The sequence below is a fragment of the Triticum urartu genome, chromosome 2A (genome assembly GCF_056163025.1).
Source record: "Triticum urartu cultivar PI428250 chromosome 2A, HENAU_Tu73, whole genome shotgun sequence".
NCBI lineage: Eukaryota > Viridiplantae > Streptophyta > Magnoliopsida > Poales > Poaceae > Triticum > Triticum urartu.
Window position 1 is genome coordinate 429,331,153 of NC_141874.1, and position 72,089 is coordinate 429,403,241.

General features: G+C 44.8%; 1 protein-coding gene across 1 annotated transcript; it reads left to right on the plus strand.

Moving 5' to 3' along the window:
• The first annotated feature begins 42,035 nt into the window (after positions 1-42,035).
• Positions 42,036-51,973, plus strand: LOC125531253 (carbohydrate esterase, putative (DUF303)). The gene is made up of 3 exons (XM_087544043.1): positions 42,036-42,630; positions 50,806-51,035; positions 51,706-51,973. The coding sequence occupies exons 1-2, from the start codon at positions 42,121-42,123 to the stop codon at positions 51,010-51,012; spliced, it is 717 nt and encodes a 238-aa protein (XP_087400169.1). The 5' UTR covers positions 42,036-42,120; the 3' UTR covers positions 51,013-51,035; positions 51,706-51,973.
• Positions 51,974-72,089: the final 20,116 nt, after the last annotated feature.

Sequence of the window (72,089 nt, forward strand, 5' to 3'; positions counted from 1 at the left end):
CGCTCTAGGACATGGAGCAGAGTTTGGTGGGTTTTGGGCCAAATTGGAGGGGTGTTGGGCTGCAACACAGACGAGGCCTTTTCGGTCCTTCGGTTAACCGTTGGAGTATCAAACGAAGTGCAAATGGTACGAAACTTGACAGGCGGTCTACCGGTAGTGAACCAAGGCCGCTTGGCAAGTCTCGGTCCAATCCGGAAATGTTTAATCCCCACACACGAAAGAAAGTTAGAAATGACCACCGGAGGAGAATGAAGCGCCGGAATGCAAAACGGACAACGGGGAAAATGGTTGAATGCATGAGACGAACACGTATGCAAAAGCAATGCACATGATGACATGATATGAGATGCATGACAAAGACAACAACACATGGAGACAAAGACCCGAACCCGAGGAAAATAAATATAACTTAACGCCGGAAACGGCAAGAGTTGGAGTACAAATAGGGAAAGTTACATCCGGGGTGTTACGGGGAACTAGAAGGAAGTGAAGGCGCTTTAGGGAAAGCTCAAGGCCGTGGTTGGCATGGGTGTCCAGTTGTTGTATATAGTCCATGTGATACTCCATCGCCGCATTCTTCCACTCCAAATCTGAGCTGCTCCTATGTGGGAGTACAAGTCGGAAGACGGGGCGGTGATCTAGAGTTTTTCCGAGGAGTTGACCTCGGCCGGATGTGGAGGCTTCTGTTCAAGCCCAAGAAGAACACCTTTCCCTCCATGTCCGAAGGCTTTGATTTAAGTCATGCCAAGCCTATTGCCAAGGTAACATCCACTCTTAGTTTGTTAAGTGTATTTCCACCATTTCTTTTTCTTGCGAACAGTGGCCGACTTTATGCCTTTTACACAGATTTGGCATGTGCAAGCCGTGAAGATCAAGCACTTGGCACTTCTCCTATAGGATCCCAGGACCCCTGAGCTGATACTAAGATTAGATTGGGTCTGTCCATCCACTACTGCAGGAGACTGCTAACGTGACACTATGATCAGAGACCCTTCGCTGAAACTGTGTGCAATGCAATAATCGCAAACGGTGGTGTAAAAAATCGTCAAAGAAGGTGCAAAACATTTGCGATGATGGATGCATCAAACACGGTTAAGACTTTAGTTGCGTGTGCGATGCAGCGCATACGGTTAATCCATTGAAACTGTCTGCGATGAGACAGAACAATAGAAATGGGCAGCCATAGCAATGTGTGTGCGATGCAGGACACACGGTTAATCCATTCGAACTGTTTGCGATGAGGTAGAACAACAGAAACGGGTAGCCATATCAATGTGTGTGTGATATACGGCATACGGTTAACTCGGATGAACTGTTTTCGATTAGGGAACACAAAAGAAACGGTTCAACTTAACAAGATGTGTGTGATATGCAGCATATAGTTCACATGGATGAACTGTTTGTGATGAGCCAAAAGAACACAAACGAGTCATGTAAACAAGATGTGTGTGATACGTGGCAAACAGCCGACTCAGATGAACTGTTTGCGATGAGAAATTACAACACAGACGGTTAATACAGTTACTTCGTGTGTGATTCTTTGTGTACAAAAAACTTTGAGAAATGCAAACTAGTTGCTTGCGGTGGCTAGGAGTATCGCACACGATGCGTCTGCGAGTACTCGTGTGCGATGATTAGTATGTTACACATACGTTTCCTTATGTGAACATGTGTGTGAATTTGCAATATGGACAGTCAATATGCAAATGCCTTCTGGACATCGGGCACACACTTAAACTCAATGAACTGTGTACAGTACTAATACTTTCCATGAAAATTTATGAACTTGGGTAACAACATTTGAGTAACATATATATAGTGGTTACACTATTCGACAAAAGGAGGATCTTCGTAACACGGTTTTGACAACCATATGGTCCATATCTACATACTTAACATAGTAACAACTATCACATTTTAAGAGGCTAAGGGCCAACAACCATATGGTCCATATCTACATACTTAACATATATAGTAACAACTAGCACATTTTAAGAGGCTGAGGGCCAACAACCACAACTATCCACTGGAAGCAGCTTGATCACGGCGACTCGGCATCTCGTCAATGAAAAGGAAGAGCCCTCATGTGCCTTGGTATAGCAGGAGTAGAACAGTGTCTCCAATTTTCCAATATGGATGCATTGCCACGAGAAGCGAGAACTTGTTAATTTGAATGGTTCCATTTTTGCGGGAAATGCAGTACCTTGCAATCACTTTGGCTTTATTAGCAGACACAAGTGTAATTCGACCACGTCGGGAAATTGATCCAGGAATGGCTACAGGGGGCAATTTTTGTTGACATGTAGAATAAAAAACAATTGTAACATATCGTTGAAGATATTTATAGTTTATGAGCATCAACATTATAATAAGACTTTTTACCAGCGCTTTGTGCACACAATTGGTCTTGTTCAGTGTGTGCACCATAGGTCTAATTAATCCCATCCAAAATCCAGCATTCATACGCTGTGCTATCTCTGTTAGATTATCAACAAAGTTTATGACATGCTTCAAGTCCTTCCAGTGAAATTTGATACGCTTAGTAACATACAGATCGTTCACTATGCATCCAACATATCCTGCTTAAAAGGTGGAAAGGTATTATTTATTCAGAACATGGCAGAAGAATATATAGTGCGCATAAATTGGTAAACAGAATTTGTTACTGCCTAGGAACAGAGTCAGAATATGATATCACAATTGGTTGCTTAAATAGTGATCATTTGGTTGCTTAAATAGTAATATGACAGCATGGAGAAAGTTGAAAGGACACTAACCTCAATCAAACTTTGATCGGCTGATGACATTGGGGAAGTAAACATCCATGTTAATTAGACCAGGTTGTGGTGCACGCACTAGAATTTTATTGCCAGCTTTCAGTTCATAACACTTAGACATTTTTCTCCAAAGGTCCGCATTAAAATAGGAATGACCATCTTTATCAATTTTTATGCTAACGTCATTGTAAATCCATGTTGTGTTGTCAAAATGACATCTTGGGAGTCATCGGCATAGTAAAGCCCAAGATTTCCTTCTACTCCTGTTCTTGCAAAGAAAGGGATATACTTCTTGAAATGAAAATTAAGATTGTAAATTAGATATATTAAAATAACCAAGCAAGATGCAAATGTGGGAGTAACCAATAGAACATATCCATATATAGATGCAAGCAAAGTACAAAAATATAGAATTATAAATAGATAATGTAACAAAGATTTGATGCAAATATATAGATAATGTAGCGATAGACGATATATGTTCACAAATTTAGGCCATGCCGACCGTGGTAGGTTGAGATTGAACATACCGAGCGCTCCCTGAAGTCATCCGGAATGGTGAGATAGAACTTCGTTTTTGACTGGCCACGACCACAGTTGTCCAATTTGTGCTTGCATTGTGCACACATGAATGAACACCAACGAATCAGCTAGAACAAAAATGATTCCACGGGGATTTCCGTCGGTTGATTAACAGCGACGGACGGACTGCGATAAGAGATGAGTGAATATTTTGCTAATTAAGTTGATTACCTTCTCCATGAGAAAAATCCCCGGCCCAATCCTGCAAAAAACCCCAATCGACCAGAGCCTAGAATGTCGGTGCAAATAGGCGGCGGAAAGCGGTGGAGGCGAAATCCGGTGTTGTTTGGAGCGCGACCTACGCCCGCCGCCAACGGCCGTCGAGCTTAGGGTGCAGAGTTGCGGAGGAGTCCGCGGCGAGTGAGTGGGGACGAAGTGGGCGAGGGTTTTCTTTTCCTTTTGCATGTGTGAGTGAACACACACGGTTCGCAGAGGCGACGGAGATGAATCATGTGCGATAGTAAATCACCGAGATTGAATGGGAATCCAAATTTCCTTTGTCCTTCATCCATGAGTTTGTTTCTACGATGAACATAAACCCTGCTAATCACCATGTTCAAATTTGACACTTTTTCGGGTTCATTTACAATATTTAGGGGATTATGTGTATTTTGTAGGCATTAATGCACGTAATTCAAATTCAAACAATTGGTGAATGAAAGGGTGCGCAAGAATGTTCTGGAAAAACCATACTCGTGGTGTTTAGTAATTTCTCAAGCCTTTTACAAGGAATGGGCAGAGATTTCAATGGAATGCGTGGCAATAGTCAACCACAAACGCGTCATTTACTGGGTTATCAACTATAGAACAATGAAATAAGTGCTTGAAAAACATGATGGCTGGCATGGTGCCATGGTATGGCCTCACCGTGCCCTGGTTAAAAGCTGAGAAGGTTTCATTTATTTTGTCATGCACGCCCTTCATAAATTGAACCATCACCGAGGAAGTTCAATGCTTTCGAGAGGGAAATCACCAAGATTGAAGGGGAATCCAATTTCCGCCCTAGTTTGTCATTCAGTTTTTTTCCAGCGATCAACATACCGCCTCAAATGAAACGTGTTCAAATTTGACATTTTTCCGAACTCATTTACCATATTTAGGGGATTGTGTGCATTTTCTAGGCATTAATTATGCACATAATTCAAATTCGAACAATCGGTGCATGAAAAGGTGCACAAGAACGGTCTGGAAAACCATGCTCGTGCTATACAAAAAATGAAACACATGGTTGGAAAACATGACGCCTGGTGTGGTGCCATGGTATGGCCTCACCATGCCCTAGTAAAAATTGGAGAAATGTTTTCCTTATGTTGTGATGCGTGCCTTTCATAAAAGGAACCATCATTCGAGGAAGTTTCATGGTTTCGAGGGGGAAATCACCAAGATTGAAGGGGGATCCAAATTTCCTTTGTTCGTTGTCCAAGAGTTTTTTTTATGATGAGCATACAACCTGCAAATCACCGTGTTCAAATTTGGCACTTTTCCGGGTTCATTTGCCATATTTAGGGGATTATATGCATTTCCTAGGCATTAATGCGCATAATTCAAGTTCAAACAATCGATGCATGAAAGGGTCCACAAGAACGGCCTAGAAAACCATGCTCGTGCCATTTAGTAAATTCTCATGCCTTTTACAAGGAACGGACAAATATTTCGATGAAATGCGTGGCAATAGTCAACCACAAATGTCTATTTGTAGGGTTTTCAACTACAGAAAAAATGAAATAAATGTTTAAAAAACATGACGCCTGGCATGGTGCCATGGTATGACCTCACCATGCCCTGGTAAAAATTTGAGAAGGTTTGGCTTATGTCGTCATGCACGTCCTTCATAAATCGAACCATCACCGAGGAAGTTCCATGCTTTCGAGAGGGAAAATCCCCAAGATTGAAGGGGAATCCTAATTTCCGTCCTAGTTTGTCATTCAGTTTTTTTCCAACGATCAGCATACCGCCTCAAATGCAACGTGTTCAAATTTGACATTTTCCCGGGCTCACTTACCATATTTAGGGGATTATGTGCATTTTCTAGGCATTAATGGACATAATTCAAATTCGAACAATTGGTTCATGAAAAGGTGCACAAGAACGGTCTGGAACACCATGCTCGTGTTATTTAGCACATTCTCATGTCTGTTACAAGGAATGGGCAGATATTTCAAGTAAATGTGTGGCAATAGTCAACCATAAACGCGTTGTTTACTCGGTTAACAACTATACAAAAAATGAAACACATGATTGGAAAACATGACGCCTGGCGTGGTGCCATGGTATCGCCTCACCATGCCTTGGTAAAAATTGGAGAATGTTTTCCTTATGTCGTGATGCGCGCCTTTCATAAATTGAACCATCACGGAGGAAGTTTCATGGTTTCGAGGGGGAAATCACCAAGATTGAAGGGGGATCAAATTTCCTTTGTCCTTTGTCCAAGAGTTTTTTTTATGATGAGCATACAACCTGCAAATCACCGTGTTCAAATTTGGCACTTTTCCGGGTTCATTTGCCATATTTAGGGGATTATGTGCATTTCCTAGGCATTAATGCGCATAATTCAAGTTCAAACAATCAATGCATGAAAGGGTCCACAAGAACGGCCTAGAAAACCATGCTCGTGCCATTTAGTAAATTCTCATGCCTTTTACAAGGAATGGACAGATATTTCGATGAAATGTGTGGCAATAGTCAACCACAAATGTCTATTTGTTGGGTTTTCAACTATAGAAAAAATGAAATAAATGCTTAAAAAACATGACGCCTGGCATGGTTCCATGGTATGACCTCATCATGCCTTGGTGAAAATTTGAGAAGGTTTGGCTTATGTTGTCATGCACGCCCTTCATAAATCGAACCATCACCGAGGAAGTTTCACGCTTTCGAAAGGGAAATCCTCAAGATTGAAGGGGAATCCAAATTTTCTTCGTTCTTTGCCCTGGAGTTTTTTTCTACGACGAACATACACCCTACAAATCACCGTGTTCAAATTTGGCATTTTTCCGGGCTCATTTACCATATTTAGGGGATTATGTGCATTTTCTAGGCATTTAGCGCATATAAATCCAATCCAGCTACAGGTGCACGGGTGTGATGTGAGGGAAGTGGATTGCCGTTCGATCGCGGCGCATCCAACGGTGCACACGCGCGATACGCGTGGCTGGGGTTCCGGCCAATCATAACACAACACACAATAGGATCAGCACACACTGTTTCTGAAAGCGATGGAGATGAACCGTGTGCGATAATGAACGAGCAAAATTGTAAGGGAAACCAAATTTCTATTATTGTTTGTGGTTGAGCTCTTGAATACCACCGCACTGTACGGCTGCCCGGCGCCTCCGTCTCAGAGCTCTCTCCAGGCCTCGTCCATGGCACTGTAGCACACAGTAACTGGTAAGGAAGCGATGGCATCCCGTCGCGCCGCGTTCCTCGCCGCCCGCGACCGCACACATGGTAAGGAAGTGCTGGCATCTCGCTGCGCCGAGTTCATCACCGTCGGTGGCCAGACAGTTACATGGGCGGACTTTGAGGCTGCCATGGCCGAATGGGTGGTGGATCTAGAGGCAGCCCAAGCCGCACAGAAGGAGCGGAAAAGGCAGAAAGCAATCAAGAAAAGAGAGTCCCGCCGCCGCAAGAAAAAAGAGGCCGCACACCGTAGTGAGGAGACCTTGGCGGAGATCGAAGCACGGTGGGCTGCCACCTACAAGGCCGGGAAGGAGAACGCCGGCGTCTGGCCAGCATGCCCTGATGGCAGCATGTGAGAAGTAGTTTAAGTTTGTAGTATTAGAGCAAATTACCAGTGGTACTTTAAGTTTGTAGTATTAACGTACAATGTTAGTAAGAGCATCCTTTGAGGGCTTTGAGCGTTGATTAGCATGTGTGCCCGTGTGCGTTTTTTTGTGTTAATCATTAGAAGATCACAAAACACACGGTTTCTATGTCGTACCCGTCTGCGTTTTTGCGTTAATGACCCATAAGTCAGTTACATGTGCGATATTTCCTAATAAACTAGGTGTACCATTGACTGAAAGAAATCAAGTACACGTGTACATTTTTTGGAGATGGGATCTGCCAACTTTCTTTTTTCTCGCACACGAGTATTTTATGCACTTCGTCTGCGTTGTGTGTTTCCCCCGCCCAAGTTTCAAATTTCGTACCGAAATTTTCATTAGGCGCGTGATTTCAGAATTTATTCCTCCAACCACATCCCCTTCCCCTCAGTATTCCCCCTCCCTCACGCCTCCCCCTACCGGCATCTCAAACCACCGCTGCCGCAACCACATCTACGTTCTGCTCGGATCCAGTCAGGTAACCCACCGATCTCTATCACGTCCCCCGCCTGATTGCTTAGATGGCGCCTGCGAAACATCCTCATGCCTCCAAATCTCCCCCGCCAGGAGCTGATGGCGGTCCATGGCACGATGGCCGCTGTGCGTGTTGTCCCGAAGGAACACCTCGCCTCCGCCGCCACCGACATGGTGCAGGCTCTGGCCCAGATGAAGTCCCCCAGTGACTACCCCCCAGGACTTAACAGGTAAGATCTGACCAGCTAAATCTTACCAATACCACTTTGAAAGTGCAACTATCCCTGGGTGGTTTTGGTAATTCCTAACAACATATAGCTCATTGAGCTAACATTATTCCAAGATTAATATTTCAGGAAAAGCTCAATGAATGGCATGGCATGGATGAGGAAAGTGGATCCCTCAAAATTCTAAGGACAAAAAGTTTGGCTCAAGCTTGAACCTCAAGACTCTGCATTTTATATTTTAGTGATCCAAGATCACATTGAGTCTATAGGAAAAGCCAATACTATCAAGGAGGGATGAGGTGTTGCTTAATGGCTTGCTTGCTCAAAATGCTTAGTGATATGCTCCAAAATCCTCAACTACCTTCCCACACCCACATATGACCTAAACCAAAAGTCAAACTCGGCCCCACCGATTCTTTCTATCCGGTGCCACCGAGTTTCAAATGTCATAGCCACTGCCACAAACCCTAGGCAAATCGGTCTCACCGAGATGGGATTGTAATCTCTCTGTTTCCCTTCATAACGTTTCGGTCTTACCGAGATGAGCGATCGGTCCCACCAAGATTGCAATGTAAACTCTCTGTTTCCCTTTTGTAACACTTCAGTCTCACCGAGATGAGCGAATCGGTCCCACCGAGTTTACCTGACCAACTCTCTGGTTAGCTTATTACCAAAATCGGTCCTACCGAGTTTGTGTAATCGTTCACACCAAGATTACGTTATGCCCTAACCCTAACCATATCGGTCCTACCGAGTTGCATCTCAGTCCCACCGAAAATCCTAACGGTCACTAGGTTTGCTGAATCGGTCCGACCGAGTTTAACCATTCGGTCCCACCGAGTTTGGCAAATTGTGTGTAACGGTTAGATTTTGTGTGGAGGCTATATATACCCCTCCACCCACTCTTCATTTGTGGAGAGAGCCATCAGAACATACCTACACTTCCAATACACATTTTCTGAGAGAGAACCACCTACACTTGTGTTGAGGTCAAGATATTCCATTCCAACCATATGAATCTTGATCTCTATCCTTCCCCAAGTTGCTTTCCACTCAAATCTTCTTTCCACCAAATCCAAATCCTGTGAGAGAGAGTTGAGTGTTGGGGAGACTATCATTTGAAGCACAAGAGCAAGGAGTTCATCATCAACACACCATTTGTTACTTCTTGGAGAGTGGTGTCTCCTAGATTGGCTAGGTGTCACTTGGGAGCCTCCGACAAGATTGTGGAGTTGAACCAAGGAGTTTGCAAGGGCAAGGAGATCGCCTACTTCGTGAAGATCTACCGCTAGTGAGGCAAGTCCTTCATGGGCGATGGCCGTGATGGAATAGACAAGGTTGCTTCTTCGTGGACCCTTCGTGGGTGGAGCCCTCCGTGGACTCGCGCAACCATTACCCTCCGTGGGTTGAAGTCTCCATCAACGAGGATGTACGATAGCACCACCTATCGGAACCACGACAAAAACATCTATGTCTCCAATTGCGTTTGAATCCTCCAAACCCTTCCCGTTACATTCGTGCAAGTTGCATGCTTTACTTTCCGCTGCTCATATACTCTTTTGCATGCTTGCTTGAATTGTGTGGAGATTGCTTGACTTGTACTAAGATAGCTAAAATCTGCCAAGAACTAAAATTGGGAAAAGGCTAGATTTTTATTTGGTCAAGTAGTCTAATCACCCCCCTCTAGGCATACTTTCAATCCTACAAGTGGTATCAGAGCTTTTGTCTCCATTTGCTTTGATTTCCATAGCTTTTGGCGGTCATAGCCTTGGTTTCACAACCTAGGAGAGTATGGCGTCTAGCGAGGGAAATTATCACCGTAGAGGTCCTTACTTTGATGGCACTAATTTTGCTGGTTGGAAGCATAAGATGAAAATGCATATTCTTGGACATAACCTCGCCGTTTGGGCTATTGTGTGTATTGGCTTGCAAGGTGAATTCTTTGACGGGAAAGAACCGAACCGTGAAGCCACCGCGGAAGAGTTGAAAATGCTGCAATACAACGCTCAAGCTTGTGATATCCTCTTCAACGGATTGTGCCCGAAGAATTCAACAAAATCAGCCGTCTTGAGAATGCAAAGGAAATTTGGGATACTTTGATTGATATGCACGAAGGTACCAACTCCGTCAAGGAATCCAAATTGGATGTGCTTCAAAGTCAACTTGACAAGTTCAAAATGAAGGATGGTGAAGGTGTTGCTGAAATGTACTCTAGGCTTGCTCTTATCACAAATGAGATTGCCGGCTTAGGGAGTGAAGAGATGACCGATAGATTCATCATCAAGAAGATCCTAAGAGCCTTGGATGGAAAATATGATACCGTGTGCACATTGATCCAAATGATGCCCAATTACAAAGATCTCAAGCCAACGGAAGTCATCGGAAGAATTGTTGCTCATGAGATGTCACTCAAGGATAAAGAGGAACTTCACAACAAATCAAGTGGTGCTTATAAAGCCTCATGTGAAGCCCCCACATCATCGAGTGAGAAACAAACCTTCAATGAAGAATTGAACTTAATGGTGAAGAACTTCAACTAGTTCTACAAGAGTAGAAGCAAATAGAGAAGCTCCAAGTCAAGGTCCTACAATGACAAAAGATCTTCTAGTCAAGAGAGAAACTGCTACAATTGTGGAAGGCCCGGACACTATTCCAATGAGTGTACGGCCCCCTATAAGAGAAGAGAAGATTCTCCCAAGAGAAGAAGTAGAAGAGAAGAATCACCATCTAGAGAAAGAAGGAGTAGAGATGATCGTTATGAACGAAGACCCTCACGGAGAAGCAAGGATTCGGAAAGAAAGGACAAGTCATCAAGGAGCTACACAAAACGGAGACATCAAGCTCATGTTGGTGAATGGGTATATGGCTCCGACTCCGACAACCACTCTGAGAGAAGCTATCACTCCGACTCTGAATATACTCAAGATGAAGGTGTTGCCGGTCTAGCACTTGTGACAACCAACTCCTACGACATATTTGACTCACCAAATGAAGGAGTTGGAATATGCTTCATGGCTAAAGGCCCAAAGGTATCACACCCCGAGTATGTTGATTTCAATAGTGATGAAGATGACTTGTTAGGTGATGATGATTTACTTGTTGAAAACTCTAGTGATGAATACTATGATAAAATGTCAATTAATCATGCTAATCAAGATAAAACGAATGACAATGATAAGGAGAAGATTGAGTCTCTAACTAAAGAACTAAACACTCTTAAGTTAGCTCATGAAACTATCTTAGGAGATCATCGAGAACTTTTAAGGACTCATGAGAAATTACACTTTGAAAAGCTCAACCTTGAGCAAGAGCATGAGTTCTTAAAAGCAATCAATGATGATCTTCGCAAGAAAAGTTCTTCTTACATTGCCAAGCGTTTACTCTTATCCACTTACATGCCTCAAGTCAAGTCTAGTAACAAGAACAAGAAAGATTCTTCCTCTAGTAGTAACAATAATCATACTAAATCCAATATTGTTGCTTCTAGTAGTTCTCTTGATTCCACTAATGATTCTCTTAGCCAAGTTACACTTGAGCAAGAAAATAGCTTATTGAAGGGAATTATAGAGAAAGGTGTTTACAAGAGCCTTGCCGGAGGTAAGCAATTCGAGGAAATTGTACGCAAGCAAGGAAGGCACCGGAAGAATCAAGGTGTTGGTTTTGAACGAAAGTTCAATGCCAATGGAGTTGAGTGGGAAGAAGATCAATACCCCAAGACAAAGTTTGTTCCTCAACAAGAGAAGTATGATCCTACTTATTTCAAAGGGACACAAGCTCAAGATGATCTTCCACCACAAGACCACAAGCAAAAAGGCAAGGACAAGCTTCAAGAGGAAATTAATGCATTTGAAGAAGCTCCTAAGGCCTTGGTCAAGTGGGTTCCCAAGACTACTTCAAGTTCCACTTTATCAAGTACAACTACAACACCGAGGATTCCCATCAAGATGGTGTGGATCTCGAAGAAGAAGAACTAGAGAGTTCTTGAGGGTGACTCCGCCAACATACTTCACTCTTGTCATCTTGGCAAGAACAAGTGCAATCAACATCCACATCTTGCACTAGTTCAAGGAGTCACAAACCCTCTCGTTGGTAAGACAAGGGACAAGGTAACCTAAAAGCTTTCATAGACATCATCTTGTGTGTGCATCACTTTATGTCTATGGATATCCTTGTTTGTTCCTTGTGGGACTAACCCGTGTAGGTATTGAAAGTGCAACTCACTCCAATGGATAGCTCCAAATGATCTACATCAACATTGAGCATCCACATCTTCAACATCTACATGAAGTCATCATCGACAAAACCCAAGGTCAGTTCATCCCTCTTAGGGAGGATCTCACATCTAGGGGGAGCTTTACTCTAAGAATTGAGGTAAAGCAACTCTAATGGTGTGAACACAACAATGCTTTATGTAAAAGTGGTAATCCCACTTGTGCTTAAATGATGAGTATGACCTATGATAAAATGTTCTCATTTGACTCCTAAGTCAATATACTCATATATAGATGACCTAGTCATCGCAAATTGTTTGATAGATCCTAGAATTGGTTGTGCATGCTTTGCCACATATTTCAATTGCCATTTTATTGTGTGAGCATATTGATTGCATATTTTACTCATTCAAGGACATCCACTTGTTTTTTTGATTGATTGGTTTTCTTTTCTTTTGCCAAGTGGATGGACAAGAATGCCTAAGAACCCTCTCTAGCTATCTATGCTTTTCTCGTCTTAAACTCTATTCATGCTACATCACAAAATTTGATCAAGTCAGATTCGAACCACTCTGTGTGAGGAGCACTCGGAGTCCCCGATTCGTCATAGACTTAAACTTCCAAAACTTCTTTGTGCGTTTCAGTCTGACTGATTCATCCATTTCGGTCATACCAAGATCACTAAGTCGATCTAGGTTTTCAATCTCGGTGCAACTGATTTGAACCTTTCAGTCACACCGAGTTTCAGTAATTGCTTGCAGTTATGAATCTCGGTGCCACCGAGTTGTTCCACTCGGTCACACCGACAGGGTCGAGCTATATATATCCACGGGTAAAATTTTGGAAATTTCTCCGAAACCCCTTCGCCCGCGCATAGCTCACTCTACCTCCTGGGAATCCGGATCGTCCTCCTCGTCGCCAGTTGCCTCCCGCCGCTGGTCTCCGCCGCCGTCAATGGAATTCTTCCCCGCCGTTGCCGCCGTAGCAAGTTCATCGCCGAACTAGGGTATGAACTTGATCACTGTGCTATCCTCAATCCGATTCCTAGCATATTGTGTTCACTATGATTCTTACCACGATTGAAACGATCTTATCCAGTCAAAACATTCCATAGATTAGAGTTGAATTGAAAATTTAGGGTTAGGTTTCCGCCAAAACCATCTCGGACCATCCGAGTTGTGGAACTCGGTACCACCGATTCGGCTCAGGCCATTGCACATGTAATTTTCGGTCTGACCGAGAATTGCAAATCGGTGTGACCGAGTTCAGGACTTTGTGAAACCCTAGCAGTCTCGGTGCCACCGAACTGTACCACCTAGCAGTCTCGGTGCCACCGAACTGTGACTCGATCTGACCGAGTTCACTAGTTTAGGTTCCAACAGCTGCTTCGGTATCACCGAGTTTACAAATCGGTTGATCCGAAATGCTTTCTGTGGAAAACTAAAACTAAGTTTTTAACTCATTCTTTTGCAAAAACCTCTACATTTTGTGATGCTCATCCACTCTATCTCATCTATATCTATTCACAGGGTCTGCTGTCAGTGTTTGCAATATGTCTGATCAGAGTGACAGCCAAAACAGGTTAGAGGAGCAGGTTCACCTGAGTGAGGGCACTAGTCCCTCTAGCAGTTCAGATGATGGTAGCAGGAGCACTCCCTGCAACTTGCCCAAAGCTGCCACCAGAACAAGGAAGAAGAAAACTTCAGAGTCTGAGGATGAAGACTATGTGGCAGTTGAGGATGAGGCCACTTCCAAGAAGAAAGTGGTTAAGAAGGAATATAGCACTGCTGCTGCCACCAAGCCAGGCATGAAGCAAAAGGTTCCTGCAAAGAGAATTCCAATGTCTAAGGCCGGAGCATCTACTCAAGTCCCTTTGGGATCTGAACCCAAAGAGGCTGCTGCAGAAGGGAAGAAAAGGAAGGAAAGGGTCAAGAAGACCAGGCCTGAGAGACGTTTTAGTGCTATGCATTTTCTATGAACTTTTTGGTAACTTGTTGCCAAAGGGGGAGAAAAATGTATAGATCATAGGCTTCGAGAGAGAGAGAGTTTGCTTTTGTTCTCTCTTGTCTTCTTGGTTGAACTTTGTTTGTCTTTTGATTGCTTGAGATACTATGCTATTATCTGTGAGACATTGATGATCATGTGGTTGATCATAAGCTACACTTATGCTTGTTAGATGATATTATCTTACTTATCCTTATATGATCATTCACTTTGCTTGGTGGTGAGTGCATGCATTCAATCTTTATTATTTTGAGCGCTCCACCCAGATGTATGTGACATGGAAGAGTAACCCATGATCCTAACTCATTGTGCATTTGCAGTCCAAAGCAAATCTTAAGATATGCACAAATTTAGGGGGAGCTCTTGCTTTTCACATACCTCTCAAAGTGACAATATCTTTCACTCTTATTATCATTTGTCGAAGCTTTGATCTATATGTTGTCATCAATTACCAAAAAGGGGGAGATTGAAAGTGCAACTATCCCTGGGTGGTTTTGGTAATTCCTAACAACATATAGCTCATTGAGCTAACATTATTCCAAGATTAATATTTCAGGAAAAGCTCAATGAATGGCATGGCATGGATGAGGAAAGTGGATCCCTCAAAATTCTAAGGATAAAAAGTTTGGCTCAAGCTTGAAGCTCAAGACTCTACATTTTATATTTTAGTGATCCAAGATCACATTGAGTCTATAGGAAAAGCCAATACTATCAAGGAGGGATGAGGTGTTGCTTAATGGCTTGCTTGCTCAAAATGCTTAGTGATATGCTCCAAAACCCTCAACTACCTTCCCACACCCACATATGACCTAAACCAAAAGTCAAACTCGGCCCCACCGATTCTTTCTATCCGGCGCCATCGAGTTTCAAATGTCATAGCCACTGCCACAAACCCTAGGCAAATCGGTCTCACCGATAGGGATCTCGGTCTCACCAAGATGGGATTGTAATCTCTCTGTTTCCCTTCGTAATGTTTCGGTCTTACCGAGATGAGCGATCGGTCCCACCGAGATTGCAATGTAAACTCTCTGTTTCCCTTTTGTAACACTTCGGTCTCACCGAGATGAGCGAATCGGTCCCACCGAGTTTACCTGACCAACTCTCTGGTTAGCTTATTACCAAAATCGGTCCTACCAAGTTTGTGTAATCGGTCACACCGAGATTACATTATGCCCTAACCCTAACCATATCGGTCCTACCGAGTTGCATCTCAGTCCCACCGAAAATCCTAACGGTCACTAGGTTTGCTGAATCGGTCTGACCGAGTTTAACCATTCGGTCCCACCGAGTTTGGCAAGTTGTGTGTAATGGTTAGATTTTGTGTGGAGGCTATATATACCCCTCCACCCACTCTTCATTCGTGGAGAGAGCCATCAGAACATACCTACACTTCCAATACACATTTTTTGAGAGAGAACCACCTACACTTGTGTTGAGGTCAAGATATTCCATTCCAACCATATGAATCTTGATATCTAGCCTTCCCCAAGTTGCTTTCCACTCAAATATTCTTTCCACCAAATCCAAATCCTGTGAGAGAGAGTTGAGTGTTGGGGAGACTATCCTTTGAAGCACAAGAGCAAGGAGTTCATCATCAACACACCATTTGTTACTTCTTGGAGAGTGGTGTCTCCTAGATTGGCTAGGTGTCACTTGGGAGCCTCCGACAAGATTGTGGAGTTGAACCAAGGAGTTCGTAAGGGCAAGGAGATCGCCTACTTCGTGAAGATCTACCGCTAGTGAGGCAAGTCCTTCGTGGGCGACGGCCGTGATGGAATAGACAAGGTTGCTTCTTCGTGGACCCTTCGTGGGTGGAGCCCTCCGTGGACTCGCGCAACCGTTACCCTCCGTGGGTTGAAGTCTCCATCAACGTGGATGTACGATAGCACCACCTATCGGAACCATGACAAAAACATCTGTGTCTCCAATTGCGTTTGAATCCTCCAAACCCTTCCCGTTACATTCTTGCAAGTTGCATGCTTTACTTTCCGCTGCTCATATACTCTTTTGCATGCTTGCTTGTGAAGGAAATATGCCCTAGAGGCAATAATAAAGTTATTATTTATTTCCTTATAATCATGATAAATGTTTATTATTCATGCTAGAATTGTATTAACCGGAAACATAATACATGTGTGAATACATAGACAAACAAAGTGTCACTAGTATGCCTCTACTTGACTAGCTCGTTAATCAAAGATGGTTATGTTTCCTAACCATGAACAATGAGTTGTTATTTGATTAACGAGGTCACATCATTAGTTGAATGATCTGATTGACATGACCCATTCCATTAGCTTAGCACCCGATTGTTTAGTATGTTGCTATTGCTTTCTTCATGACTTATACATGTTCCTATAACTATGAGATTATGCAACTCCCGTTTACCGGAGGAACACTTTGGGTACTACCAAACGTCACAACGTAACTGGGTGATTATAAAGGAGTACTACAGGTGTCTCCAATGGTACATGTTGGGTTGGCGTATTTCGAGATTAGGTTTTGTCACTCCGATTGTCGGAGAGGTATCTCTGGGCCCTCTTGGTAATGCACATCACATAAGCCTTGCAAGCATTACAACTAATATGGTAGTTGTGAGATGATGTATTATGAAACGAGTAAAGAGACTTGCCGGTAACGAGATTGAACTAGGTATTGGATACCGACGATCGAATCTTAGGCAAGTAACATACCGATGACAAAGGGAACAACGTATGTTGTTATGCGGTCTGACCGATAAAGATCTTCATAGAATATGTAGGAGCCAATATGGGCATCCAGGTCCCGCTATTGGTTATTGACCGGAGACGTGTCTCGGTCATGTCTACATTGTTCTCGAACCGTAGGGTCCGCACGCTTAAAGTTACGATGACAGTTATTATGAGTTTATGCATTTTGATGTACCGAAGGTTGTTCAGAGTCCCGGATATGATCACGGACATGACGAGGAGTCTCGAAATGGTCGAGACATAAATATTGATATATTGGAAGCCTATATTTGGACATCGGAAGTGTTCCGGGTAAAATCGGGATTTTACTGGAGTACCGGGAGGTTACCGGAACCCCCCCGGGAATCATATGGGCCTTAGTGGAAAGGTGAAAGGGCTGCCCATAAGGGCTGCGCGCCTCCCACCCTCCCCTAGTCCTATTAGGACTAGGAGAGGTGGCCGGCCACCCCTCTTCCTCTTTCCCCCTTGGGAATCCTAGTTGGAATAGGATTGGGGGGAGTCCTACTCCCGGTAGGAGTAGGACTCCTCCTGCGCCCTCCTCCTTGGCCGGCCAGCCCTCCCCCTTGGCTCCTTTATATACGGAGGCAGGGGCACCTCTAGACACACAAGTTGACCATTGAGATCGTTCCTTAGCCGTGTGCGGTGCCCCCTGCCACCATATTCCACCTCGATCATATCGTTGTAGTGCTTAGGCGAAGCCCTGCGTCGGTAGAACATCAAGATCGTCACCACGCCGTCGTGCTGACCAAACTCTTCCCCGACGCTTTGCTGGATCGGAGCCCGGGGATCGTCATCGAGCTGTACGTGTGCTAAGAACTCGGAGGTGCCGAAGTAACGGTGCTTGGATCGGTCGGATCGGGAAGAAGACGTACGACTACTTCCTCTACGTTGTGTCAACGCTTCCGTTGCGATCTACAAGGGTACGTAGATCATACTCTCCCCTCGTTGCTATGCATCACCATGATCTTGCGTGTGCGTAGGAAATTTTTTGAAATTACTACGTTCCCCAACAGCTTGAATTGTGTGGAGATTGCTTGACTTGTACTAAGATAGCTAAAATCTGCCAAGAACTAAAATTGGGAAAAGGCTAGATTTTTATTTGGTCAAGTAGTCTAATCACCCCCCTCTAGACATACTTTTGATCCTACACACTTGCAATGGCTATGATTTGTACGGTTGATGTATTAAGCATGTTCGTGCCTTGTTTATTTTAGTACTACACACTGTGTGATGTTCAAATATTACCATGTCCAGCTCAATTTCACCAATACTAGCAACAAACTTACAATACATGACTCAGGATATCACTAGAGATGTTGCCCATTTGCTATTTTTAGTGGATGCTAACCCTGTTGCACTTAACATGCCTGTCCATGTACTTACGCGGGGTCATAACGGCCGATGCTTTTGTTTGTCATTGAGGTGAGCTGCATCCCATGTCTTACAGTATTTCACATAATTTGTACAATTGCAGTTTAACTTCTACCCATTTACTGGTTGCCTGTAGGTACACATGTCAGTGGCACTGATCCACGCTTCGACCTAGAGGAACAGCTCGCCTCCACCGTCGTTGACTTTGGGCGAGCTCTGGCCAAGATGAAGTGCCCCAGCAACTACCTCTCAGGACTTACCAAGTATATACTCACCAGTTCAATCTTACCAATACCAGTTCCTATTAATGGCTATGTTCTGTACATGTATTAAGCATGTTCTAGTAAACATGCCTAACACATTTTTGCTACTTTCCCTACCTTTTTATAGACATCTGGGCCATTCTCTGCTTTGGCAGCACCTGGCTTGTGATGTTTAACTATGCCAATTGCATTTTTATCAGTACCGGTTTCAATGGCCATTAAGCCTGTTGCAATTAACAGTTGTATCCATTTTAAAAGAGTTGTATTTCAATGGCTACAAACTTACAAAACATGAATTAGGATGTTGTTAAGCCTGTTGCAATTAACAGTTGTATCCATTTTTTAATCCGTCCCTTTGCTACTGTGCTACTCTTTCGAAATGAAGATATCACTAGAGATGCTGCCGTTTTATTACCATTTGCTATTTTTGGTGGATGCTAACCATGTTGTAGTTAACATTGGCTTTCCATGTACTTACACAGGGCTACAATGGGTGATGTTTGTTGTTTGCCATCGAGGTTAGCTGCATCCCATGTCTTATACACCATCTATTCCAAAATATAAGTATTTTTAGAGATTCCAATATAGACTACTTAAGGAGCAAAATGAGTGAATCTAGATTCTAATCTAAACTATATCGATAATTCTATATACATCCATATGTATTCATATTGGAATCTAAAAAAAATACTTGTACTTAGGAACATAGGTAGTTGTATTTTACATCACTTGTGCAATCTCTGTTTAACTTCTAACATTTACTGGTTGCTTGTAGGTACATATATGAGGGGTACTGATCCACGCTTCGATCACTTTTGCGTATGGGGCAATGCGATATTCATGAACAAGCGTCAAGTGAGGAAACTAAGAAAGATTGTTAGGCGAAAGAAACGGGTGATTGGAATTAAGCTCTTTATTTACACTTTGTCAAAGACAACAGTGAACTTTAGGATGGTAAGTAATGTGTTGCCTTTTCCCCCTATCCACAACAAGTTACTCTATTAGACCTCAATATCTGATATTTTTCTTTTTTCAGCGGTTTCCGAAGCTATTTGCTGATGATTACGTTGCAAACTACATGACCAGAGTGGAGGCAACTAAGGTTAAAGTATATAAGTCATGCTACCATGATAATGCTCTAGAAGTCTTCCTGAAGGCAGTGAAGGATGGGCGGGCGATTGTCACAAGGGGTTGGACAAAAGTGGTTCGTGCCTATGGCATGCAGGAAGGCACATTATGGGCATTCCGCTTCTTCAACACTGTCGGCAGTCAAAATGATTTACACTTGTCTCTTCACCTTTACTGCCTTTAAATACTGCGGTTCATCATAGTTAATTGCTGCCTAATCGTGTAATTACTGAACATATTGTCTTGGAAATTTTATTTATGGATTCGTTGTTGAACCATTGTGCTGAGAATTTGAATTGCACGTTTCGTATTTCAAAATTTCCAATTAGAATAATAAATTACAGGAAAAAATAAAAATAGAACAGACGGTCATGGACCTTTGCAAATGGTTCTAGCAGTAAAAGCGCTTGCGATGGATAGCCCAATGCCACACAGTTTTCTACATCAAATCATGTGTGATGTAGTTAATGAAAGCAAACAGTTAATCAAGGCAGAGCGTGTGTGATAGTTACACCTTTCACACACGAGCATATAGATAAAACCATGTGGGATGTACATCCGAACGGAAACATTTTCCCTGGATTGACTGTGTGGGATGTACATAATAACGGAAACGTATTCCTTGGATTGACTGTGTGTGACATACATATGAATGGAAATGTTTTTCTGGGATTCACCGTGTGGGATGTACATACCTATGGAAATGATTTTCTCGGATTACCGTGTGGGATGTACATACCTACGGAAATGATTTTCTCGGATTACCGTGTGGGATGTACATACCTACAGAAATGATTGGGTTTCGATGCCTCGCCCGATCACACACAGCCCCAGCCTGGGTCCCAGGAGGGCCTATCCTCGACGATTTCTGGGTCGTGTGGGAAGGACACTCTATCGCACACACTCACTTGGCGACGGTTCCAAATGTCATCGCGGAAAGGGGTAAAAAACCCATTTGTTTAGGACCGACGCGCACCAGTGATCACATGATTCTCCTAATGACGTGATCTCGTTATCAAATGACAACTCATGCCTATGGTTAGGAAACCTTACCCATCTTTGATCAATGAGCTAGTCTAGTAAGCTCACTAGGGACATCGTGTAGTGTATGTATCCACATATGTATCTGAGTTTCCGGTCAATATAATTCTAGCATGGATAACAAATATTTATCACGAACGGGTAAAAAAGATAATAACATATTTATTATTGCCTCTGGGGCATATTTCCAACACTATGATGACTACTTCATATTGAAGGAAGACGTCGTTGGAGCGACTGGATTCTCTGGTTACAAGAAGTGCACGTCTGTGTTGAGGATGCTTGCCTATGGCATGTCCGTGAGTAATGGAATGAGTACATCCAGATGTCCAAAACCACGCACCTTAAAGCCATGGTCAGGTTTGTTACTATGGTAGTCAAGGTGTTTGGACATGTATTCTCACATCCCTGGATTCATGCACCGGAAATGAAAGAATTTCCCGTATGCTCACCAAGAGCAATATCAAGGTCATTATAAGAAGCACACCATCATTCTTGAAGTAGTTCCATCACAAGACCTTCGAAATTTGGCACTCTTTCTTTGGGATGGTTGGGTCTCACAATGACATCAATGTCTTGCAGTTATCTCCATTGTTTGCAAATATGTGTGCGGGAGAAGCCCTTCCATGCAACTATACCATCAATGGTCATTACTACAACATGGGCTATTTATTGTTGTGATGATATCTATCCACCATGGGCGACCTTCATCAAGACCATCTCTGAGCCAAGGGGTGAGAAAAGATCTCACTTTGCCCAAAGACAAGGAGCTAGGAAGGATATCGAGAGGGCATTTGGAGTGCTTCAAGCCCATCTTGCAGTTGTTTGAGGACCTGCAAAAACTATGGGGTGCAAAGTGTAATTGCATCTAGTGCCACCCCTAGTTGGTTTTGGAGTATTGACGACAAACCTAGTTGAGGGACTAATGTGTTTGTGAGAATTGCAGGATAACACAGGTAGAAGTCCCTCATTGATTCGGTTTTCCTACCAGAGATGACCCCTAAAAATGTATGAAGACACTGAAGTCAAAGGTGGTATATGAAGATATTCACATTGAAGACTATGACAAGAGAAGACACCACATGAAGCCTATGGAGCTCGAAGACTTAGATCTTTCGTAGTTCTCTTTTCTTCTATGTTGAGTCATAGGAACCACCGTACTGTTAAGTGGGGTCCAAGAGAACCAGTCAGAATGACTAAAGTGATGCCTAACCAAAACCTATGTCTTCGAGTGAAGACTTTGAGAGCGAATCTTGTCCAGAGTCAGACAAGTCAGCTTTGCTTGTAGCCCAAGTAAAGTTGCCTTGTGAGTTTGAAATCTGACCGTTGGAACACGTGTCAGTTCCTTAGTGACCCAGGGTCATTTCGGACAAATCAGGTCGGGTTGCCAAGTGGCTATAAATAGCCCACCCCCTACAACCATAAACGGTTGGCTGCTCAGATTCAGAGTACGGCTTTTGTCGTTTGAGAGCAACCCACCTCGAAGCCTTTGAGAGAGAATTCCTTGCGAGGATAAAGCCCTAACCACCTAGAGCCAAAGAGAATTAGGCATCACTTAAGTCTTCTTGTCTGTGTGATCTAAAGACTTATTACACTTGAGGACTGTGCATCCTCCAGCCGGTTAGGCGTCGCGTTCTGAGCATCCAAGAGACATTGTGGATTGCCGGTGAACGAAGTCTGTGAAGGTTTGGGAGTCTACCTTGAAGACTTACCAGAGTGATTGGGCGAGGTCTGTGTGACCTTAGCTCAAGGGGAATACGGTGAGGACTGGGTGTCCTGAGCTGCATGTTCAGGACTGGGTGTCCGGGACTGTGTGTCCTAAGGTTTAAATACCTAGCCGCCCTAACCAGATGTACAGTTGTCACAGCAACTCGAACTGGTCCAACAAATCATTGTCTTCAGCGAGTCACTGGTTTCATCTTCCCTTCCCTTTACTTACTGTTACTCCTTGTGAAGTCATTGTATGTTTGCTTTATCTTTTGTCTTCACTGAGTGACTGCGTGTTCTGTGTGGCTTCACAATATCTTCCTACCTGATCCTTACTACATTGCTGCTATTAGTCATTGTGCTTTCACTCTATTGAATACTTGACTATGGCTTGCCTAGTGTAGTCTACCTTCCGCTGCAGGGTAATAGGTTTATTTCTATTGTTTGTCTTCATAACTTCCATGTTTTGAAGACTTTCATAAAAATCGCCTATTCACCCCCCTCTAGTCGATATAACGCACTTTCAATTGGTATCAGAGCAAGGTGCTCCCTTGTTCTGTGTGATTCGGTTTAACCACCTAGAGTTTTAGCTATGTCGACTGCAGGGATAATTAAAGTCTCCGCTGCGTGCCCCGTCTTTGACGGAACTGAATATCCCTACTGGAAGAATAAGATGCGCATGCATCTTGAAGCCATTGACATCGACCTATGGTATGTCGTCATGAACGGCGTTCCCAAGGCTGGAGAAGGTGTCACTGCTACTAATGTCAAGAAGTTCATTCAACTGGACTCTACTGCCAAGAATATCATCTGTGGTCATCTGACCAATGGACAGTATGGCCGTGTGAGTGCTTTGGAAACATCTAAGCTGGTCTGGGACTGGCTCTCCATGGTCAATGAAGGCGTCTCAACCCAGAGAGATCAGAGAATCAGTGTCCTTCGCAACCTCTTCAACCGCTTCAAGCGAAATGACAATGAGAATGTCCAGCTCACATTTGACCGACTCACTGACATCACAAATGAGCTTCAAGCCCTCGGCGCTACTGAGATCACCAAGCATGAAGTCGTCAAGATACTACTGAGATCACTTGACAGTTCGTTTGACACCCTAGCCCTGATGATTCAAGAACATCCTGATTTCAAGACACTCGAGCCGTCTGACATACTTGAGAGGCTCAACACACATGAATTTCAGCTTTCTAAGAAAAGAGATATCTACGGTCCAAACTATGGGCGAACTCGTGCCTTGAAGGCAAAAGCTGTCTCCTCATCTGAAGAAGAATCTGACAACAGTTCTGATGATCCTGAAGACATTGGAAGGGAACTTGCTATGCTTGTCAAGAAGTTCCAAAAATTCACCAAGAAGAAAGGTTTCAGAAAGTCTTCCCGATCAAGCTCAAGGAATGATGAAGCTTCTGCTCATGACTACAAGAAGAAAACATGTCACAAGTGCAAGAAACCTGGCCACTTCATCTCTGAGTGTCCACAGTGGGACAATGAGAACAAAAAGAAGAAGAAGAGCAAGGAATATGACTCTGACGACAAGAAGAAGAAGAAATACTCAAAGTCTTCTTCCAAGTCTACCTCAAAGTCTTCATCACACAAGAAGAGCTCATCTGGCAAGGCACGTGCGTTTGTTGGCAAGGAAATGGATTCAGAGGAGGAGTCCGCTTCTGAGGAGGCGGAGGTGGAGTCTAAGGAGGAGTTCGATTCAGGCGTCGCAAGTCTGGCTACAGCATACGTTGCCAAGTCCATCTTCAACACTGAAGACAATGACTTCATCACCGACACCGATGCAAATGACAAGGACTACTCCGCTTCTACCTACTGCTTCATGGCACGCGGTGCCAAGGTAAACACACGCACTACTCACTATCAAACATCTAGTGACGATGACTCTGATTGTGGTTCAAAACCCAGCTACAAACACTTGCTAAAATTGCAACTGAACAACAGAAAGCTATGGAACATATTCAAAAACTGTTAGACAGAAGCGATGATCTGTTAGGTGCTGAAATGACTCGATCTGAATCCTTAATTGAAGACATAAAAAATCTTCACGTTAAGTATCAGGAACTTGAAAGTCGTCATGAAACTCTCTCAACAACTCATGAAAAGCTTTCCTATGATTATCTTCAAAGAAAGCAAGATCTTGAGAAATTGAGAGCGGCTCATGAAGATCTTCAAAAGGAAAACGAGTCACTTCGCGCCAAACAGATCAGTTCCGCTCAGGAAGGATTTGAACCACCATGTCTTAAATGCATTGAGCGTGATAATGCTACTTCTGTTGCTGAATGTTCTACTGCTATTACTGTTGCAATATCTTCAACTGTTGATGTGGTAAGTAACCCCTCTGCTGAGGATACCACTGCTATTGCTGATGAGAATGCTAGGTTGAAGACATTGCTTGAAACAGGGATGTACAAAAGTCTTAAAGGGCATCAGACACTATGTGATGTCCTCAAAAAGCATATTTTGAACCGAAACCCGAGGAAAGAGGGTGTTGGGTTCGTAAGGAAAATGAATGTTGATGGCTCTTACTGGAAACCTGAGCAGTACCCCAAAACCACATGGGTTGCTGCAAAGGAACCTTCAGCAGATCCATCCAATCTATCTGGCTTCACTTGTGCTAACCCCATTATCATTGATGAATCCCTTGATGCAAACTATAAACTGTTTAAGAATCAGAATGGTGAAGTGTTTGCCAGGTACATTGGTACTAACTGCAGGAATGGACCGGTTATGAAGAAAATCTGGGTTCCGAAAAGGTGTCTGGAGAATCTTCCTGTGAATGTCATCATGACACCTCACGTGAAGAAGACAAACCTCAGACCAAAGGCTTCATACGGTCCAAAGGCTTCATGCAGACAGAGGACTCACCTGAGTCTCACTAATGCAAATGTTTTGCAGGGAAACCATACTCAGGCATATGAATATGAGAGCGGTTCATCAAACCGCCATGTTCATAAGACCAAGAACTATTCTGCTTATTCTTATGAGTACTATTGTCCGCCTGCAAGACTATTTGCTAGGGCTCCAAAGCCAAAATTCTCAGATGCTGCACTTAGACTTATTGCTTCTAAGCCACCCTTGAAGATGTGGGTGGCTAAGAAAGCTTAACTCTCTTTTGCAGGGAAAGGTCTCCAGCAGAAAACCAAAATCGTCTGACGCTATTGCTAGGGACCTTAAACATCTTGTAGGGCGCAAGATCAAATGCCCGAATGGTCTTACTATGTACTTCATTCCTGAATCGCTTGCTACTCTCCCTATTAGTCCTAATCTAGATCTAAGCTTTCATAACCCACTGGTTCGTCAAATGTTTTTGCTTCACAATGCTCTTGGTGAAGCCTATCCCCCTAACTGCACTGTAGGGTACGACACCAGCGTCTTCAGAATGGATTATTGATAGTGGGTGTACAAATCACATGACTGGCAAAAGAAGCCTTCTTATGGACTCAACCTTACATCCATCCGACAAGAGCCACATCACATTTGCTGACACTGGTAAAAGTAAGGTATTGGGTCTAGGTAGAGTTGCAATCTCAAGGGATCAACACATGGATAAAGTCATGCTTGTTGAATCCCTTGGCTTCAACTTAATGTCTGTCTCAATGCTTTGCGATTTAAACATGATCGTAATATTTGGAAAATATCGTTGCCTTGTTCTAATGGAATCTGACAAGTCTCTAGTATTTGAAGGGTATCGAAAAAATGATTTGTACGTGGTAGATTTCTCAGCAGGACCACAGCTTGCCGTATGTCTTCTAGCAAAAGCTTCAGAATGCTGGCTCTGGCATCGGAGGCTTGGGCATGCTGGCATGAGGAACCTCCACACCCTGGCAAAGAAGAAGCATGTCATAGGCATCGAGGGCGTCAAGTTCAAGAAAGATCACTTATGCGGTGCCTATGAGGCAGGAAAGATGACGAGGGCCAAACATCCCTCGAAGACAATCATGACCACTACTCGACCCTTCAAACTGCTTCACATGGATCTTTTTGGTCCCACTCATTACTCAACTCTCACTACTACTGCTTGTCTCTATGGCTTTGTCATTATTGATGATTATTCTAGATATACTTGGGTGCACATAATCCTTTACAAGACTGAAGTGCAGGATGTCTTCAGACGCTTCGCCAATCGAGCAATGAACAACTATGGCGCCAAGATAAAGCATATCAAAAGTGACAATGGCACAGAATTCAAGAACACTGGCCTTGATACATATCTTGATACCTTGGGCATCACACATGAACTCTCAGCCCCGTACACGCCACAGCAGAATGGGGTCGTCGAACGCAAGAACAGAACACTCATTGAGATGGCTAGAACGATGCTAGATGAATACAAGACTCCAAGAAAATTCTGGCCTGAAGCCATTGATACCGCATGCCATACAATCAATCGTGTTTATCTTCACAAGCTTCTGAACAAGACATCTTATGAGCTCCTTACTGGCAAGAAGCCAAATGTCAGTTACTTCAGAGTATTTGGCGCCAGGTGCTGGATCAAGGACCCACATCACACCTCAAAGTTTGCACCAAAAGCACATGAGGGTTTTATGCTTGGATATGGAAAGGATTCGCACTCCTACAGAGTCTTCAATCTCTTTCATTACAAAGTGGTTGAAACAGTGGATGTGCGGTTCGATGAGGCCAACGGTTCACAAAGAGAGCAACTACCAAATGTGCTAGATGAAGTTCCATCCAGTGAATCAATCAAGCTAATGGGAACTGGAGAAATTATACCTTCTGAAGCTCATCCTAAAGAAGAACTTATCATCTCAGCACCTGATCAACATGAAGACAATGCTCAGCCTGAAGACATTCCTTCTAACAACGACAATGATCAGCAAGAGCAAAATCTTCGCCTTGTACATCCTCGTGTTGCCAATGAAGTGCAAATTGAAAGAATAATTGATAGCAGCAATGCACCCGGTCCACTCACTCGTTCAAGGGCAACTCAGCTAGCAAATTTCTGTGGGCACTTCGCATTCGTCTCAATAACAGAACCCAATAAAGTTGAAGAAGCCTTCATGGAACCTGAATGGATTCAAGCTATGCAAGACGAGCTTCAACAGTTTGAGCTGAATAATGTATGGGAACTGGTCAAGCGTCCCGATCCTCGGAAGCACAACATAATAGGCACCAAATGGATATACCGCAACAAGCAAGATGAGCATGGTCAAGTTGTCAGAAACAAAGCTCGTCTCGTTGCTCAAGGATATACTCAAGTGGAAGGCATTGACTTCGATGAAACATTTGCTCCTGTGGCTAGACTTGAAGCCATACGCATACTGCTGGCCTATGCAAATCATCATAACATACTTCTATATCAAATGGATGTGAAGAGTGCTTTTATCAATGGCAAGATTGAAGAAGAAGTGTATGTTGCACAACCGCCTGGCTTTCAAGATCCAAAACATCCTGACATGGTATACAAGCTCAACAAGGCACTGTATGGCCTCAAACAAGCCCCTCGGGCTTGGTATGACACACTCAAATACTTCCTGAAGAGAAAAGGATTCATACCTGGTTCCCTCGACCCCACTCTCTTCACGAAGACATATGATGGTGAACTGTTTGTGTGCCAAATATATGTGGATGCCATTATCTTCGGCTGCACCAATCAGAAGTACAGTGAAGAGTTTGGATATATGATGCAAGAGCAATATCTAATGTCTATGATGGGAGAGCTGAAGTTCTTTCTCAGTCTTCAAATACGACAGCAACGCAACGACATCTTCATATCTCAAGAGAAGTATCTCAAAGATTGCCTGAAGAACTTCGGTATGCAAGACTGCAAAGGCTTCATGACGCCAATGCCAGCCAAGCATCATCTGGGTCCTGACGACAATGGTAAAGAGTTCGATCAAAAGGTATACCGCTCCATGATTGGTTCTTTACTTTATCTATGTGCATCTAGGCCAGATATTATGCTTAGTGTTTGCATGTGTGCTCGATTTCAAGCGGCACCAAAGGAGTCGCATCACTTAGCTGTGAAGCGAATTCTTCGATATTTGGCTCACACCCCAACTCTAGGATTATGGTATCTAAAGGGCTCAGAGTTTGATCTGGTTGGATTCTCGGATGCTAATTATGCTGGTGACAAAGTTGATCGCAAGTCTACATCAGGCACATGTCACTTTCTGGGACGATCACTTCTATGTTGGTCTTCAAAGAAGCAGAACTGTGTATCTCTCTCCACTGCTGAATCTGAATACATTGCTGCTGGATCTTGCTGCGCTCAGCTTCTGTGGATGAAGCAAACGCTCAAAGACTATGGCATTCATCTGAAGTAAGTGCCACTCTACTACGACAACGAAAGCGCCATCAAGATTGCCAACAACCCAGTTCAGCACTCGAAGACAAAGCACATTGAAATTCGTCATCACTTTCTCAGAGATCATGTTGTGAAGGAAGATATTGATATCATACACGTCAACACTGAAGAGCAATTGGCAGATATCTTCACCAAGCCCTTGGATGAGAAGAGATTTTGCAAGTTACGGTGTGAGCTAAATATCCTGGAATCCTCAAATGTCCTGTGATCAGGCACACATCCTAACCCTTATGCATATTGATGACTTGGATGTGCAACACACGAAGTAAAGCATATCTTCAATCAATGAAGACATACATTCTAAGTGTGAATACATTAATGTGGAATTTGACTTCGGAGCGCCATGATAATTGTGCGCCGTGTCTGGGTCTAATACTTCCTATACGGTGGGTAACGCCACCACCAAATGTTCTATTTTGAAGTGTTTCACTCATGGCGTTACCTTGCTATGTCTTCACATTTGGTTTGGCTTCAATCTCAACATGTCTTCATGATTATCTTCACTATGTTGATTATATATATATACTAGTGTTCTGTCCTCTACAGCATTCACTTATAGCTATGTCTTCTTGTTGAATCTTTTGAACTAAGTGAATGTGATCGGACCCTAACCTCTCTATGCTTTCTATCTCAAATTCTATCTCTCCAAATCATATGCATTCTATTGAAACTGTCGAATGTCTTCTCTGCGTCCTTGTCAGCAGAAGATACAGAGACAACCTTTAAGTCCGTTTTCAATGCTCATTCCTCCACATGAAACCCGGAGAAGTAGGAACGACCACCCGACAATCCAGGCGTGCGTGGGACGTGGAACAAACCCCAAAATTCCGCATAATGGCCACGTGTTCCTCAGATGCGAATCGCCAGGGGCACCTGTGTAATAATGCAGTGCCGCCCCTGTACCTATAAATACACACTTCACAATGGTCATTATCTCTTCTTCCACTCTCGCACGAACCCTAGCGCCACCGCTAGCCCTCGACGACGCCGGCGACGAAGTGCTTCGCTGCCGCAACCTCTCCGACGCCGTCTTGCTGACCACGGACATCGTCCTCTCCGCCGTCGCCGTAGGTGTCCTCCGTCGCCAAGTTAGGGCGCGGAAGATCGAACTGCTCGGCCTCATCTTCCACTCCGTCTAGCAGTTCTTAGTGTACCGTTGATCCTATGGCTTTGTCACTTTCTACCACAAGCAGTTTCTATTCACACAAGTTAGATCTCTCTCATACTGCATCTCATAACATGCCTAGTATATTCACTTATGATTCACAAAGTAGTTAGATTCCTCACTTGTACTGATCTCTGGATTCGTACAAATCTGGAACCAACTCCTTATCTATGAGTGAATGTCTTCGCACGATGAGGTCAATGTCTTCTAAACTGTTTTATATTCAAAATCTTCTGAGAATGCATATGACCTCTTCCCCTTCCCTCGCACCTTAATGCTATCACAGGTACATGTCCGTGGGAGAATCCCTTGGTTCTCATAGTCTGCATTCATTTGCAGAATTCTTACAACATCACATAAATTCTCCCGAAGCCAGTTCCTGTTTGTCCAGCAAGCGAAAACCTTTGAAGCCTTTGCACGTGTTGAAGCCTTTTAGTTTAAAGTTCATGGCTTCAGAGAAATCAGCAAGGAAGGGTGGCAGAAAGCATCGTGGAGAAACATCTAGAGATCTGCCAGATGACCTCTCAGAACTGTACAAGACAGATCCTGAAGAGGATTACAATCAGCGCAAGACCCAAATCCAATGGATTCGAAGATATTGGGCAGAACAATGGTTCAAATACCGATTTGTAACCCAGGAATATGCTGAGAAAAATGCCATCAAGAGACCATGGGGAGACATCCTATACAAGAATCTTCAACCCATGTCCAGAGATGAAGCCATTGAACAAGGCTTCTATCCCTGCATGGTCCGTGGGCCACAGCCTGTTGATGCACACCCATCGTCACTACTATGGTGTCGTGATGACAATCTGTTTAAGAGCAACTTCCAGTTTGCCCAGAACTCAGTGAAGCAGAACAAGAAGACTTTGGGGTTAGATTTCAACCCTGGTCCCTCTGCTCCCCGTGCCGATGGAACTCGCGAAGCAGAACCCAATGTCGTCGGTCCTTTCTACAACCTTGAAGGCCTCATCACCCATATCTTGGTTCAAGGGACTACAGTGAATGAGCCTGCAACTGACGTTGAATCAGATGAAGCGCCTGCAGCGCCGAAGCCAAAGAAGTTGAAGAAGCCTAAAGCTTCAAAGCCTGCCCCTTCACCAAAAATCTCACGAGCGAAGCCACTGGCAACTGCACCTCCTGAAGACAGTGTGCAGTCTGAAAATTTATCACGCATCTCCAAGCCCCAGAAGGTCAAGATGCCTCTGCCACACACCGGCCAAGAGCTAACAGCTGCTGCCATTCTGCGCATTGATGCCATTGATCTGTCAAGTGATGAAGATCTTGCAGATGACGCTCTTGAGCAACTCATCAAGAGCAAAGAAGAAGCAGAAATCTTCAATGATCTGCCTCTCTTTGATGTAACCATCATCCACAACTTCATTGACGAGTGGCTTGACACGCCAAACATCAGCTTTGAAGATCTGCAACTACCCATTGGCCTCAGTGTCGCCTTCCAAGGCGCCATTGCTTCAGAGCTAGCTATCGCCCAGCGCATTGTTGAACTGAAGCAAAAGATTGACTATGAAAAGGCTCAGTTCAAGAAGCATATGGCCAAGCTCAGCGTGCAAGAGGTGAAGAACTTCAAGATTATGCTGCACGAGCTCAAGGAAGCCTTTCTCAAGAAACATGCAGAAGCTCAGGGTTCGCGTGAGCGCATGAAGGTTCTGGCTGACAGATGTGTGCAAGCCTACAATGAGGCTGAGAAGCGCAAGGCCCTTGGGCGTCCTGGCATCGACCCCAGGATGGCTGCCAAGAAGCAGAAGAAGCCCGCTACGGCTGAACCTGACGCACCAAGGCAGGAAGCAGATCCCATTGTCTTCCCAACTAGAATGACTGGCTCGAAGCCAAAAAGCCGGTCAACCGCTTCAGAACTCAAGAAGACGAGGATTGCTGAGGCTGAAGCCAGGAAGAGGAAACATCCTGAAGCTTCTCCTACTGCCCCCTCCAAGAAGAAGAGGAAACATCTTGAAGCTTCTCCTACTGCCCCCTCCAAGAAGAAGAGGAAGACCAAGAAAGATCGGGCTGCTCCCACAGAGCCTTTGATTGTTGAACCCATTTCTATAGTTCGTCCTGACACTGAACGCCAATTGACAATCCATGAGCCTGCTTTCACAGAGGCTCATGAAGCTGAAGACTTTCCAGCAGCTGATCCCATCGCTGCTGAAGACATTGGTCACCATGACCATGTAGAAGATGGTGCAGTCCTTCCTCAGCTCGATAACAGCGAACTCATCAACATTGGTCGTCCTCTGACGCCAATCACTCAGGATGCTTCATGGGATGATTGCCCACAAAAGGAAGATGACTTTGAGGCCCAGCCAACTCCAACTCCACAAGCGTCGCCAGCGTTACGCAGGCTTCGCAAAGGACCAAGGCCTCCAGTCTCTGAGTCTGAAGCTAAAGCTGCTGAAGACATTCCGGCTACATCAGCCGATGAAGAAGAAGTCCCACAAGTTGCCACTGCCCTGTCCCACCAAGAAGCAGTTCTCGAGGAGAACGTGATTGAAAATCTTGCGGCTGCCACCACCACCAATGAAGCCACTAACGCTGTCATGGCTGAAGCAAATGTGGATCCCTCACCAACAAAAGCACCAGAAGTCAGCGAAGCCACTGATCTCGCTGCTTCTGTTCCTGCATCTGCTGCCGGTCCCCAATTCGACTATCATGTTGAGCACAGACCTCAGGTACAGAAGCCAATCCCAAGATTGCCAAGGTTCCCAGGTCCTACATCAGCACCTGGCTCCTTCAATATCAATGGCTTCAGAGCAGACAACACATTCTTCAATAGCTCCAGAAACCCCTACTCCAGGGAAAGAATATCATCTGATCAGTTCTGGAGTTATCTGCAGCGAAGCTATTATTCATGTGTTCTTTACAACCAAGGTCGCATCTTCCCACACAAGCTCCTTGACATTGAAGCAATAGCTGGTCTGCCATGTCTGGAAGAAGCTCTGGATTACTTCTAAGAGGTTGGACTGCTGTCGTTCGTCACTGACCAAGAGCATTGGAATGAAGAGTTGCTGCTCCAATTCTATGCCACACTTCACATCCGCGGGTATAGCAGAGATCCAAAGACTTGGGTCCTGGAGTGGATGACAGGAAACGTTCATCACGAAGCCAAAGCCTTTGACATCATTGAGCTCACTGGTTTGCCCACTCCTGGCGATCTCTACGAGCATGGCTGTCAGCTTCATAGTGAAGCTATTGAGAGCATCTTTCAGAAGACTGAACCTAATATGAGTCAGATGCTCAGTATGATGAAGCCATTGCCCCAAGATGCTGCTTATCCCACGGAGTTTTTCGTTGAAGACCTTGAGTATCTGCCAAGAACCATTTATCACATCATAAGGTGAACTCTCTGGCCAATCAAAGGACACTCTCCACATGCCAAGCTTGAAGGTGCAATGAAGACTTTGGTCTTCTATATTCTTCATGGAAAATGCTTCAATGCACAGGACTTCTTCATTCGCCAACTTGCTGCATCAGGCTCTGATCTGTTTGGCTTGAAGTTGTCATCATAAGTTGAAGTGGATCTCCACAAGTACAACCTGCCATGTGCATTTGCATTCCAAAAGCAAATTACTTATATGCACATCTTCAGGGGGAGCCCTTGCAACTTATGAAGACAATTCCTTATCCTTTATAATTTCACAGATTATATTCCCCATTGAAAACTTCAACTAGTTTGTCATCAATCACCAAAAAGGGCGAGATTGTAAGTGCATCTAGTGCCACCCCTAGTTGGTTTTGGAGTATTGACGACAAACCTAGTTGAGGGACTAATGTGTTTGTGAGAATTGCAGGATAACACAGGTAGAAGTCCCTCATTGATTCGGTTTTCCTACCAGAGATGACCCCTAAAAATGTATGAAGACATTGAAGTCAAAGGTGGTATATGAAGATATTCACATTGAAGACTATGACAAGAGAAGACACCACATGAAGCCTATTGAGCTCGAAGACTTAGATCTTTCGTAGTTCTCTTTTCTTCTGTGTTGAGTCATAGGAACCACCATACTGTTAAGTGGGTCCAAGAGAACCAGTCAGAATGACTAAAGTGATGCCTAACCAAAACCTATGTCTTCGAGTGAAGACTTTGAGAGCGAATCTTGTCCAGAGTCGGACAAGTCAGCTTTGCTTGTAGCCCAAGTAAAGTTGCCGTGTGAGTTTGAAATCTGACCGTTGGAACACGTGTCAGTTCCTTAGTGACACAAGGTCATTTCGGACAAATCAGGTCGGGTTACCAAGTGGCTATAAATAGCCCACTCCCTACAACCATAAACGGTTGGCTGCTCAGATTCAGAGTACGGCTTTTGTCGTTTGAGAGCAACCCACCTCGAAGCCTTTGAGAGAGAATTCCTTGCGAGGATAAAGCCCTAACCACCTAGAGCCAAAGAGAATTAGGCATCACTTAAGTCTTCTTGTCTGTGTGATCTGAAGACTTATTACACTTGAGGACTGTGCATCCTCCAGCCGGTTAGGCGTCGCGTTCTGAGCATCCAAGAGACATTGTGGATTGCCGGTGAACGAAGTCTGTGAAGGTTTGGGAGTCTACCTTGAAGACTTACCAGAGTGATTGGGCGAGGTCTGTGTGACCTTAGCTCAAGGGGAATACGGTGAGGACTGGGTGTCCTGAGCTGCGTGTTCAGGACTGGGTGTCCGGAACTGTGTGTCCTAAGGTTTAAATACCTAGCCGCCCTAACCAGACGTACAGTTGTCACAGCAACTGGAACTGGTCCAACAAATCATTGTCTTCAGCGAGTCACTGGTTTCATCTTCCCTTCCCTTTACTTACTGTTACTCCTTGTGAAGTCATTGTATGTTCGCTTTATCTTTTGTCTTCACTGAGTGACTGCGTGTTCTATGTGGCTTCACAATATCTTCCTACCTGATCCTTACTACATTGCTGCTATTAGTCATTGTGCTTTCACTCTATTGAATACTTGACTATGGCTTGCCTAGTGTAGTCTATCTTCCGCTGTAGGGTAATAGGTTTATTTCTATTGTTTGTCTTCATAACTTCCACGTTTTGAAGACTTACATAAAAATCGCCTATTCACCCCCCCCCCCTCTAGTCGATATAATGCACTTTCACAAAGACATTGTGGGTGGCGATGACATCTTATGTGATCATGTATAACATGATTGTGGAGGATGAGCATGACGGGGTTTACCACGGTTTGGAGTTTGAGCACATGGGTGATCCTGTCCAACTCCCAAAGCAGAATCTGGCCGAAGCATCTCGAAGAACTTTGTTTACGTCACAAAAATGGTGCAGTGATACCACAGCCGCAAAACGCCACCTTGGTGCCAAAACTTGACTTTGCCAAGGCGTTCGACTCCAACTAGGAAAGCTTGCGGAGAATCATGGGGGTGCGCAGTTTCCCTGCCCTCTGGTGCGAGGGGATGGATTTAATCTTCCATTCCTCACGCTCGACGGCCGAGAAATTATAAAAAATACATTGAAATAAAAAAGAACCGATACATCTACTAAGTGTCAAGGTGAGTCCACATGTGCTCAACCAAGTCATTTTGGAGTTGAATATGAGTTTGCCAATCACGCATTTCATGATGAAATTGGGTGAAGTGTTCAAACATTTCCATTTCTCCATGCTTAGGCACAACTTTTTCACCCTAAAATTGAAATCCCTGATCAAACATGCTTCATAACACTCAGCCTCCACGATCAAATTGTGCATGATCACACAAGAAGTCATCACCTCCCCCAGCTTCTTAGTGCTCCATGTTCTAGCAGGGCGTCGAACGATAGCCCATAGAGATTGAAGCACACTCCACATTCTTCCTACCACTCTCTTGTGCTTGGGAAAATCTTTGCCTCTTCTCTCCTACCGGATTGGATATTATCTTCACAAGAGTTGACCACTGAGGATAGATATCATCAACTATGTAGTTGTCGACGTCCTGGGAACGGGGTACCTAGACTTGCCTGCCTGCGGCCCAAGGCATGGCTCCACCAGCAGCCTGGTATGGCCCATCTTCATCAACCAACACTCAAGACCCTCGCGAGGGGCCAAGCCTCGCGAGGCGGACGACACAAGACCTCCTCAGGGGCAGCCTCACTAGGCTGGCTCGCGAGGAGCAGAAAGATCAAGGCGAGGAGCACCTCGTGAGGTTTCTATGATGTGAGCCATGACGACCAAGGCCAGGCGGGCGCTAGCGGGCACATAGTGCCAGTTTCCTCTTTGGTGCTAAAGAGGCGGGCGCAAGCGAGGGGTCCCGAGGCGTCGGGCAAAGGTTCCCATATAGGTGCAACGATACCAAGACCAGCAGGACGGCAAGACAGAGGTCATCATGGAGCCCACGGCGGCGTCACCACCAGAGCCTTTGGCAGGCAAAGACCACCTTTTGTCAGGATGGCTTGTACTAGCTGCCCCCTTCAAACTGGCCATTGTGGGATCCCTTCCTGCCTAAACATTTGGGGAGAGGACCAGGGCCTCTATAAATAGGACTAGCCACTACCGTAGTAAGGGATCGGCTCATCTTGGATTGGATCCATCCCACCAAGGCCACCACACAAGCTCACCGAGCTCAAGAACACCTCTCCTCAGGAGGCTGTTCTTCCCTTGTACTCGTTCATCCCCAGCCTGCAAGGCAATCCACCACACCACACTGGAGTAGGGTATTACACCGCAACAGTGGCCCAAACTAGTATAAACTCTTGTGTCTCTTGTTCCTCGGGTTCGGCAAGCTAGGCTTTGAGATCGTTGTGAGAGTGTGAGCTAGGGGGAGAGAGATCTTCATGCGCACCCCAGAGTTCGAACCTCAAGGGTACTGCCGGAACCCGTAATCCAATAGTAGTACCTATGTTGTAGTGGTGGCCTTTGATCTCAAAGTTGACCTCTGGGTTGTTGTCTTCATCAAGTCTTGCGAACACTCGAGAGCACTGAAGCACGTTGATGTCATTGTGAGGACCAGCCATATCGAAAAAGGGTGCCAAATCCAAAGATCTTGTGAAGCCACTACTTTAAGTATGACAATGCAAGCTTTCACATGTCCCTTGTACCGCCCCTGCTAAGAAAATGGACAGTTCTTCCACTTCTAGTGCATACAACCTATGTTACCAAGCATTTATGGAAAGCCTCTATCTGCATTGATCGCCAACAACCGGGTTATATCCGCAACATTTGGCTCGCTTAGGTACTCCATGCTAAACACTGCTACCAAAGCCTTCCAGAACTTGTACAATGATGCGAGACATGTGGACTCACTCATGTGGACGTAATCCACAAGATCACTAGGATTTCTGTATGCAAGCATACGAATAACCGCAGTGCAATTCTGATAAGAGGAGAAGTGTGCTATAAAACTTGATATGCACAAAGCCTACGATAGAGTTGAGTGGACTTTTTTGAAGGAGATTATGTTGAAATTGGGTTTTCGTCGTGAGTGGGTTAACTTGATTATGCAATGCGTCTCAACCGTAGAATACAAAGTAAGGATCAATGAAGAGGAAAGTGAGAGATTTAAGCCTACGAGAGGGTTGAGACAGGGGGACCCGCTATCATCATACCTTTTTTTATTGTGCACAGAAGGATTGAATGCCTTGCTTGCGCATGCTAAAGAGAATGGAAACATATCAGGTGTTAAAGTCTGTAGAGACGCCCCGCCAGTCACAAATCTTCTCTTCGCGGATGACTCATTGATCTTAATGAAAGCCAACCAACATAATGCGGAAAACCTGAAATCAACACTAGATTTATATTGTGCGGCATCGGGACAGCTGGTAAGCATTGAAAAACCCAGTATTTTCTTCAGCCCTAATACAATGGTAGAGATCAGAGAACAATTGTGTACAACGCTAAATATAATGACGGAGGCTCTCACTGATAAATATTTGGGCTTACCAGCAAATGTGGGTGTTGATAAAACATATTGCTTTAGTTTTCTGATTAAAGGTATTGTTAAGAGAATTAGTGGTTGGAAGGAAAAATTACTATCTGCCGAGGGGAAGGAGATCCTATTAAAGGCGGCGATCCAAGCCATACCCACCTATGCATTGTCGGTCTTTAAAATTCCTAAAAGAAACTATGAAGGAATCATTGACGCGATGGCGCATTTCTGGTGGGAGACGAGGAGAACCAAAAGAGGATGCATTGGATGGCCTGGTGGAAAATGTGTGTACCAAAAAACCAAGGAGGGATGGGATTCCATGACATCCACTGTTTCAACCTGGCTCTGCTTGCAAAACAGGCATGACGTCTCCTTGATAATCTTGACTCCTTGTGTGCTACTATTCTAAGGGCCAAGTACTATCCTAATGGTGATTTGCTGAACTCCAAGCCAAAGCATGGTGCTTCCTTCACCTGGCAAAGCATTATGGCAGGCATCACTACTCTTAAGATAGGTTATATTTGGCGAGTGGGGGTGGGCATACCATCAATATTTGGGAAGATGCCTGGATCCCAAATTGTGCCTCTAGGAAGATTATGACCCCTAGGGGGGACATTTGTTATCAAAAGTCGTAGATTTGATTGATCCAGTCTCCAATAATTGGGATGAGGACCTGATTAGACAAACTATGTGGACCATTGACGTACAACGAATTCTTTCAATCCCAATTTCACAACATAATATGACGGATTTTATTGCCTGGAGTTATACAAAAATGGTATGTTTTTGGTACGGTCTGCTTACTCTGTGGAGTGGAACTATCAGTATGGGAGCAAACTAAAATTTTCCAATGGGATGGGAGGGAGCACACCTAACCCTATATGGTGTCAGATATGGAAGTTATCTTGTCTGGCTAAAGTCAATTTTTTTATGGCGGACACTACATGGCACTCTCCCATGTCGGGCAACACTCACTAATAGACACATGAAGGTCTCGCCCTCTTGCCCTACCTTCTCTCAGTGTGTAGAAGATACGAAGCACTTGCTTTTCCTATGTAGAAAAGCGAATGAGGTTTGGAAAAGGCTAGGGTTGGATATGATTATTGAGAGAGCTTGTGAGATTGATCGTGCTGGAAAGGCAACATTGGAATACCTATTACTCCTTCCAGATCAAGCCCTGCGCATTATGGGGCATGAAAATGTTAGAGAAATGATAGCTATCTCAGTTTGGTATCTATGGTGGGAAAGACGGAAATTAGTGCACCAGGAATTAACTCAAAATGTGACTCAGATCTCAATGGGGATCATAGCTCTTACATATAATTTTGTAAATGCATCATCTTCAAAGGCGTCCATGAAAAAGGGGGGTTGGCAATGTCCTCCTAGGGGATTTGTGAAACTCAAGGTTGACGCCTCTTTTGACCATGACTTGCTGGAGGGTACGATGGGGGCAGTATTGAGAGACGACAAGGGTAGGTTTATTGCAGGAGGGAATGGAAAGATAGGCTACTGCGCGGATGTTCTCATGGCGGAGGCCTTAACTCTCAAATTTGGCCTAAATTTAGCGCAAAGGGCGGAATGTAATCGCCTAATCATCAATCTGCCAATCTGGAGGCGATTGAGACCATGCAGGACGGAGGACAGTCAGCGGGAGCGGCGGCGGCAATCTTCGATGACTGCTATCACTATGCTTGTGATTTTATCATGACCAAATTCGAACATTGCAATAGAGAGGCTACTAAAGTAGCACATGAACTTGCTAGATTAGCTAGATTTTTTTCGACTTCGGACTGGTTTGAGGAGCCTATTAGTGAAATTGTAACGTTTCTCACAAATGATGTATTGGTTATTGCTAATGAATAAAATTTCATTTTAATTGAAAAATAGAGGAGAAGCCAACCTTTCCAAGTGCATCCTCTTTGCACTCAAAGTAATTATCATGTGCTACAACTCACTCCCGAATACGATTGAACACATGTCTAGCCATCCAGAAGCGCCGCCGGAAAAGTTTGGGATTGAAGAGTGGGAACGTGCATTGAAAGTAATCGGTGAATAGTAAGCAATGTCCGCTCTCTCTATTGCGATTCAACACCGGAGAATGGTGCGAGATTGATCCCCTGTACCCTGGCCGCTGCCTAGCTATGTGTTCATTGACAAGCAAAGCCGCAAGCACAAATTTCCTCATCATCCGACGATGAATTGCCTGATGAACAAATGAAGTTGTTGAAAAAAAATACTCATCCCCACTATCCATTGCACCTTGTGGGCAAAGCGTCGTACACCTTGCGGTCTTGGCAGAGATGCGGCTGGTGAAGAGCAGTTAGGACTTCCCGTACATGCAGCAGACCTATCGAAGCGGAGACGAGGACGATAGGCGACTGTGGAGCGTGAAGCCAATGGTACTAGAGAAGATGGGTGGTGCTGGCGGCCGTGATTTCTCATGGACCAACGACGGCGAGAGGAGGCCACCAACGCCGGCAATAACTAACTCTTGATGCGGCGGTGAGGTGGGGGGAGGGCGTGCATGCCGACGACGGCTTGGGCAGCGTCCGAGCGCTGGGAAGTGGGTGGCGATGGTGAGGGGCGGAGGGTGTGTGGTGTGGGATAGGGGGAAATAGCCTACGAGACATCGACAGGCAGGCCAGGGGGAGGACAAGAGCGTCGCGTGCCCGCGTGCCTTCACTTTGTGTCCGCATGCGACCCAAACTGTGCCCAAATTTGAGCCGGAAGGTCGTAGACGAACGAAAAACGGGTGCCTGTCCGTTTGGGTCACCGCGTTGGGCCGTGATTTTGTCCGTTTCAATTTAAATGGACACGCGCGGACCAAATGAGTCATGCATTGAAGTTTGCCTTACAACTTCATCACCAAGTTCCTCTCCAAACTAAGGGCATCTCCAAGGTGGACCAGTAAACCTCCCGCAATCATCTGAACCATGATGTCCGAACCACGGAAGGCATCCAGCGCCGACCTGTATCGGTCCGCGGGGCGGTTCAGACACGATTTCTCCCGCAAATTAGAGACAAAAGTGTGGGAGGTTTGCGGGAGTCCGGACACCCCAAACGCAGGACTCCGACACCCTCGGCCCACCCAATCTCCCTCCCGGTCCCATTTCCTTCCACTCCGCCCCTTTCCCCCCTTGCTTTGCATCTGCACCATTCACCTCCGCCGCCGCTGCTGTTCGTCTCCGGCCGCCACAGAGGCATTGTTGGATGTCCGCAACCTGCACCGACGTGACCGCTCGCCGTTCAGACGGAGCTTTCAGCTCTGGAGCTATTTGTACCCAAGTACACTCCGCCCTTATCGACGACCTCCATGGCGAACACCACATCCGGCAGGTGTTCGGTCAAATGTCATTGAGCTTATTTTCAAATGCTATGTCGTTTTTAGAGTACGAAGGATGGTGAGCTACTCGACCATCAAGGATGAGTTGTTGTGCGATGCGTGACTGGCTGTATCCGCGGATTTCATAGGCAAGACCAGATGGCCATCCTTCTGGGAGCAAGTGCATGAAAAGTTTCACGCAGGAAACCACATTGCGCCCTACGACGTGTACATCATGCGACCATGCAACATGAGGTCGTTGTCGTATCGCTGGTACGCTATCTAGGTCAGCGTCATCAAGTACTACAACTTGATCAGGCAGCTCGAGGCAAGGTCACCATTGCACGCAGGCATGAAAAGATGGTAAGTTTTACTTTCTTTTGCTAAACTTGTTGATTCATTCATTCATTCAATGTTGATCTACACATTATATGTAGCCCGCACATGCCGTCGTGCCGTACCACAGGTCAGCGAGACGACCATTTAGGTGCACACACTGTTGGATGAAGCTGAAGGGGAAATATGTGTGGGAGGACTTGATCCTCAAAAACTTGTTGGACATCCGGGATCTAGTCGAATTTGAGACATTGTTGTACCGGGCTTAATTTGCATGCTATGTGTGAATGATTTGTGCTATTTTCTATCCGAACTTAGATGAATATCAGCCGATTTGAATGAATTTCGCCCGGTTAGTTAAAATGCGGTTTAAAATGTATGCTGCTAGCGTTGAATGACTGCCTTCCATATTCATGTCTGTAGACTGATCTCCTATCTGCGAACAGACGCAGGAAGTTTTTGCCGGGTTGCCCTTGGAGATACCTAAGGGCCAATTCTTTTCGCCATGATTCTGGAGAACTGCCGACAGAATCACCTGCCCACAGAATCAACCATCTAAGTTCTTTTATGAGATTTTAGATTGGTGTACGAGTTGTGTGCTCAAATGTATGGTTCCTAGATTGGAACTGAGTGCTGAAATTTTAACGGTTTGTTATTCCGGACAGTTTCACGTCTAATATAAACAACCTGCAACTAACGCTTGAAGCCGCAGTCTTCTCTTCTTCACACTTTCCTCGCCGCTGGCGCAGCGCTGCTCCCGCAGTCATGCGCATCTTCCTTCTCTCAGGGCAGAGCAACATGGCCGGCCGCGGCGGCGTGCACCACCGAAGGTGGGACGGGGTCGTGCCGCCGGAGTGCGCGCCGGACCCCTCCATCCTCCGCCTCTCCGCCGCGCTCGCATGGGAGGAGGCCCTCGAGCCGCTGCACGCCGACATCGACACGACCAAGACCTGCGGCGTCGGCCCCGGGATGGCCTTCGCCCGCGCCATTCTCCCGCGGCTGCAGCCCCCAGGCACCGCTGGGGTCGGCCTCGTACCGTGCGCCGTCGGCGGCACAGCCATACGGGAGTGGGCCCGCGGGGAGCACCTGTACGAGCAGATGGTGCGGCGCGCGCGCGCCGCGACCGAGTGCGGCGAGATCGAGGCCGTGCTGTGGTACCAGGGGGAGAGCGATGCAGAGTCCGATGCCGAAACGGCGGCGTACCAGGGGAACGTGGAGAGGCTGATAGCAAATATCAGGGCAGATCTTGGGATGCCGCACCTACCATTCATTCAGGTGATCGCCGCGCTCGGTAAATAGTGTATTTTGTCTTCATTTTTGGCATGGCTGTTGTGAACTGAAGTTTATAGAAACTGAACTGGTCATCAATCTGGGCATTCACACACGCTAGCAATTTTGGACAAATGAATAGTAATTTTATGAAAAATAGTAATGCACGTGAAGATTTTTTTTTTGAAAAGGAGGATGACCCCTGGCCTCTGGGAGATGCATGCAACCATTTTATTAATTATTCGCAAAGACCTTATAAAGTAATATATCGGTAAGTCTGAAGCAATCATCTTGGCAACATCTGTCGGTACTCCTATCCACTTGATGAAGGGGTGCCGATTGTCCGAGTTGAATACCAAACAGACCTCGCACCAAAGCCTAACAGCTAAAGACGGAGGCCCCAACCAAGCCACATTGTCGGGTCTAGGGCACACATCCGTCCGGCGCACTCTCAGCCGCCGCCGCCGCCGTTGTCTTCCATCGGTCCATCTTCAGAGCAGGTACTGACACATTGACCTTGTCAGTCCTGCCGTCAACACCACCACGGTGCCAGACAACGCCACCTCCCTACGCGCGTCCATCATCATACATCCATCACCGAGACCCTGCCCCGCCCCACCGCCGAGACTCCACATTGTCGACGCATGACATGAAACGCCGCTCCACCACTAAAACCGTCCACTGGTCCCTCGAGCCAATGTACACCTCCAAGAATGATGCCCCCAAGGAGGGAGCAACACAAGAGCGCCGCCATCATCTGATCAACTGATCAAGGGTTTCCCCCGAAGGTACCAGGAGGAGTTGAGAGCTTCACCTTGATGATGCCTTCATGAAGGAAACAATGCCAAGGGTCTGTCCCAAGAAAATCCAACCGACAACTTGTGCACCGTCCAGACCGCCTTCAAAGCCCCGGATCTAGCCGTCCAGATCCGGCGACCATCCACAGCAGCACTGCCACCGTGGGAGCCCTGGCACACTGGCCACTGCCTGTGTGTGCCACCACTTGAGCCTGGGAGGACGGCCGCCACCCCAACTCAGCAAACCGCGAGAGCCGCCGAGAGGGATCCTGCACGCTCGTCACTGTCTCTGATCCGAACCAATCAAGAGCCAACGCCACCAGATCGCCAGTGCAGATCCGCCTTGGATAGGGACAGTACCACGCCATGCCGCCGCGGGAGGCCCTAGCTTCACCGGCCGCCACCTTCCAGGGCCGCCGCCCCGGGATCCAGGCCGAACATCGCCGTCGCCGAGCCGCCGGCCACCGCAGCCATGGCCGCCGTGACCATGCGGACGTGCCGAGCAGCCAGCAGCATCCGCTCTTCCACGTCGCCCTGCAGCTCCGTCGCCTCTGCCCACCACCATGCCGTTGCCTTGCGCAGTCGCCGGAGGCGAGCCGCCGCGCCGCCACGACCCAGACCGGGAGAAGCGCCCCGGCGCCATTAGGTGACTGTAACACCCTCGATGCGGCTATATCTCACACGTGTCGAAGCATGACTTAGAGGCATAACCGCATTGAAAGCAATGTCGCAAGTGAGGTAATCTTCGCAAACAACCCATGTAATACAATAAGGGAAAAGATACATAGTTGGCTTACAATCGCCACTTCACACAATACATGAATAAAGCATTACATCATCCAAATACAATCAAGGTCCGACTACGGAACCAAAATAAAAGAAGAACCCCAAATGCGACAAGGCCCCCGATCGACCCCAACTGGGCTCCACTACTGATCAACTAGAACGAAACAACACAAAGTATAAGATCTTCAACGAGCTTCTCCTTGAGCTTGGTTGCGTCATCTGCACGGTCTCATCGGCACCTGCAAGCTGGTTTTGGAAGTATCTGTGAGCCACGGGGACTTAGCAATCTCACACCCTCGCGATCAAGACTATTTAAGCTTATGGGTAAGGTAAAGGTATGAGGTGGAGCTGCAGCAAGCGACTAGCATATAGGGTGGCTAACATACGCAAAAGAGAGCGAGACGAGAAGGCAAAGCACGATCGAGAAACTATGATCAAGAAGTGATCCTAGAACAACCTACGTCAAGCATAACTCCAACACCGTGTTCACTTCCCGGGCACCGCCGAGAAGAGACCATCACGGTTACACACGCGGTTGATGTATTTTAATTAAGGTCAACTTCAGGTTTTCGACAACCGGACATTAACAAATTCCCATCTGCCCATAACCGCGGGCACGGCTTTCGAAAGTTTAAATCCCTGCAGGGGTGTCCCAACTTAGCCCATCACAAGCTCTCACGGTCAACGAAGGATATTCCTTCTAGCGGGAAGACCCGATCAGGCTCGGAATCCTGGTTACAAGACATCCTCGACAATGGTAAAACAAGTCCAGCAACACCGTCCGAATGTGCCGACAAATCCCGATAGGAGCTGCACATATCTCGTTCTCAGGGCACACTCAGATGAGCAGTCCGTACAACTAAAACCAGCCCTCGAGTTTCCCCGAGGTGGCGCTGCAAGGGGCTCTAGTTTGGACCAACACTCAGAGGAGCACTGGCCCGGGGGGGGGGGGGGTTAAAATAATGATGACCCTTGAGTCTGCAGAACCCAAGGGAAAGAAAAGGCTAGGTGGCAAATGGTAAAACCAATGTTGGGCATTGCTGGAGGAGTTTTATTCAAGGCGAACTGTCAAGGGGTTCCCATTATAACCCAACCGCGTAAGGAACGCAAAATCCGGGAACATAACACCGATATGACGGAAACTAGGGCGGCAAGAGCGGAACAAAACACCAGGCATAAGGCCGAGCCTTCCACCCTTTACCAAGTATATAGATGCATTAATTAAATAAGAGATATTGTGATATCCCAACAAAATATCCATGTTCCAACATGGAACAAGCTCCAATCTTCACCTGCAACTAACAACGCTATAAGAGGGGCTGAGCAAAGCGGTAACATAGCCAAACAACGGTTTGCTAGGACAAGGTGGGTTAGAGGCTTGGCTTAACAATATGGGAGGCATGATAAGCAAGTGGTAGGTATCGCAACATAGGCATAGCAAAAGAGCAAGCAACTAGCAAGCAAAGATAGAAGTGATTTCGAAGATATGGTCATCTTGTCTGAGATCCCGCAAGGAAGAAGAATGAGTCCATGAAGAAGACAAACGGACGTAGTCGAATGGTTCCTCACAAACGCGACGTTATCGGAACTAACCCGAAGAAGCAACACCGGAAAGAAGCAAACAACATAGTAACCACCCACGACATAATCATGGCATGATGCACAAACAATTAAGATGCATGTCCGATTTAATGAAGCATGGCATGGCAAAGTGCTCAAGCAATACTACAAGTTAAGTGGAGCTCAATATGCAACGAGTTGCATATTGACGGAACACCACAACAGTTATTTAGTTCTCTCCCGTTTAAGTTCTCAACAATATTAAATGTTGGTTAACATGGCAAGAGGTGAAGCATAACAAAACTATACCATTTAAACAGTTTAAATGGGGCCGGATATAACAAACAACAAATCCGGTAATTCCCCACATGCATATAGAAATTTGATGGAAACAACAATTATAAACATTCTTGAAGTTGTTATCATGATGCGGATGACATGCACGTTTTATGCAATATTTATGAAAATGTTGATAAGAGCATATTAAGAAGCTTTTGTCACCGTGGTGGAAAGAAAGGGAGTGCCACGGCAATGATAACGGTTTCGGTAGCTCATGGAAATACCGATGCAAAAGGAAAAGTGATGGGAGCATGCAAAAGATGGTGGGGTGATCCTGACTACCGGGTTCCCATGGGTTAGTGGCATGGAAAACGAGTGACAAATCAGACACGGTGCAGACAAAGGGTGCACCCCATACGACACAAGCATTCATTCTCGGACGTTCGTTCTCGGCGGTTATACCTTCAAAGCGTGCAAACGGGATGGTTCGAGTTCGTCGAGGGAAGTAGAGGAAGTAGTTGTTCCGCGACGGTAGTCGTTCACGTTCATAGTGGAAGTAGCGGTTCACGCGACGGTAGTCGAACTTGACGTTCGCTTTACACGGGTCTTCGGCGGCGGTCGATGTACATGGTTCGGAGTGGTACTTGCACCTTCGGACTTGACGAATCCGAGGGCTTCGGGGTTCACTGTTGAACTTGACGAAACCCACGGCGACGGAGAGGTACGCGTCGGCGGTAGTCGTTCGGGCGGAGAGCGTCGTCGAACTTGGTATTCTTTGGACTTGCTGGTCTCGTCGAAACGAAGGGGTACTTGGTACAATCCGCGTAGTCGTGCACTTGTCGTCGAGGGACTTGATGGTCTTGACAAAACGAAGGGGTACTCGGCAAAACCCTGTTCTTCGGAGGTCGACGGTAGTGGTACTTGGCAAAATGCACGTCGAGGGTAGTTGTTCTCGTATCGACGTGGTACTTGGCGATTTTGGAGACGATGGAACACAAACTTGGCGGTCCTCATAGAACTAGTACTTGGCGTTAGTGATACACGTTTCGAAAGCAGTTCACGACAATGGCAGCCAAAACTTGGTGATCCGAAGGGGTACTTGACGAATAACGGCCGTCGTGGTACTTGGTGAAATCCTCGGAGATGGACTTGACGCATGAAAGGTGCCACGGTACTTGTCAGATCATCATGCAGACGTTCTTTCGAAGAGGAACTTGTCGCGTCCCAAAATGAGCAAGGCAAAAGCCCTCGTTCAACGAAGCTCGAACTTGACGAAATCCACAAACAGGACTTGGCGCGGGCGTGACGATGCAAAGGAAATGTGCGGCGGACGCTGCTGTTCATCTGCTTCGAGCAGAGGTGAGGCCATGGTGGATGCAGACGATGACGCAGCAGTAGACTTGACACCGGGGAGCAGCAGAGGGACTACGATGAACAACATGATGCAGGTTGGGCGGCGGAGCTTGACGGGTCCAGGCGAGGTCGCCGGCAGCAGGGGCTGCGACGTGGCCGGGCGCCGGGTCTGGTGGTGCGGCGCGAGGAAGGAGAGGCCGGCAGGGGCGCGGCAAACCATGGAGACCGGCGGTGCCATGGCCATGGGGATCGGCGCGAGGAGGGGACGAAGGAGCTCGCTAAGGCGCGGCATCCAGAGAAGCAGCGGGCGAAGCCAATGCTCCGGCGTTGTTGCTCCTCTCCTCGTGGAGCTCCTGGACGAGGGGGCTCGGGAACTCGGCGCGCGAGGCTGCAGGACGGTCCGGCGGAGCTCATGAACGGAGCAGCAGGGCGGAGGCGCCGCGCTCCGGGTCGCCGAAGTCCAGCAGGGCCGCGGCGGCGGCCCCCGGCGAGGAAGCCGAAGGGAGTCGGGGCGAGGCGCAGGAAGATGGCGGCTCTGGCCGGTCGTCCGGGTCGCAGAGGACGAAGATCCGGCGGGGCACGAAGGTACAGGGCGGCGGAGGCTCTCCTGATGCTTGATGTGTACGTGCATGTGGCGCAGGGAAGGAACGGGGAGATGAGGAATCGGGAGCAGGGGCTCTTGGCGGCGAGAGGAGGGAGACGAGGGAAGATGGGATCCGTCAGAGGGATCCGGTCGGGGCTAGGGTTAGGAGGGTAGGTGGGCCGGCGCGGGAATAGGCCTAGGGAGGCCCAGTGGAGAGGGAAGCATCTAAGCGCAGATGGGCCTGCCTGGCTGGGCTCTCTTCTCCCCCATAACCTCTCTACTCAAAACAGAGGAGAGAAGAGAAAAAAAAGGAAGGAAGGAAAAGAGAGAAAAGTAAGGATTAGGGAAGGAATTTGAGAAAGGGTTTAATTTTTCTGGACTCACGAAAAAGTGCTCGTTCCAAGCAAATTGGAGTGGCAAGATTGCAAGATTTAAATTCAAACTCATTTGAATTTAATTCAAATGGTTTGAACTGGGACTTGGGTTTTGAAGTGTCCAAAAATGTTGAAATTTTTGGAGGAACCTCGACAAAAGGGAAGAGAAAAGCGGGCAAGGTTTTGAAGTCAAACTTGAAGTAGAAAAGACACGGGGAATATTTGCAAGTGTGTTATGGTTAATTCCAAATAAATGGAATAATTTTTATCATAGCTCCCTAATATTGGGATATATGTTGTAAAGAGAATCACCACGTGAATTCCCTCGGTTTAAATAGATCAACGATCTATGCAATTTATTTAGTTGAGTTGCAAATGACATGATGCAATGCAAAAATAAAAGGGCTGGCACAAATGAAATACACGGCGAAACCCGGAACATATGGAAGTCTTCTCGAGCATCGGTCTCGGGGCGTCACAGTGACCCGCCTCACCCGATCTCGGTGCGGGATGGAAGAGGACCTCCGCCACCGCCGTCGGTCGCCCGGGGCTTCGCCCGGCGGCTTCCTCCAGCGGCGACGGAGGGGAGGACGGGGATGGAGGTGGCCTGGCGGCTAGGTTTAGGGTCTCCGCCTGAGTCGCCCGACCGGGGGGCGACGCGGGGGACTCGGGTAGATAACTATTGTTCAATGCACGTGAAGATGAAGTATTACTCTTTCCATTCAGAAAATTTGATTGTCTATGGTCAAACTTTCACCATAAACTTTGCTCAATGTTCTGTTAACTACTACTACAAAATAGTAGCCATAAGAAAATACTTTTGAATACAAACTTTATTAATGAACTAACTTTTGTTCAAAGCTGTAGTTGTAAGAGTCAAAATGTGTCCTATGTTTCTGAACAGAGAGAGCAATCATATGCGTAATTTTTATGAATACTTAATTACAGTCCTGCATGAGTAATGCAGCATGATTCCTTTTTTTTATGATGGGCAGACACAGCAGACACAGACTTAATTAACTAGATGATACCCCACACGTTTGCTACGGGAAATTATTGCAATATATTTTGATGGATTTTGTTGTATGGAATATGAATATATGATTTAGTGTATTAATTATTGAGGTGGGTGTTTTTCATGCATGGTGGCATGTGTGCATGTTGAGATAAATAGGTCAGTGAGGATCAACTATTTAGTTATATATGATTAAAATTCATACATGGTGTTCTGTATGCAGCATTATGCCAAGTAAGTGGCTCCACTGATACGATTAAGATACCCGTTCTTGGAACAAGTTTTAGACATGCGTAAACAATATTTGCACATGTTTATATTAATAGGAGAAGCAAGCATAATGCAAGAAGCGGGACACCTTGGCCAAACACCAGCTGCGAAGCCAATCGAGATGAACAATACACGTCTAGCCTAATCTCTTATGGAGGTTGTTGCAGCCAGTAAAAAGTATAATTTTGGTCCCTCAACTATACTTCCAGGCAAACCTATTCCTTCAACTCTAAAATTGTATAGTTTAGTTCCTTATCCTGGGTTACGTGGATTCGGTAATGACATGGTACGCTATTTACGATTTCATATTCTTGTTACTAGATGTTCTATAGGAATAAGAAGAAATCGCAACTCCTTTGCGCTACACATAAAATTTGATTTTGAAGGTCCTTTTTTTTTTCCAGAATCCTCTATTTTAGTTCTTCCACCCATGCAATAGAGAGGGAATGGGAAAAGAAGGGTTACTTTTATTTCCATTTTCCCCTTAAAAGATAGACTTTGAAATAGGAGTCTTGGAATAATGCTGAATTCAAAGGTTTTTTGACTCACTCGGACCTGACACCATGGCACAGTCTGGTTATTGGCATAATATGAAAAATAGACCACTATATGAGCAAAAAGAATCAGAACTTAAAAAATAAAAGATGGACTTGTGAATACACATTGGTTGTAGATGGAGGACAAGGAAGCATACAATTGTTTGTCTCGTTTCAGTTTGAAAAACGTACAGGCAGGCAGCTGTGTAGTAATTGCTTACTTTCTCAAGCCATTAATATGCATAGTTGTAATTTTTTTGGATTTACAATCAGGTATTTTAACATCATAAGTATATCCAAACTAACTTCTATTTTCATTTCCCTACTGATCAGATTAGTTTAAATTGATGTTATTGGTTCACGAAAATAAACCACAAGATGTGATTCAAGACATGAAAACGTGTGTATTTTATTTCACCAATTTTATATCCTCAAGTAAAAAAATGGTTTATTCTAAAACTACTTAAATAATATATTCTTATCTAACACCTTAAATCTTTCATTAATTGATTTCACTCTTTCTTACAAAAATGCTGGTTGCTTTGCCAAGTGATCATATTTTCATTTCTCTGATATTATTTGCTATGAAGATTACCATTTCTCTCAAGATTATGTATGCACTAAACAGGTTGCTCTCGCATCTGGGAATAAAAGGAACATTGAAAAAGTGAGGGAGGCTCAGCTTAGCATTAACTTGCTGAATGTTGTAACTGTGGATGCAATTGGTCTGCCCTTGAACGAAGATAATTTGCATCTTACCACTGAAGCACAAATAAAGCTTGGAGAAAGTCTTGCACAAGCCTACATCAGTAACTTTTTACAAGCAACCTGCTAGGAGACCCGCAAATGTCACAATAGGTAGAATTCTTGAGGCTCCTTTCATACAACCCTTGATGTTTGGTAATAATTTTATTATGATATTGTGTTCATTTTTTATTATGATATACCTATAAACTCTACAAGAGAACCACATGAGTCAAATGTCTTTCTGCAGGTGAAATTCTTCATTGTTTTGTTAGTTGTACCCTCTGTATGTTTCTTCTTGTATAGATATCGTGAAAGTTTCAGCATTCATAGTGCATAAACTTACCTATCTCTCGTATCTGAATTAGAACAATATAGTGTACATGATAATAGCATTTTTATTTCAAACTGGAAATTTTGGTTTCTTTTTCAAGATAAGCAGATCATATGAATACTTTTCTCACTGGTGCTTGAATTTCTTGTGAGAGGTTTCTTTTAATGTGTTCTTTAAATGAATTAGTCAATTAGATTGGGTGTGCAGTGTGGACCTATTGTTTTGTTTCCTTTTAGTGGCTCTGTGGTAATTTAGGCTCTTTTTTTCAGTTTGTTTCCTATCTCTTGCTCTGGGCTGCCCCCTTTGTTTCCTATCTCTTGATAATACACTTTGGGTGTTGGGATTGAAAAGTTCAGTTTCCTTCCTTCCAGTTAGCTGTCACTTTGCTTGATCTTTTAAACTGTTGTGACCTCCAGAAGTATTGTTCTTATTTGCTTCCCAATTTTGCAGGGTTGTCCCATCTTGGTTCCACGGCACATATGTTTGACAGTACCCTTGCAAGACCGCCATGACGACCTTTTATATTTGGAAAGCATTGTAACATTTGCACATCTGCAGTACAAAGACCGAATAAAAATCACATGTAAATGAAAATTTGCATGGATTCCAAATGTATTTCCTGTTTTAAGGTACTCCCTCCGTCCCAAAATGGATTCCAAAGGGAGTACTTCATAATGTTTTCCATGTTTCTGCAGTAATGAAAAGGATGCATTTTATATTTTCAGTTACATCGACACGACAACCTTGTGTGCGCGCAAAACAACATCAGATCCCTCTAGGATCCGCAAGAACACACACTTGATGCGACCATGCGTACCTCAAATACAGTACTGATGATGTGGGTGGTGTTCCTCTTTCGGGGGAATGGATGGCATGCAGGTAGCATGGCATGCATCCCCTATGAATACTTTTGGTGGGGCGATGAATATGTACCTCAAATACTTGATGCCACCATGCAGTACTTGATGTAGCATGGCATGCACCCCCTGTGAACCGGGAGGTAAATTATTCAGCTCTCCTACTGACGCACTCAGCCCTCAACCGGTTGACATGTCATACGTGTCTCCAGCCTTTCTGCCGTTTATCTCTCTCCCTCCCGTCGACCTTTGGAACCTAGGTACTTTAGTGATCTATAAACGCTCTTATATTTCTTTATGAAGGGAGTACATATGATCTTCATTTGGACTTTAGGCAAAAACCGCCTCACTTATGTTCCAAAAATTTATGAACAAAATTCATGCATGTAGAAAATGGATGCAAGTATGTGCGCGCAAATTCTGAATTTTAAACATGATCATTTGCGTTCGTGCTAAAATTACAAAATGATTAACAGACATTACATGATCGAAAGTACTCCGCACAAGACACTGCATGGACAAATCTGGACAATGTCCATCTTAAATCGGATGATTTGATCCATCGTCCAGATTTCGGCTGGAAACGTGTCGTCCCTGCAGAACTGCTCTTACATGATACAGTAACTTGATGTGAAAACAACCAACACTTATGATATGGTAGAATAAAATGAATACAGTCAAGAGATGTATTTGAAAAACTTGAATGGAACATCAAAATATCTTGACTCATCTCGTACTCTATTATCTGCATCATGATGTCCATTTAGTGTGATACAAGTTTTGAACGTCTAGTCCGCTGGTTTCAAGGAGAAATGTCTAGAACAGGAAAAGTTTCAGCCTATTAAATATAAGTTCCTAAAGAGATGCTCAGATTGGTCTAAGAGATATTATTTATCACGTGCAGCAAAGGAAGTTCTTTATCAAGTCTGTGGTGCAAGCCCTCCCAACGTATGCCACGATCATTTTCAAGTTCTCGTGTGGGTTGTGCAAGGAATCAGCGAAGCTCACTCGTAACTTTTGGTGGGGCGATGAATATGATCGAAGGAAGGTTCACTGGATGGCTTGAGACAAATTGACGAAACCTAAATATTACAGAGGCATGAGCAAAATATTACCCCAGCAGAGGACTGATCGATAATCCATTTATTCGCAACTCGTCTCCTTGCTGGCATGGTATATGTAATGAGATCGAGTTGTTAAGAAGAAAGTCCATTTGGAGAACTCACTCGGGGTAGAGAACTAGAGATAACTAGATGTCGTACGGGAGCGCTCGACGCTGGCGGCACGGAGGTAACTCGCGCCGCTGCCGGGAGCTCTCCCTTCGCTCCCTCCCCACGCTGCCGCAGGGACGACCGGCGAAGCCGCGCCGGTCCCTAGGATGGTGGCAGCCGAGCAGTTCCCCCTGCCCCCTCGCGCGCTGCGCCCCTCCCTCCCCAAGACCCGTCCTCGGGCGGCCTGGTCCCCTCCGACGCACCCTCCTTCCTGCCGGTCTGGCCAGGCGCGGCCTGGTCATGGGCATGGTGGTGGTGGAGTTGTTTCCTCCCCCATGCACTGCTCGTGTGCGTGGTGCCCCCCTCCGGCTGCCCCTCCCGTTGCCGATCTGGCCGGCAGGCCTCCAGGAAGCTCACCTCTGCAGCCCCCTCCCTCCCCGTGGACGCATCCAGACTTGCTGTTGGTGTTGCAGCTTGTCGGGGTGTGGAGGTGGATGCTGCGGCCGGCCGCGGGCCTGCCTCGTGGAGGCGGCCCTCGTCTTCGGCGGCGCCCACCTCCCTCGCGCTGTGGTGGCGGCTTTTCCGCGTGGCGGTGGTCGAGGATACGATGGTTGATGTGGTGTTTATATGGCGCCTCGCAGTGGGGCATTGTTGGCGCTACTCTGGCCTCGGAGGTCTCTCGACCTGCGTTCTCCAGTGTCCGTGGTTTGCTGGTGTCCTCTTTCAGTGCAGCTTCGGCACCAGCGATCCGGTAGTTGCGTCCCTTCCAACTCTCCCGGCTCCTTGTGTCCTGAGGCTACGACTCCGGCAACTCGGATCTGTGCTCTCTCTAGTCCTAGCTTGTCAGCGTCGTTGATCGCCGTTGCTTCGTCTGCGCCGATTCTCTCTGCCTCACCGCATCTCGACCCTTGTACGCCTTCACGCCTTGCCTAGTGTCAGATCCATGTGTGTTCGGTGGCATCAGGTGCCACCTCCTAGCGGCTAACCACGCTACAGACTTGGCGGCTCCGACCAACTGCTGCTTCCTCATCACAGATTTTGGATCTGGCGGCTTTGGGATACCTCAGTATCAGGCCAGGGAGAAAACTCTGCTCGGCTTCCTAGTGCTGGCAGCGGTGACACCCGCAGGTGTCGTTTTCCTTCTTGGAGGCGCTGCCATGGCCTTCATGTGTGCCCCTCTTCGATCTCAGGGGAAACCCTAGGTCCGGTTTTCCGGATCGGATGGCAGTAGCGTCGCTTTCCTTCTTGAAGGCGCTATCTTGTCACCCGCGGTGTCCTTGGAGTTGGCTTTGACAATGTTGGATGTCTTGTTGGTTAGATCCGCTTCTCTTGTTCACGATTTTGTGGGTTTAACTGTGTAGTTTCCTCTGTTCGGGTCAAGCATCCCCTATCTCTCTGCTTCGGGTGCCATGTACATGCCTCCTGGCGTCCGTGTTGTGTGATTTATCCCTACATGTACTCTTTTCAACTCCTTCTATTAATGAATGATACATAAGCTTTGTGTATTCACGAAAAAACTAGATGCCATAGAAAAATCTAAAAGTTCCCGCGAACTTGACTCGATCAAGTATATGATGGGTGTTTGACTTATTGACCACAAACACGCGGAGTTACAATGAGCCATTGATCCACCAAATTATCTTCCCAATGACACATATGCAATCCTCTCTGTCGGACTATCCTCAAGCCACCGGGATGATTTTATAGCATGGTAGTATGAAAAAATCAAGACTATTCTATGTTATAGTGCCTATTTCTTGGCGATTTCAGAACTTATAAGCAATAGCTCTAGGGCTCAATTTAGTAACAATCCTAATGAAGACAGGAAGCTCTTAAATGTGATTTAGAAGGCAAGAGTACCTCTCAAAGTTTGGGCTTTTGGTCCCAAACTTGCCACGGAATTGCACGGGTTCAAAGTAATTATTGGAGGAGGAAAATGGAAGGAAAGCCAACCTACAGTGTTTGTGGTATGGAACCGGATGACGGCTACTACACGGTGATGAGCTTTAAAATTGCAGGAGCACTGTGAAGTGAGATAAGCAAGCAATAGAACCTCCCAGCGAGATAGATTTATAGTTAGGGATTTGCTGCTCACAACTACAGCAAAATTTGATGAGGACAACTATTGTTCATATGGTGGAGAGCATCGCACATAATAAATTGCGCCATTTTTGGGAAGAGGGGGGGGGGGCGCTTCGATCTATGCCTCTGTACCTATAAGGCTATGAACAAACTTTGAGAGATATAATAACCGATCTGAATTAGTACAACCGTAATGGAAAAACACACTAGGAGTTGTGAATATAATGAACCCATACATGAGAGTAAAAGCACCAGTGCCAGATGAATTAGGCCGGACAGTGTAAGTGCATCTAGTGCCACCCCTAGTTGGTTTTGAAGTATTGACAACAAACCTGGTTGAGGGACCAATGTGTTTGTGAGAATTGCAGGATAACACATGTAGTAGTCCCTCATTGATTCGGTTTACCTACCAGAGACGACCCATAAAAATGTGTAAAGACATTGAAGACAATGGTGGTCTGTGAAGAGATTCACATTGAAGACTATGACATGAGAAGACATCGTATGAAGACTATGGAGTACAGAGACATAGTTGTTTCGTAGTTTGCTTTTCTTCTTTGTTGAGTCATAGGAACCACCGTACTGTTAAGTGGGGTCCAAGTGAACAAGGTCAAAGTGATTGATGTGATGCTCAACCAAATCATGTGTCTTCGAACGAAGACAATGAGAGCAAATCTTATCCAGAGCTGGATGAGTCAGCTTAACTTGTAGCCCAAGTCAAGCTGCCGCGTGTGTTTGAAATCTTACCGTTAGACACGTGTCAGTTCCTTAGTGACCCAGAGTCATTTCGGACAAATCAGGTCGGGTTGCCTCCTGGCTATAAACAGCCCACCCCTACACCATAAATTGGTGGTTGCTCAGAGTTAGTGCACGACTTTTGTCGTTTAAGAGCAACCCACCTCCGAAGCATTTGAGAGAGAGATCCTTGCGAGGACAAAGCCCAAAACACCCAGAGCCAAAGAGTGTTAGGCATCACTGAAGTCTTTCTGTCTACGTGACCTGAAGACTTGTTACACTTGAGGACTGTGAATCCTCTAGCCGGTTAGGCGTCGTGTTCTGAGCGTCCAAGAGTCATTGTGGATCGCCGGTGAACGAAGTCTGTGAAGGTTTGGAAGTATACCTTGAAGACTTACCAGACTGATTGGGCGAGGACTGTGTGTCCTTAGCTCAAGGGGAATAAGGTGAAGAGGCGGTCTTTTGAGTTGAACCTCAGCCTCCCTAATCATACATACAGTTGTCACAGCAACTGGATCTAGTCTACCAAATCCAGTTACAGTTTGTCTACATCAAGCTACTGGTTCTATCCTTCACTTCTCTTTACTTTACAGTTTGTCTTCATGAAGTCATTGCATGCCTGTATGATCTGATTGACTTCACTAAGTGAAGACTCTTTACTGTTTGGCTTCATACTATCTTCCATCCTGATCCATACTACCTAGCTGCTGATAGTCTTCGTGTTTTCACTTCATTGCTTACTTGACTATGGCTTGTCTAGTGTAGTCTATGTTTCGCTGCATATCAATAGGTTCATTTCTATCGTTTATCTTCAAAGCCCCCATGTTTTGAACACTTACATAAAAATCGCCTATTCACCCCCACTCTAGTCGATAACTAGCACTTTCAGACAGGGGCTAGCTGAAACTTAGTGTAGGTGCGAGCTTTGACCCCTAGTTAGGTAGGGACACTTGGGGCTGTGTTAGGCAACGGCGAAGGCGGTGTCCTCTTGTCAGCAGGGCACTTCATTGAATATTGTCCCACAATACGGTTTGTTGAAGACATCATGTGCTTGGAAGGGGTGGAGGGTGCACATCAGTCGCAAAGGAGTTGGACAGTTGCAAGAACTCAAAGTCAGCATTAGCTGGCATAGCCAAGATAAAGTTCGACTTCTGGTGCAGCTCCTAGGATTTAAAGTTGTGAAATTTCATAGGAGCGCCAATGGAGTTTCTTAGGGTGGACCTACACCTAGGGAAGCCCGGGCTTTAGCCCAGTGCTTAGGCCCAAAACTACACTCAATCCTTTGTGAAATCTAGAAAAAACATAGAAAGTAATGGCCCAAAGCCCACCCACGTGGCCCAGCCCAGGGTTTAACTTGTCTCTAAGTCCACCCCACTTGTAGATGGATTAGCTAGGTTAAGTAGATATGGGGTGCATAACGGTGTGTTACTACATTTAGTCCCAACATGCATATGGATTTGGTGTGTCATGATTGTAATGACTCTTAATTAACATACACCCTTCTAAAAAAGTAAAAATGATATCCATATAGCCCCCTGAGCAATAAATTGTAGAATATTGCTAATGTGATGGACTTTGTGTCCCTGAAAAGTTAACCTTGACATATGGCAGGAATTGATGAAGCCTAAACTTTTAGCATGAAACAACCTAATAGGGTGGTTAGTTAATCTAACTCATGACACATTTATCGCTCAGTGAGTTTGCATATGACCATAAGTCTGATTTTATTTATTTTTATTTAGTCAATGTATGCAACATTGGTGCACATGGGACGACAGTTCTTGAGAAAATCCATCTTGAAAAAAATAGAAATATGCTTGAAGCCTGGAATCTTTGCATGGTACCTTTGCAGGGGTTATTTTATGACACGATATTTAGCGGGGTGCAATTGAAAGGAGAGAAACTAGAGTAGATGGAAGTGTAGGTTAACATAGCAGAAAACAAAATAAATTCCGTACTACGTAGACGCCTAGGACCACTATGAAGATGCATACAAGGTTTGATCTGATAATTACCGACTCGTAGCGCAGTGGAAGGAGAGTCGGTGGAGATCGTTGGTGCAGATATCCGCAACTAGGATTTTACAACCTCCCAACCACAAGGATGTTCTCCCTCGGACAGCCCTTCAGGAGGCCCTTGGATAGAAACTCGACCAGTCACTCCGATAGCCCTTCGGGAGGCCTTCAGAGAGAAGTTTGATCAATCACTCGGACAAAACCTCAGCCTATCTCTCGAAATAAGATTGAAACTACAATCTCTCTACCGGGTTGCACACATCCGGTGTCAATTATCCAACAGGGCTTTGTCATCCAAAACTAGGCCCTACCGAAGACTAGATAGCCTTCGGCTATGAAACTATTTCGTGGAGAGGGAGATATAAAGCAAGATCATTCCATGGCATGTGTATGAGAGAACTTGAGTGAGTTTGAAGAGTTCTCTCCACCTCTATTTATAGTGTGAGGCAAGGTGTAGAGTGGCACTTGGAAATACCAAAAAACCCATGAGATTTGTCCTTCATAAGGGCAAAAGGGGAAGGGAAGTGGAGATCCATGGAGGAGCTCCTCCCTTGGCCGGTCACCTTTAGTGGGATCCCCCAAAGGGGGTCCTACCACCCCATGTCACCCCCTTGACTTTTGGGACAAAGCCCTAAATTGTGGCTTTCCAAAAAGCCACCAAATAGTGGTTATAGTGTTACCACTATTGCTACTTGTGAGCCGCGTTGGGATTTTCTCTGAAGAGGAAGGGTGAAGCAATATATTAGAGGATAGTAATTCCCCCAGTGAGAACCAAGGTTATCGAACCAATAGGAGAACCACACAAATTCCTAGTAAGCAGTACCTGCACATGTAAGAGCAAATACTTGCACCCCATGGAGGCAGGAGGGTTGTCAATCGCCTTGAACTCGTTACTTGCAAGGATTAAATCTGATAGTGATAGATATATAAACTGAAAAGTAAAATAAAAGAACTAAAATTTCAGCAAGGTATTTTTTGTTTTAGTAATATGATAAAAGTAGACCCGGGATCCATAGTTTTCACTAGAGGCTTCTTTCTCGAAACATAGCATACAATGGGTAGATAAACTACTATTGGGCAATAGATAGAAAAGCGCACAGTTATGACGATATTCATGGCAATGATCATGTATATAGACATCATGTTCGTGACAAGTAGACCGACTCTTGCCTGCATCTACTACTATTACTCCACCGATCGACTGACTCCTGCATGCATCTATTCTATTAAGTTCATGACAAACAGAGTAATGCTTTAAGCAAGATGACATGATGGAGACAGAATAAAACCAAGCAATATGATTAAAACCCACCATTTTACCCATAATGGAAACAATACAAATACGTGCCTCGCTACCCCTGCTGTCACTGGGTGAGGACACCGCAAGATTGAACCCACTACAAATCACCTCTCTCACTAAAGATAAATCAATCTAGTTGGCCAAACCAAACATATAGATTGGAGAGAAATACAAATCCATAACAATCATGCATAATAAAGTTTAGAAAAAAACTCAATTACTTTCAATGAATAATCTGATCATAAAACCACAATTCATCGGATCCCAACAAACACATCGCAAAAGAAGATTACATTGGGTCGATCTCCAAAGAGAACAATGTATTGAAGATCAAAGAGAGAGAATAAGCCATCTAGCTAATCACTATGGACCTGTAGGTCTGTGGTGAACTACTCTTACACCATCCAAAGGGTAACAAGGTTGATGTAGAAGCACTCTATGATCGACTCCCCCTTCGGAAGAGTACCGGAAAAGGTCTTCACATGGTATCGTGGAAGAATAGAAGCTTGTGGCGGCAAAAAAATTGTTTTGTTTGGCTCTATGGGGTTTTTGGAATATTTGGGAATTTATAGCGTTGTAATTGGGTCAGACGGACCCACATGGGGCCCACAAGGTTGAAGGAAATATGCCCTAGAGGCAATAATAAAGTTATTATTTATTTCCTTATATCATGATAAATGTTTATTATTCATGCTAGAATTGTATTAACCGGAAACATAATACATGTGTGAATACATAGACAAACAGAATGTCACTAGTATGCCTCCACTTGACTAGCTCGTTGATCAAAGATGGTTATGTTTCCTAACCATAGACATGAGTTGTCATTTGATTAACGGGATCACATCATTAGGAGAATGATATGATTGACTTGACCCATTCCGTTAGCTTAGCACTTGATCGTTTAGTTTGTTGCTATTGCTTTCTTCATAACTTATACATGTTCCTATGACTATGAGATTATGCAACTCCCGTTTACCGGAGGAACACTTTGTGTGCTACCAAACTTCACAACGTAACTGGGTGATTATAAAGGTGCTCTACATGTGTCTCCAAAGGTACTTGTTGGGTTGGAGTATTTAGAGATTAGGATTTGTCACTCCGACTGTTGGAGAGGTATCTCTGGGCCCTCTCGGTAATGCACATCACCTAAGCCTTGCAAACATTGCAACTAAATAAGTTAGTTGCGGAATGATGTATTACGGAACGAGTAAAGAGACTTGCCGGTAACGAGATTGAACTAGGTATTGAGATACCGACGATCGAATCTCGGGCAAGTAACATACCGATGACAAAGGGAACAACGTATGTTGTTATGCGGTCTGACTGATAAAGATCTTCGTAGAATATGTGGGAGCCAATATGAGCATCCAGGTTCCGCTATTGGTTATTGACCAGAGACATGTCTCGGTCATGTCTACATAGTTCTCGAACCCGTAGGGTCCGCACGCTTAACGTTTCGATGATGGTTATATTATGAGTTTATAAGTTTTGATGTACCGAAGGTTGTTCGGAGTCCCGGATGTGATCACGGACATGACGAGGAGTCTCGAAATGGCTGAGACATGAAGATTGATATATTGGGCGACTATATTCAGACACCGGAATGGTTCCGGGGGTTATCGGATATATACCGGAGTACCGGGGGGTTACCGGAACCCCCCCGGGGGTTATTGGGCCTCATGGGCCCAAAGTAGTGGAAGAGGAGAGGCAGAAGGAGGTGGCGCGCAGCCCCCCTTGCCCCAATCCGAATTGGGAAAGGGAAGGGGGCGCGGCCCCCCTTCTCCTTCCTTCTCTCCACCTCCTCCTTCCCCCTTCTCCTAGTTGGAATAGGAAAGGGGGGCAAAACCTACTTGGAGTAGGATTGCCCCCCCTTGGGCGCGCCTCCTCCTCCTGGCCGGCCCCCTCCTCCTCCACTCCTTTACATACGTGGCCAGGGGGCACCCCATAGACACAACAATTGATCTCTTAGCCGTGTGCGGTGCCCCCTTCCACCATAATCCACCTCGATCATATCGTAGCGGTGCTTAGGCAAAGCCCTGCGACGGTAGAACATCATCATCGTCACCACGCCGTCGTGCTGACGGAACTCTCCCGTGAAGCTCTAGTGGATTGGAATTCGCGGGACGTCATCGAGCTGAATGTGTGCTGAACTCGGAGGTGCCGTGCGTTCGGTACTTGGATCGGTCGGATCGTGAAGACGTACGACTACATCAACCGCGTTGTGCTAACGCTTCCGCTTTCGGTCTACGAGGGTACGTAGACAACACTCTCCCCTCTCGTTGCTATGCATCACCATGATCTTGCGTGTGCGTAGGATTTTTTTAAAAATTACTACGTTCCCCAACAGTGGTATCAGAGCCAGGTTTTATGCATTGATGTTATATGCACGAGTAGAACACAAGTGAGTTGTGGGCGATATAAGTCATACTGCTTACCAGCATGTCATACTTTGGTTCGGCAGTATTGTTGGATGAAGCGGCCCGGACCGACATTACGCGTACGCTTACGCGAGACTGGTTCTCCCGACATGCTTTGCACACAGGTGGCTGGCAGGTGTCAGTTTCTCCAACTTTAGTTGAACCAAGTGTGGCTACACCTGGTCCTTGCGAAGGTTAAAACAACATCAACTTGACAAACTATCGTTGTGGTTTTGATGCGTAGGTAAGAACGGTTCTTGCTAAGCCCGTAGCAGTCACGTAAAACTTGTAACAACAAAGTAGAGGACGTCTAACTTGTTTTTGCAGGGCATGTTGTGATGTGATATGGTCAAGACATGATGCTAAATTTTATTGTATGAGATGGAGATGGAGATGCTTCGGAGATGGAGATCACAAGCACAAGATGATGATGGCCATATCATATCACTTATATTGATTGCATGTGATGTTTATCTTTTATGCATCTTATCTTGCTTTGATTGACGGTAGCATTATAAGATGATCTCTCACTAAATTTCAAGATAAAAGTGTTCTCCCTGAGTATGCACCGTTGCCAAAGTTCGTCGTGCCCAGACACCACGTGATGATCGGGTGTGATAAGCTCTACGTCCATCTACAATGGGTGCAAGCCAGTTTTTGCACACACAGAATACTCAGGTTAAACTTGATGAGCCTAGCACATGCAGATATGGCCTCTGAACACTGAGACCGAAAGGTCGAGCGTGAATCATATAGTAGATATGATAAACATATTGATGTTCACCATTGAAAGCTACTCCATTTCACATGATGATCGGTTATGGTTTAGTTGATTTGGATCACGTGATCACTTAGAAGATTAGATGGATGTCTTTCTAAGTGGGAGTTCTTAAGTAATATGATTAATGAACATAAATTTATCATGAACTTAGTACCTGATAGTATTTTGCTTGTCTATGTTTGACTGTAGATAGATGGCCCGTGCTGTTGTTTCATTGAATTTTAATGCGTTCCTTGAGAAAGCAAAGTTGAAAGATGATGGTAGCAATTACACAGACTGGGTCCGTAACTTGAGGATTATCCTCATTGCTGCACAGAAGAATTACGTCCTGGAAGCACCGTTGGGTGCCAGGCCTGCTGCAGGAGCAACACCAGATGTTATGAACATCTGGCAGAGCAAAGCTGATGACTACTCAATAGTTCAGTGTGCCATGCTTTACGAGTTAGAATCGGGACTTCAACGACGTTTTGAACGTCATGGAGCATATGAGATGTTCCAGGAGTTGAAGTTAATATTTCAAGCAAATGCCCGGATTGAGAGATATGAAGTCTCCAATAAGTTCTATAGCTGCAAGATGGAGGAGAATAGTTCTGTCAGTGAACATATACTCAAAATGTATGAGAACAAAGTGTGGACTTTGGTTGACTTGCCCATTGATCAACAAGCAATTGAGAATAAATGGATCTTCAAGAAGAATACTGACGCTGACGGTAATGTTACTGTCTACAAAGCTTGACTTGTTGCGAAAGGTTTTCGACAAGTTCAAGGGATTGACTACGATGAGACTTTCTCACCCGTAGCGATGCTTAAGTCTGTCCGAATCATGTTAGCGATTGCCGCATTTTATGATTATGAAATTTGGCAGATGGATGTCAAAACTGCATTCCTGAATGGATTTCTGGAAGAAGAGTTGTATATGATGCAACCGGAAGGTTTTGTCGATCCAAAGGGAGCTAACAAAATGTGCAAGCTCCAGTGATCCATTTATGGACTGGTGCAAGCCTCTCGGAGTTGGAATAAACACTTTGATAGTGTGATCAAAGCATTTGGTTTTATACATACTTTTGGAGAAGCCTATATTTACAAGAAAGTGAGTGGGAGCTCGGTAGCATTTCTGATATTATATGTGGATGACATATTATTGATTGGAAATGATATAGAATTTCTGGATAGCATAAAGGGATACTTGAATAAGAGTTTTTCAATGAAAGACCTCGGTGAAGCTGCTTACATATTGGGCATTAAGATCTATAGAGATAGATCAAGATGCTTAATTGTACTTTCACAAAGCACATACCTTGACAAAGTTTTGAAGAAGTTCAAAATGGATCAAGCAAAGAAAGGGTTCTTGCCTGTGTTACAAGGTGTGAAGTTGAGTAAGACTCAATGTCCGACCACTGCAGAAGATAGAGAGAAAATGAAAGATGTTCCCTATGCTTCAGCCATAGGCTCTATCATGTATGCAATGCTGTGTACCAGACCAGATGTGTGCCTTGCTATAAGTCTAGCAGGGAGGTACCAAAGTAATCCAGGAGTGGATCACTGGATAGCGGTCAAGAACATCCTGAAGTACCTGAAAAGGACTAAGGATATGTTTCTCGTTTATGGAGGTGACAAAGAGCTCATCGTAAATGGTTACGTTGATGCAAGCTTTGACACTGATCCGGATGATTCTAAATCGCAAACCGGATACATGTTTTTATTGAATGGTGGAGCTGTCAGTTGGTGCAGTTCTAAACAAAGCGTCGTGGCGGGATCTACATGTGAAGCGAAGTACATAGCTGCTTCGGAAGCAGCAAATGAAGGAGTTCATATCCGATCTAGGTGTCATACCTAGTGCATCAGGACCAATGAAAATCTTTTGTGACAATACTGGAGCAATTGCCTTAGCGAAGGAATCCATATTTCACAAGAGTACCAAGCACATCAAGAGACGCTTCAATTCCATCCGGGATTTAGTCCAGGTGGGAGACATAGGAATTTGCAAGATACATACGGATCTAAATGTTGCAGACCCGTTGACTAAGCCTCTTCCACGAACAAAACATGATCAACACCAAGGCTCCATGCGTGTTAGGATCATAACAGTGTAATCTAGATTATTGACTCTAGTGCAAGTGGGATACTGAAGGAAATATGCCCTAGAGGCAATAATAAAGTTATTATTTATTTCCTTATATCATGATAAATGTTTATTATTCATGCTAGAATTGTATTAACCGGAAACATAATACATGTGCTACATAGACAAACAAAATGTCACCAGTATGCCTCTACTTGACTAGCTCGTTGATCAAAGATGGTTATGTTTCCTAACCATAGACATGAGTTGTCAGTTGATTAACAGGATCACATCATTAGGAGAATGATATGATTGACTTGACCCATTCCGTTAGCTTAGCACTTCATCGTTTAGTTTGTTGCTATTGCTTTCTTCATAACTTATACATGTTCCTATGACTATGAGATTATGCAACTCCCGTTTACCGGAGGAACACTTTGTGTGCTACCAAACGTCACAAAGTAACTGGGTGATTATAAAGGTGCTCTACGGGTGTCTCCAAAGGTACTTGTTGGGTTGGCGTATTTCGAGATTAGGATTTGTCACTCCGATTGTCGGAGAGGTATCTCTGGGCCCTCTCGGTAATGCATATCACCTAAGCCTTGCAAGCATTGCAACTAAATAAGTTAGTTGCGGAATGATGTATTACGGAATGAGTAAAGAGACTTGCCTGTAACAAGATTGAACTAGGTATTAAGATACCGACGATCGAATCTCGGGCAAGTAACATACCGATGACAAAGGGAACAACGTATTTTGTTATGCGGTCTGACCGATAAAGATCTTCGTAGAATATGTGGGAGCCAATATGAGCATCCAGGTTCCGCTATTGGTTATTGACCGGAGACATGTCTCGGTCATGTCTACATAGTTCTCGAACCCATAGGGTCCGCACGCTTAACGTTTCGATGACGGTTATATTATGAGTTTATGAGTTTTGATGTACCAAAGGTTGTTCGGAGTCCCGGATGTGATCATGGACACGACGAGGAGTCTCAAAATGGTCGAGACATGAAGATTGATATATTGGACGACTATATTCGGACACCGGAATGGTTCTGGGGGTTATCAGATATATACCGGAGTACCGGGGGGTTACCGGAACACCGCCGGGGGTTATTGGGCCTCATGGGCCCAAAGTAGTGGAAGAGGAGAGGCAGCAGGAGGTGGCGCGCAGCCCCCCTTGCCCCAATCCGAATTGGGAAAGGGAAGGGGCGCGGCCCCCCTTCTCCTTCCTTCTCTCCACCTCCTCCTTCCCCCTTCTCCTAGTTGGAATAGGAAAGGGGGGCAAAACCTACTTGGAGTAGGATTGCCCCCCTTGGGCGCGCCTCCTCCTCCTGGCCGGCCCCCTCCTCCTCCACTCCTTTATATATATGGTCAGGGGGCACCCCATAGACACAACAATTGATCTCTTGATCTCTTAGCCGTGTGCGGTGCCCCCTTCCACCATAATCCACCTCGATCATATCGTAGCGGTGCTTAGGCGAAGCCCTGCGACGGAAGAACATCATCATCGTCACCACGCCGTCTTGCTGACGGAACTCTCCCGTGAAGCTCTACTGGATTGGAGTTCACGGTACGTCATCGAGCTGAACGTGTGCTGAACTCGGAGGTGCCGTGCGTTCAGTACTTGGATCGGTCGGATCGTGAAGACGTATGACTACATCAACCGCGTTGTGCTAACGCTTCCGCTTTCGGTCTACTAGGGTACGTAGACAACACTCTCCCCTCTCATTGCTATGCATCACCATGATCTTGCGTGTGCGTAGGAGTTTTTTTGAAATTACTACGTTCCCCAACAAAGGTATCAGGGATTGCCCTACCACCGTGGGAGCGCCCTGTTGCCTTGCTGTCTCCTTGCTTCTCGTCTAGTCTCCTCTCGAAGCTTCCATGGTCATTTATGTCTAGAAAAAAATCATCAAAAAGTTTCATAGCGCTTTGATATGTCCCAAACGTATCTACTTTTCCAAACACTTTTGCTCTTGTTTTGGACTCTAATTTGCATGATTTGAATGGAACTAACCTGGACTGACGCTGTTTTCAGCAGAATTGCCAGGGTGTTGTTTTTATGCAGAAATAAAAGTTCTTGGATTGAGATGAAAATTTATGGAGAATATTTTTAGAATATATAAAAAATACTGGCGAAGAGAAATACAAGAGGGGGGCCACCAGGGTGCCACAAGCCCAAGGGGGCGTCTGGCAGGTTTTTGGGCCCCTGGCAGCTCCCGCAACCCTAACTCCAACTCCATAAGTACATAATCATCTAGAAAAAAATCAGAGATAAGGAATCATCACATTTTACGATACAGAGCCGCCGCCACCTCCTGTTCTTCATCGGGAGGGCTTATTTGGAGTCAGTTCGGGGCTCGGGAGAGAGGGATTCGACGTCATCGTCATCATGAACCATCCTCCATCACCAATTTCATGATGCTCACCACCGGGAGTGAGTGATTCCTTCACAGGCTTGCTGAACGGTGATGGATTGGATGAGATTTATCATGTAATCCAGTTAGTTTTGTTAGGGTTTATTGCTACTTCTTGAGATTGCGTTGGTTTTTCCCTTGAAGAGGAAAGGGTGATGCAGCAAAGTAGAGTAAGTATTTCCCTCAACTTTTGAGAACCAAGGTATCAATCTAGTGGGAGATAACGCAACAAGCCACCGAATACCTGCACAAACAAACACCAACTTGCACCCAACGCGATAAAGGGGTTGTCAATCCCTTCACAGTTATTTGCAAAGTGAGATCTGATATAGATGGATAAACGGTAAAGTAATACTTTTTGTATTTTTGGTTTATAGATCGGAAAGTAAAAGATTGCAAAGAAAGTAAATAAGAAACTGAAATTGTAGATCGGAAACTTATATGATGGAAAATAGACCCGGGGGCCATAGGTTTGACTAGAGGCTTCTCTCGAGATAGAAATTATTACAGTGGGTGAACAAATTACTGCTGAGCAATTGATAGAAAAGTGCAAAGTTATGATGATATCTAAGGCAATGATCATGAGTATAGGCATCACGTCCCTATCATGTAGACCGAAATGATTCTGCATCTACTACTATTACTCCACACATCAACCGACTCCTGCCTGCATCTAGAGTATTAAGTTCATAAGAACAGAGTAACACATTAAGTAATATGACATGATGTACCGGGATTAACTCAAGAAATACGATGAAAACACCATCTTGTTATCCTCGATGGCAACAATACAATACGTGTCGGTTCCCCTTATGTCACTAGTATCGAGCACCGCAAGATTGAACCCAAAGCTAAGAACTTCTCCCATTGCAAGAAAAACCAATCTAGTTGGCCAAACCAAATCGATAGTTCGAAGAGACTTGCAAAGATAACAAATCATGCATATAAGAATTCAGAGGAGATTCAAATAATATTCATAGATAAGCTGGTATAAAAATCCACAATTCATCGGATCTCGGCAAACACACCGCAAAAGAGTATTACATCGAATAGATCTCCAAGAACATCGAGGAGAACATGGTATTGAGAATCGAAGAGAGAGAAGAAGCCATCTAGCTACTAGCTATGGACCCATAGGTCTGTGGTAAACTACTCACGCTTCATCAAAGAGGCAATGGTGTTGATGTAGAAGCCCTTCATGATCGAATCCCCCTCTGGCAGGATGCTGGAAAAGGCCGCTAGATTGGATCTCACAGGTACAGAAGGTTGCGGCGGTGGAAAAGTGGTTTCGTGGCTCCCCTTGAAGTTTTCGGGGTATTTGAGAATATATAGGAGGAAGATCTAGGTCAGGGGTCATCAAGGGGCCCACAAGGTCGGGGGCGCGCCCTCCACCCTTGTAGCCACCTCGTGGCTCTTCTGACTTGCACTCGAAGTCTCCTGGGTGTCTTCTGTTCCAAGAAAAATCATCGTGAAAGTTTTATTCCATTTGGACTCCGTTTGGTATTCCTTTTCTGCGAAACTCTAAAACAAGGAAAAAACATGAACTGGCACTGGGCTCTAGGTCAATAGGTTAGTCCCAAAAATCATATAAAATAGCATATTAATGCATATAAATCATCTAAATAGATAATATAATAGCACGGAACAATAAAAAATTATAGATACGTTGGAGACGTACCAGGCATCCCTGAGCTTAATTCCTGCTCGTCCTCGAGTAGGTAAATGATAAAAACAGAATTTTTGATGTGGAATGCTACCTAACATATTTATCCAGGTAATTCTCTTTATTGTGGCATGAATGTTCAGATCCATAAGATTCAAAACAAAAGTTTAATATTGAAATAAAAACAATAATACTTCAAGCATACTAACAAAATAATTATGTCTTCTCGAAATAACATGGCCAAAGAAAGCTTATCCCTACAAAATCATATAGTCTAGCGATGCTCCATCTTCATCGCACAAAGTATTTAAATCATGCACAACCCTGATGACAAGCCAAGCAATTGTTTCATGCTTTTGATGTTCTCAAACTTTTTCAACTTTCACACAATACATGAGCGTGAGCCATGGACATAGCACTATAGGTGGAACAGATGGTGGTTGTGGAAAAGATAAAAATAAGGAGATAGTCGCACATCAACTAGCTGTATCAACGGGCTATGGAGATGCCCATTAATAGATATCAATGTGAGTGAGTAGGGATTTCCATGCAACGAATGCACTAGATCTATAAGTTTATGAGATCTCAAAAAGAAAACTGAGTGGGTGTGCATCCAACTCGCTTGCTCACGAAGACCTAGGGCATTTTGAGGAAGCCCATCTTTGGAATATACAAGCCAAGTTCTATAATGAAAATTCCCACTAGTATATGAAAGTGATATCATAGGAGACTCTCTATCATGAAGATCATGGTGCTACTTTGAAGCACAAGTGTGGTAAAAGGATAGTAGCATTACCCCTTCTCTCTTTCCTCTCATTTTTTCTTGGGCCTTCTCTCATTTTTTTGGCCTCTTTTTTTTCGTCCGGAGTCTCATCCCGACTTGTGCAAGAATCATATTCTCCATCATCCTTTCCTTACATGGGACAATGCTCTAATAATGAAGATCATCACACTTTTATTTACTTACAACTCAAAAATTACAACTCGATACTTAGAACAAAATATGACTCTATGTGGATGCCTCCAGCAGTGTACCGGGATGTGCAATGAATCAAGAGCGACATGTATAAAAAAATGATGAACGGTGGCTTTACCACAAATACGATGTCAACTACATGATCATGCAAAGCAATATGACAATGATGAAGCGTGTCATAACAAACGGAACAGTGGAAGGTTGCATGGCAATATATCTCGGAATGGCTATGGAAATGCCATAATAGGTAGGTATGGTGGCTGTTTTGAGGAAGGTATATGGTGGGTTTATGGTACCGGCAAAAGTTGCACGCTACTAGAGAGGCTAGCAATGGCGGAAAGGTGAGAGTGTGTATAATCCATGGAATCAACATTAGTCATAAAGAACTCACATACTTATTGCAAAAATCCATTAGTCATCGAAACAAAGTACTACGCGCATGCTCCTAGGGGGATACATTGGTAGGAAAAGACCATCGTTCGTCCCCGACAGCCACTCATAAGGAAGACAATCAATAAATAACTCATGCTCCGACTTCATCACATAATGGTTCACCATACGTGCATGCTACGAGACTCACAAACTTTAACACAAGTATTTCTTGAAGTCACAACTACTTACTAGCATGACTCTAATATCACCATCTTCATATCTCAAAACAATCATAAGGAATCAAACTTCTCATAGTATTCAATGCACTTTATATGAAAGTTTTTATTATATCCCTCTTGGATGCCTATCATATTAGGACTAATTTTATAACCAAAGCAAATTACCATGCTGTTTTAAAGACTCTGAAAATAATATAAGTGAAGTACAAGAGTTCATCAATTTCTTTAAAATAAAACCACCGCCGTGCTCTAAAAAGATATAAGTGAAGCACTAGAACAAATTTGCCTAGCTCAAAAGATATTAAGTGAAGCACATAGAGCATTCTAATAAATCATGATTCATGCGTGTTTCTCTCAAAAGGTGTGTACAACAAGGATGATTGTGGCAAACTAAAGAGAAAAGACTCAAATCATACAAGACGCTCCAAGCAAAACACATATCATGTGGTGAATAAAAATATAGCCTCAAGTAAAGTTACCGATAGACGAAGACGAAAGAGGGGATGCCTTCCCGGGGCATCCCCAAGCTTAGGCTCTTGGTGTCCTTGAATATTACCTTGGGGTGCCTTAGCATCCCCAAGCTTAGGCTCTTGCCACTCCTTATTCCATAGTCCATCAAATCCTTACCCAAAACTTGAAAACTTCACAACACAAAACTCCAACAGAAAATCTCATAAGCTCCGTTAGTATAAGAAAATAAATCATCACTTTTGGTACAGTTGTGAACTAATTCTTTATTTATATTGGTGTAATTTCTACTGTATTCCAACTTTTCCATGGTTCATACTCCCGATACTAGCCATAGATTCATCAAAATAAGCAAACAACATGTGAAAAATAGAATCTGTCAAAAACAGAACAGTCTGTAGCAATCTAGATATTTCGAATACTTTTGTAACTCCAACAATCCTGAGAAATTAGGAAGTCCTATAAAATTTGTTTATAAATCCTCTGAAAAATAATCAATATTTTATCGCGCTTGTGCTAGAAATGAAAATTAATCTCCTGGGCGCAAAAGTTTCTGTTTTTCAGCAGGATCATATCAACTATCACAGTAAGCTATCCCAAAGGTCTTACTTGGCACAAACACTAATTAAAACATAAAACCACATCTAACCATAGGCTATATGAAATATTTAATGCAAAACAGGACCTAAAAACAAGAACAAAAGTAAAATTGGGTTGCCTCCCAACAAGCGCTATTGTTTAACGCCCCTAACTAGTCATTGATAATTTAATGATGCTCACATGAAAGATAGCAATTGGAACATAAAGAGAGCATCATGAAGCATGTGAAAAATACATATAAGTCTAACATACTTCCTATGAATAAGCATCTTATAGGCAAACAAATTATCAAGGCAAGCAAATCCTAGCATATGCAAAGAAGAAGAAAGAAACATAAGCAATCTCAACATAACGAGAGGTAATTTAGTAACATGAAGATTTCCACAACCATATTTTCCTCTCTCATACTAATTACACGTAGGATCATAATCGAATTCAACAATATAGCTATCACATAAAATTTTCTCTTCATTGATCCACATGCATAAGAAGTTGACACTCTTCCGAAATAGTAGGATTATCATAAAATAAAGTCATGACCTCACCGAACCCACTTTTATCGAAAACTTCATAAGATTGAAAATTATCCAAATACATGGGATCTAAAGTTGACACTCTTCCAAACCCACT

Coding starts and splice junctions, on each gene's coding strand:
- LOC125531253 (XM_087544043.1), top strand. CDS start 42,121: ATGCGCATCTTCCTTCTCTCAGGGCAGAGCAACATGGCCGGCCGCGGC. Junction 42,631..50,805: donor CGCACCTACCATTCATTCAG/GTGATCGCCGCG, acceptor TGCACTAAACAG/GTTGCTCTCGCATCTGGGAA.